Source organism: Nuphar pumila, chromosome 5 (genome assembly GCF_984573655.1).
Source record: "Nuphar pumila chromosome 5, dmNupPumi1.hap1.1, whole genome shotgun sequence".
Classification (NCBI taxonomy): Eukaryota; Viridiplantae; Streptophyta; class Magnoliopsida; order Nymphaeales; family Nymphaeaceae; genus Nuphar; species Nuphar pumila.
Genome location: NC_143253.1, coordinates 113234974 through 113307062, shown reverse-complemented (window position 1 = coordinate 113307062; position 72089 = coordinate 113234974). Strand labels below are relative to the sequence as shown.

Sequence of the window (72089 nt, the reverse complement as noted above, 5' to 3'; positions counted from 1 at the left end):
GTAGAGCGATATGGCGAAGACGCTACTTAGCATCCATCATTTGATCCTACAGCATGGGTGACTGCAGCAGGTGAACCCAAAAAAGGTCGCGTGTTCGGGTTTGGGAGTAATATGAACACTTCACCAGTTATTGGTTCTTCCAGTTACGGCTCACCAACTTCTTGCGCCGACATAAGCTCCAAGCAGCCGACTATTCTTTCCGGTGATGATGTACGCGAGATCATTAATGAATCACTGAATAACTACTTCCAATACACCGTCGCCCCCTTTCTCCGAAATGAGATCAAGGCCGCTGTTCAGGATAGGGGATCTTCGATTCCAGGTCCCTCTCAGGTATAATCACATATATAGTTTTTTTGACTGTCTTAAAGCACATCTGAGCATGGTAAAATCACATATAGAGTTTTTCTAGATGCCTTAGAACACATATGAACATGCTATAATCACATATTCAATTTTTTTACTGCCTTAGCACACATATGAGCATGATAGAATCACATATATATATTTAACTTTTTGTCTGTCTTAGAGCACATATGAGCATGATAGAATCACATATAAAGTTTTTTTGATTGCATTAGAACACATAAGCATGCTATAATCACATATTCAGTTTTTTTACTGCCTAAGAACACATATGAGCATATTATAATCACATATTCTGTTTTTTGACTGCCTTAGCACACATACGAACATGCTATAATAACATATAGAGTTTTTTAACTGCCTTAGAACACATATGAACATGTTATATATCATTTATGATAGAATCACATATAAAATTTTTGGCTTTGCCTGCCTTAGAGCACATATGTGCATGCTATATTCACATATTCAATTTTTTTACTGCCTTAGCACACATACGAGCATGATCGAATCACATATATAGTTTTTTGCCTGCCTTAAAGCACATCTGAGCATGGTAGAATCACATATAGAGTTTTTTTATATGCCTTAGAACACATATGAACATGCTATAATCACATATTCAATTTTTTGACTGCCTTAGCACACATATGAGCATGATAGAATCACATATAGAGTTTTTTTATTGCCTTAGATCACACATGAGCACATGATAGAATCACATATAGTGTGTAATTTATTTCATTATATTTTGTTTATCAATACGGACTGTTCTTTTCTTGTGTAGGCTGCTAGCGATAATCAGGGTAGTGGAGCTGAAGGGACAGATAAAGACAATGAACAAGAAGACGCACAAAATCTTGGCGATGATTAGAGGACTGTGTTGAAGAAGTTCTATTTTTTTTATTTTTCCTAATTGTAATTGTTGAATTGTAAATAATTAAACTTCTTAGTTTTAAGGTGGAACGATTAATTATTATAGATACTTGTTATATGAATTTTTTTGTGTGGTTTGTTTTTTATTTACAGGAAATATAAATTGTACAGGAAATATAAATTGTACAATTCTCGGTAATTAATTTTTAAATAAATTTTTTTTTATTTTTTTTCGTTTTTGCGACGGATTAGCGACGGATGATTCCGTCGCTATTCATATTAATCTAGCGACGGCTTAGCGACGGAATTAAATCCGTCGCCACGCCGTGGTCGCCGTTTAGTACCGGCGGATTGGCGACGGAATATAACGCTCGTTATTCCGTCGCAATTAGCGACGGACTTGGCGACGAAATTATTCCGTCGCCAGTTAGCGTCGAAATATTCGCGACGTAAGCATACTGTCGCCGCGTTGTCGCTAATCCGTCGCTAACATCGTTAGCGACGGATTAGCGACGGATTAGCGACGGAATGTGGTCGTCGCTAATCTACTGCTTTGTTGTAGTGATATTTGATAATTTTAAAATATTATAAAATAGTTTCATTTTATGGCTGCTAAGAAGGGTGAGAAAGATGTTTGAGAGAGAGAGTTTCCTCAATTTATGCAGGGGAAGAGAAACGTTTGAGAGAGAGAGACTTTTAATGAAAACTCTATGAAAATGCCCTAAAAAAATTTTAATTACATTCTCAACTCAAATGACAAGGATGTCAATTGAGAAAAAGTTATAAAGCATCTATTTTTTTCACCTGATACCTTGTTATTGCTTCTATGTAGATACTTATATAAGAACGCGGTGTCTTTGTTGTGTCCTTGTGATATAGACTCGGAGTAGTGATGCCCACCCCATTAGGGGTGCAAATGATTGGGTTCAACCGGACTATGATACGAATCCAGCACTTGATTTACAAATACGGATCAGTAAAGTAAGATCCAAAGGTGCATTTGGGTCGGATGCAGATTTATGTATTGGGGTTTTTTTTGAATTTGGATCAGATTCGTATAATCTTTTTGTGTCGCGTTGTATGTCAGGATACGAACCCAATCTGATCTATTTACAGTTTTTACATGTGAAAACCTTGAAGTTCAGCCATATTTTACCGGATCCCGTATTGCCATATATATTTCGAATGTGGACTCAACCTACATCATTAGATCTTATTCAGTTCTATACATATATTTTGGATCTAGTTCACAAAACTTGGATCCATTTCCATCCCTAATGCTCATTCAAATAACCGAGTATTAAAACCCACGAAATTTAAAAAAAAAATTGGACCTAGGTCGGACCCGGACCCGCCAACCTGTTAGGGTTAAAAATCGTAGAGGCGAGGGTTTCTTTTACACCCTCTCCCTCGTGCCGTAGCTGTTCCCCTTTCCCGTCTCGTCGAACAGGGAAACCCACAAAAGGTTTCCCGATTTACACCCCCTGTGCCTTTAAGAGCATGCAAGGGTGAGGGAGGAGCCCTCACCCGTGCGCTCTTCCTCTCTCCAGGTACATCTTCTTCTTTGTCTTTCTCTTTTTGGGCTGTCGGAGGGTCGGTCGGAGCCCCTCTGTCGTGCCTTTCCCTTCTCCCCCTTTCTTTTGTGTTCGTAGGGAGACCGGTGGCCCCCTGTCGCGCCTCCCCTCTCTCTGCATTTGCTGGGAGGCTGGCAGGAGGCCGAAGCCCCCAGCTGTGCCTCCCCTCTCTCCCTGTTGACAGGGGAGGGGTTGAGCCCCTCCCTTTCTGTTGCTGGCGGGCAGGGGCTCGTCCCTGCCGCCTTTGGGATTCCGACGGGCAGAGGCAATGCCCTTGCTGCCTCTCACTTTTTCGACAGGCAGGGGCTCGCCCCTGCCGCCCTCCTGTTTTTGGCTGGCAAAGGCGATGCACCTGCCACCTTTCGGTTTCTTGCAGGCAGGGGCGACGCCTTTGCCGCCTCTCTGTTCTTGGCAGACAGAGGCTCGCCCCCTATCACCTCTCTTTTTTGGTCAACAGTGCCCCTGCCTGATTCCCCCCTTTCAGTAGGACCAACAGGGTCTCTGCTTGTCTGCCTGGAGCAGTTAGTGCACGTCATCTTGTGTTGGGACTTGTCAAGCTCGAATCCCAGTGGTATAGTTGTATAGCTGGTAGGGGTTTGCTTAACCTCAGCCTTCGGGTTAGCCAGTCTGGTCTGGGCTCGCCAGGTTGCTGAGCCCACACATGCCGCCACTACTTCTACTGCATGGGGTCAACCCTGACTCAGTCAAAACTTCTTGTATGTTAATTATCAATTTTATTTGTTTACAATTAGCGCAACAAAGCACGCTCGCCTCTGAGTTGATTTTGAGGTACGGGTTCCCCTCTTGAATGTGCGTGAGAAAAAGGGAGCAGATTTGCATTCCATAGAATATTTTAGTGGAATCCTTATTGAGAGGCAGATTTGGGGGCTTGAGGTACCGGGAACCCCAAATCGACAAATTTGGGGATTTCGGATCGCCGATGTGGGGAGTTTTGGTTTGCTGAGCAGTAAGGGGTATACTGCGGGGACTGTTAGAAACTCAAATCAAATATTTGGGGATTTCGACTGCCAGAGGGCTAAATAAATTAAAAAAAAAATCTAACACGTTGGAGTTATTGCATTTGAGTGTTTTTCTTATGATAATATGCAGGTTTGTCTGATATGCCTGTCCAACATTTGGAAAGTTTTTGTAATATGTTTAATATTCTGACATGGGTATTGGGCATTGAATAATAGGTGGAAATACCTGCTCTGTGTGTATTTTGTTTGTTATTATAACCTGCAATACGTGGTGCGATCGTGGTTTATACATGCATTTGAACCATGAATCTGTTAATGCATGTGAGTACAAATCTGATAATGTACAATACATATTTTTCAGTCATAAAACCTTGCTTAGGCATGTACTGTTTTAGAAAAGAAGCAAAATTTAGGTCCATTAATGGGCCCTTGTGAGTTGTTTTGCACTTCACGATCTGGCCGACCCGGTTAGCTAAGCCTGGCTCGTCTGGCCAGACTTGTCGATGATTGGACAACCCTGCTGGGCCCAACTGGACTGAGTCCAGCAGGCCTATCACCGCTGGTGAAGCCGCAGGGCTCAACCGAGCCACTCGGCTGAGCCAGCTTAGGTAAAAAAAAAGTCTTGTAGCATGTGTTGTCTCTGTATATTTCCAGACTTTTGGCAAATGGGAGGGTTTTAGCTATGTGCATGCTGGAACAAAATTTTCAAATGCCTATGACTAATTAAGTGTGTATGATTCAATGTTCAAATATAGTGTTGACTACATGAATAATTTGTGAGCATGTGTGAAATATGAAATCTGTGGATTTTATGGCATATGTATAATTGTTGAGTATCTACCTACTTAGGGTGAACCCATGCGTTAGCTGAAATTATGCATCTATATTAAGTCTGAATATTGAGTATGAGTATGCATCAATTGAGTATACCTAAAAGAAAATATTTCATTGACAATTGAGTATTTATTTGATGTACCTATGCATTGATATGAATAGTTCTATTCAAAGGGAATTATGCATTGATCGGTGTATGCCCACTTAAGAAAAATTATGCTTCGATATGAATATGCATCTTCAAGGTAAGTATGCAAATGATATGAGTAATGCCTAATGAATGAAGTCATGCCATGGAACTGCATGTGTGCAGCCTTGAAATTCAATTTCTAGATCTGGGTTATGTTCATGTATGTGGATGTTAACACATGTTATGAATGAAAAGTTTCATATGCCTACATTTATGGGATACGTTTAATTATCGTGCATTTATGGATTGGTTTCAAGTGCATGTGCATACATGAAATCGATGTGTGTTTAGCATGTATAATCATGTATAAATGTTCTTATGTACTTGTGAATCATGAATAAATGCATGTGTGCTAAGTGATTACAAGAAAGCAATTGCGCATAGATGGTAAACACATGCTTATGACTGTGGTAGCTCATGCACATTGTTAAATTGGTATGAATGAATGTGCATTTGGAATCATGTTGGTATCATTGCATATATTGCATATTGTTATGATTTTTGCATACGATGCATCGATGTTCGAAATGAATCATCATGGGCCTGGTGGGCCTCGAGCTTTGCATTGCTCTTCCTTTATGTATTTTAAATGCATCGCAAAAATCACATTTATTTTTATTGCACAGTTCTATGTGTTTTCACGGGCGGGAGTCCCATGATGGTTCTCGTAGGGGTAGATGTGAGCTTTTGCCTTTGCTTTTGCATGCTGATTTGTAAAACTTAATAAATGACTTTTAACTAAAAAGATAATAGATAAGAACAATGTAATATGCGTTCTGAGACCTCTCATCGAAAGAATGAGAATCTTAGATATTCGGTTTTGGGGAACCACGAGGATACAAAAAAAAAACTTCGTGTGCACTAATGTTTACCCCTGAACCCGATATTGAGGTTCTTTCTCCTGACCACAGTTTTAGGGAGAGTCCACCACTTGACCTGGGGGTGGTGTGTTCGACACAACTGTTGTTTTGATATACCAAAGAAGTGACACTTGTGGGCGTGGAGAGTCCCTGATATCCCAACATTAGATGTGGATGTCTAATATTCTGAAGATGATTCGGTGGAGGGCTAAGTTTGGAACCCAGTAATAAAATACAACTTGTGTGTTAAGCTACCATGAGAACCTAACTTGACCTCGAAGATTTTACCCGTTTGGTGTATCTGCAGGCAACGATAATTAAAAAGAACTTAAATTGTATGCATTTAATAAGGCATGCATATGAAAAAAGAAAAACTTAAAGGGAAGATAATAAAGTGTTTATGCATTGCACATAAATCATGCATAATCCTGCTATGCATTAGAACATCATATTTTACATATTTTCTTAATTGTTACATGTTGGTGAATGCATTATGTTTAATTTCTAATGCATGTTAAATGTCTTGTTTACTTAAATCGTGATTTCTGTTATTAATTAATGTTCTTTTATGCTTAATAGATGCTCCATGTTGCATGAATGCTTAGTTGAATTATGTAATTGTCATAATTGTATTCTTTTAAATTATTGTATGAAATCTTATTTGTATTCTTTATGCTTATTTATTTCATTAGAGGGATTCGTACACAGAATTCTTCGAATTTTTGACATCTTCTATTTGTGATTTTTCGCAACCGTAGAAGATCAGTAAAGCGACTAGTTTCTGGGAGAGCTACAGGTGTCACGTTTTTGCTGAATAGTTCACAGAGGGACAACGTGACTAAGTCTTTTTTTTTATTTACTTTTATGTCATTAAAATAACTCTGATATATCTTTTGTAATTAATGTTAGATACTCTCTTTTTCATGATTAATAAATAATGAGTTGCTATGGTTTGTGATGATAAATGTAAGCTCTATTATGGTTTGTTGTTTTATCCAATTAAGAGTGGAACTGTAAAAGCCCTGGGTTTCTGAGAATGTTTTCGCAATGGTTAAAAAAAATCCGTATTTTTTCAAAATGTATGAGTTGGGGTCGTTATAATTTTAGCTTATCCTCTTAGCTGAGCTCAACTCAAACTGGACCATCCTTATTGGGTTCATTTGAGCCTGTCCATCCCTTCTAGCTAAGGCCATCATTCAACTCCTCCTAAGGAAGCCAAAGACCCAAATTCAGGCTATAGCCAATGTGATCCAGTAAAAATGTGAGCTATCCAATGATTCAGATCCATTCAACCAAGGCCTAGTAAGATGCAAATAGATTTTGAAACTCGTTGGGGTGTAACAAGTCCGGCCCCTATGGATCACCTAGATTTGGTAGGAAGCTGCATATGATATGTTTGTCTAGGACTTCAACACATATGGTTAGAGATGTCAATGAATCAGATTTTATCTGATATCCGACCCAATTTGATTATGTTTAGTTGCATTTGGTAAGCCGAAACCATATCTGATTATAATTGGACTAGGGTATGATTTTGATTTTTTACTATCAAATCCGCCAAATATCTGAATTTTGATGAATATCCTAATATGCTTATACGTAAAAAAGTGGATTTGTTATGAGCTTTTCACCATCCTCCGATTCCGAATCTGAATTCAAATCCATTTAGCCAACATCCGATTAGTCAAATATGGTATTGGCCACATCCTATCGGAATCCGACCTATTACATCCCTACATACGGTCTAGTTGGATAGAGACTATGGATGGGTCCATGACCCATCTTGGACGTTGACCCTCTGTTGGCCTTAATTTTACCAAAAAGGTCATATTAACCAAGAACATTTTTTGACATTGCTTGTTGACCATAAATTAAAGGCTCTCTAATTTTTTTAATAAGGTTAATAATTGACTTGTATGGGCCTGGATCTTCCTCGATATTTCTTGTATCAGATCTTGACCATTGAACGAACATTGTGCGGTAGAGATTTAATTTCTGGATTGGTTTGAAACTGTAAGAAATGTCACATCGTTTGACTGTTGACCAAACTTAATTTATGGGCTTGGCTTAGCTGAGCCGAATGGATCAGTTTGGATTACAGGTGGCTCGGCTTGTCTAGCCAGATTGCCTTGATGTGGGCTGAACTACAGTTGACCTGAATCTGAATCCGGATCAGGACAACATCCAACCACACATGGTTGAATCCAGATCCAATTTTTACCTGTTCATACTGGATGCAGTGAGAAAATATTGAAAAACAAGCACTTTGCATGTAAAAATTTATAAACATAACAGATTTAATCTGGATTTGAATATAGATCCAATAAAAACCACTGGTTCGAATCTGAAAAAGTCTGAACTGATGGATCTGAATACGAAATCAGATCTGATTTGGAGATCCATAATCGAGAAAAGCATATCAGATGCTGATCAGAGGCATGACCCAATCCAATCCATTCGCAAATTATCACGAGTTTTTGACTGCTGATATTTTGCTGTTTATAATGTTTGTCACGAAGGTGATTGATGACCGGGCATGGGCGCTTGATCGCGTCAGAGTTGACCCCCTTGAACATTTACCCAAGAAAAAAATAATAATTTATCGTGAGATTTTTTTTTGTGCCAAGATAATTTCGTGAACAAGATCCGAAGTAGGGTAGAAGTGGATCGGGTTTTTGGTCAGACCTACGCTTTGAATCCAACACTTTATTTCTGGATTCGGACATGTAATCTTAAAGGGAACAAGGACCAGATTCAGATTTATACACTTTGAATGTTTTTTGGATCAATGTTTTAAGTCGGATCTATATTCTGATTCAGATCTAATCTGATCCATCTGCACATTTTATACGTAAAACCTTCAAAGTTGGTGGTCAGCCTTCTTTTAAGGTATCCAGCATTACCATATATATTTTGGGTCTGGATTCAATTTCCATCATTGTGTGTGATATTAAAATTTAGAAACTGATCCAAATCTACTACAAAAAATTGGATTTGGATTTGTATTTAGATTTGGACAGATCCAGCCATATCAAATCCATTAACAGCTCCAGCCCGCAGTAAGCCAAGCCGCGTACCGTCTCCACGTGGAAAGAACAGGTCAAAAAACAAACAATATATAAAAAAAAAAACGAGAGACCCTTTCCGGCGCACAAAATCCACATCCCACTACCGTTCATCTCCGAGATGAACGGCCCACAATGACGTTCTATAGACCGAACACAATAAACAATCATTCAACCAAGATCTCTTCTTCTTCTTCTTGGTCATCGTCTGACCATGAAATAATCCCATCGACTTAGTCCACGTTCCCTCCCCCCTCTCCTCTCAAAACCGCGTCTTTCAACTCACTCCCTTCATAACACCACCAACGTTTCTTGTCTTCCACTCGAACCAGATCAACAGAAATCAAAGGAATTGAAAGAGGGGAGGGAAGGAGATGAGCTCCTCCAGCATTTCATGAATCCCCAATACGCTTCTTTCTCCTCTTCCTTCCTCTTCTTTCTCTTTCTAGCCATCGTCTGCTGCCCATCTTCAGCCTCTCTCTCATCCCTCGCCATCTCCCAATCTTCGACTGGAACGGTTGTCTGCGGTCTGATTCCCAGCCAGAGAATCGCCACCATCAGATGCTACAGCTACGACCGGAGGCGAAGCTTCACTCTCCTCCCCGGCGTCGGCTTCGATTCCATCGCCGCCGGCACCGGTTTCGCCTGCGCGGTCAGGTCGTCGAATTCGTCCGTATACTGCTGGGACCTGCGCTACCCGTCAAGCCCTAAGCGGATCTCCCGCGGCGTATCCGGGATTACCGATTTTCAGGCGGGCTTGGCTCAGGTCTGTGCGCTCGATGCCGGTGGTGGACTCGACTGCTGGCGTTGGCGCGGGTTCGCACGGCCGTACTGGGCGCGGAATCTGTCCAGCATCGCGGTGGGGGACCGGTTCTTTTGCGGGCTGCTGCGGGGTTCCGGCGAGGTCAGATGCTACTGCCCGGGTGAAGGAGGTGACTGGATTAATTCGACGCCAGCGGATCCAATGCTGCTGGTGGCTGCTGGAAACCGGCATGCCTGCGGTGTGACTGACGCTGGGAAGGTCGTGTGCTGGGGACCGGGCATGGGCGCTGGGCACCAGGTGCCGGAGCACGCACCGTTCGAGTTCAACCAGCTGGCACTCGGAGAGAACCTGAGCTGCGCTCTGCGGGCACACAACCGGACCGTGGTGTGCTGGGGGGTCGCTGGATTCAAGCTGCCAGGTTCGCTGGATCGGACCGAGTTTCTTCGCTTATCCGGGAAGGGCAGCATGTTCTGTGGGGTCGTGTCGGATAACTACTCCGTGATTTGCTGGGATGCCTTGGGTGGGTCCTACTCCCCACTGGCATTGAAGTACGTCCTGCCGGGGCCGTGTGTCTCAGAGTACCCATGCCAGGTGGTGCCGGGTTCGGCCAACCTGTGCCCGGTGGGTAGGTCCGTAAGCCTGCCTTGCAAGATTTGGCCCCGGATCCCAAATCCTCCTCCAGAACCAAATCCAGCTGCCCCTGGCAGGCGCAGACTAGCGTTTCTGATAGTAGGGTGCGTAGGCACTGCAATTGGGATGGCCTCCCTTGCGTATCTCTTGGCCACACGTGTCTGTCGAGGGCAGGGTTGCCGGGTTCACGACTCTGGCCCGCTGGAACAGATCATGCAGGTGCCTGGAACCCAGCCCGGCCAACAACTGCTGCCAAGCCGCGAGCTGGGTAAGTTGTTAAGCTTGGGGCCTGGAGCCAAGCTGGAAGAGTTCCCACTTGAAATGCTGCTCAAGGCCACCGACAACTTCTCTGTTCGCTGCCGGATTGGGACTGGCAGCTTTGGGTCGGTGTACCAAGCAAATCTCCCGGATGGGCGCCATGTTGCGATCAAGCGTGCCGAGGCACCCTCGCCTTCAGCTGTGTACGTCAGGCACTACCACCAGGACAACGAGCACGCATTCCAGGCTGAGCTCGCCCTCTTGTCACGGGTCAACCACAAGAACCTGGTCCAGCTGATCGGGTTCTGCGAGGACGAGACCGACGGGGTAGAGCGGGTGCTGGTGTACGAGTTCATGTCTAATGGGGCGCTCCACGACCACCTGCACAAGATCGTGCAATTGCCGCTGCAGGGATGGGTGCCACGGATAAAGATCGCGTTGGACACGGCCCGGGGCATAGAGTACCTCCACACCTACGCCGTGCCACCAATCATACACCGCGACATCAAGTCGTCCAACATACTTCTGGATGCCACATGGACGGCCAAGGTCTCGGACTTTGGCTTGTCGCTAATGGGCCCCACCGACGAGTCTGGGCACCTATCCCTCCAGGCTGCAGGCACGGTCGGGTACATGGACCCAGAATACTATAGGCTCCAGCAGCTGACCACAAAGAGTGATGTGTACAGCTTTGGGGTCATGCTGCTCGAGCTGTTGACAGGCAAAAAGGCCATACACAGGGACGAGGCTGGGTCTGGGCCGAAAAATGTGGTCGACTTTGCGGTGCCCAGCATAATTTCCGACAAGATCCATTATGTGCTTGACCCAAAGCTGCCCCCGCCGACGCCCTATGAGATCGAGGCGGTCACCTACGTGGGTTACCTTGCAGCCGACTGCGTGAGCCCGGAGGGCAAGGACAGGCCATCGATGACCGAGGTGGTCAGCAGCCTAGACAGGGCCCTTGCCGCCTGCACCGGGACCCTCTCCAGGTCCAGAAGTCAAATCTCAGAGTGAGCACAGGCCCAGGCAACTTTTAAAAAGAGGAGGAAAAAAAGAGAGAGTGAAGGGCAGTACCGGCCCAGGAGGGGACCATTTGTGTGTATATTTTTTTGCCTCTTTATTCTTTGCTAAAAGAGAGAACCAATTAAAAGCTGCACATGTGAGTTCATATTTCTTTTTTCTTTTTTAGTGTTGCAACTTGGAAGAATTTAAAAAAGGGGTTTGAAATGGTGGAGGGAGGGAGCTTTAACTAGGTTGGGATTTGACAATTGGTGGATCATGATTGGACATAAAGTTGAGTGGGTGAGAGATTTGATGAATTTACGATAAAATGGTTTATATGACAAAGTCAACTAAAGAGATAATGATAGTTGGAGTCACTTGAATACGAGAACAAGAAATATAAGCATTTTCAATAACTTTTTTTGGCAAATTCATCAATGTGGATGCTCTTGGCATAGGAAATTTACTAGAAATCAACCATTGGATAGTGTATTTTAGATGCTTGAATATTTGTGAATATTATGAGCCATTGATTTCAAAGCCTTACAAAAATCTTGTGAGCCGGTTTTGATTTGGGTTCTGATAAAATCAAGTATGCAGATTACATTTGTAGGGTTAGATTCAAGAAAAAAAAACTAAAAAATCATTCATAATAGATGAGTAGAGGGTTGACGCTCGCTTAGGCTCATTTAAGACTTGGGGTCACATTTTAAATATCAAAAACTTTTGTTGGTTTGGGGCACAATTTGAAGACAAAATGCTTTGATGTCAGATTTCTCATCTTCTTTGGGTTGTCACAAATATATATATATATATATATATATATATATATATATATATATATATATATATATATATATATATATATATGGAAAATATTTAGCACTAATGAAGGTAAAAAAGTTGTATCAAATCAATCTAACCACAAAGATGTGTTTAGCATGGATTGTATGCTAAGGATTGGATCTTGCATTTTTTATATAAAAACATAATCTTTTGAGTTATGAATTTTTTGGCATATTTGTGTGCCATTGATTTTTGAACCCCTTTAAAAACCTAATTTTGTGTCATAATCACATTATTCAAAACAAGTTTCTTACTAAACAAACTATGTAGATCACATCTATAACACTTGATCTAGAAAAAAACTAATTTATTTAAGAGTAATTTCTATTTATTAGTTCCTTACCTTCATTAGTAACCAATATTTCTCATATATATATATATATATATATATATATATATATATATATATATATATATATATATATATATATAGAGAGAGAGAGAGAGAGAGAGAGAGAGAGAGAAAGAACGACAAAATGTTTTTTGGGTAAATATTGGAATGTAAATTATCATCATAAATTAAATTTTTTTATGTTTAGACAAAACTGTTAAATACAAAAGTAATTTTAATTATTTTTACAAAATAAAATTAAAAAATTTTGAAAACTAGAAGATCAAGTTTTGGCTTTTTTATCAAAAAAATATTAGGGCCAGCCAATTTCTTGCTTTTTTGCAATTATTTGAAAAAAAATCGATACTTCTCACTATGGTCACAAGATCAAGTTTCCAACCATAGTAGATTATCTATTCTGCAGGAAATGAAAACACAAGAATGCAAAAGGGTCAGATATGGTTAGGGTCATGCTTTTTGCAAATGATCATGTGGTTTAATTCGATAAAAACATGTACAACCTCAGCAGCCTTTGATATATGAACAAGCGTCTGTCCTCGACAGGACGGTACTGACTTTAATAGGAGGGCAGATCAGGTGCAATCTCACATTGCACACTTTTGAGACTGTCTTTGCACGTAACTGCCCTCCATCTCTAGGGTATAGCCCGTCAGCTGTAGGGCATAGATGGAGGGAAGATCAGGTGCAGCAGCATACTGAAATGTTTAATGTGATTACACCTGATCTACTGTCCTTTCATACAGGTGCTACATGGCTATTATCAGTTCATGTCATGAGATGTTTGGTTTATAGGCTTTTTGTATATGAACTGATGATTCAGTTTTTTTTTTTATGAAGGAAAACCCTTACCGAGACCTAGGTCACTTGATGGGTTCATCTCTCCCTGCGAGGTAAAACTCCGGGTTGAGGACACAGACCACCCCCACCTTACATGCCCCAACCGTGATAAAGCAACAGCAGCCCCCATGCTCCAGCAGGATTTAATCCTGGGAATTCAGCTTGACAAGGGAACTCATAGTCAAGAGATCACATATTTGAACCCACCCAAAAAGGCTGTCAGAGTGGGGCCAACAGCAGATGGATGGTGATATCGGGTGCAGCGGCACATTGCATTTAGGGGTGGCGATCGTGTCGGGTTGGCGGGTCAGCATACCTCAACCCGAACCCACGCGGTTTATTAAATGGGTCGGCTGTGGCAAACATGAACCCGACCCGTTTAATAAACGGGTAACCCGACACGACCCGCCAACCCATTTAATAAATGGGTTGGGTCGGGTAAACGGGTTCTCAGGTTCGCGGGTCGGGTTGGCGGGTTGGGTTGGCAGGTTGACGGGTCGGGTTGGCGGGTTGGGTTGGCAGGTTGACGGGTCGGGTTGGCGGGTTGGCAGACGGGTTGGCGGGTTGACCCACCCGCCTAATCCGTTTATTAAACAGGTCAGCCGGGTTGGCAGGTTGGCATACCCCCAACCCGAACCCGACCTGTTTAATAAACGGGTTACGTGGGTCAACCCGTTTATTAATTAACGGGTTGGCTTAAGCCTCGTGTCAGGTTTTGCCACCCCTAATTGCATTTGTGAAATGTGAGTGCACCTGAACACAACCACCTGTTTTTTTTTTTCATATTTACACAAAGAAACCAGTTCAAGGATCAGAGACCTTAGGCTTACCCGTTTTGAATTAATTTAAAGGGGGGACTTTTTGTTTTTTGTTGGCTTTTATTTTATGTGTGGTATCACGGATTCTCTTTTAGGCTGGCATTTCTAGAAGCTTCTCAAGGATGGCTTCTTGATCATTGCATTATAACTTTGAATCATTCCATTATCCCACTCTGACCTACTGAAGGAAGTCCGGGTTTGGTTGACTTTGGATTCGGATCATAACTAACCCATTCGGATATTTGGCTGAAAATAAGCCACGTTTCCAATGATGACTATACATTTTTTTAATATATCAGGATAAAATAACTATATTTTAGAAAATACCACTGATTATATGACTCTAATCGAGCAGCCAAAGAATAGTGCTACGTTGTATACGAATTATGATTGAGTTGTAGTCATGGGTGGACCGGCCCGTTGGGAAAACCCTAGCCCACTGCCCGCCCGTTAGGCCTAATCGGGCCGGGCCTATTATATAATATCTATTATATATAAAACATGATATATATATATATATAAGGGCCAAGTCGGGCTGCAAGCTGGGCCAAAAGCCCGGTTTGGGCTGAGCTTGGGCCTAATTTATAGGCCCAAGCCTGACCCGTGGCAGGTTGGGCCGGGCTGGAACGATGGCCACCTTGTAAAATAAGAAAAGGTTAATACCATTAGCAAATGCAATTATATGTGTGTGAGAACACTGAGAGGTAACGATATGGACCAAAAGAAGATGCACGTATCCGAATCTGGATATGGATTTAGGCTGGATCAACATGATCCACTCTGATTAAAAAATGAACAGAACGTTCATTCATTAGACCAAGTGCTTTTATTCTGATGTGAATGGGATGAAATTAGCATCATTTTGATTGAATTAGCATATACGTCAAGATTAGGGGTGGACATGCATTACGCTCCAACAGACCCAATACAATGCATGCCAAAAACTGATGAGCCATACCCAAACCCTGTCCTGTCGACAACATGATTATATATATATATATATATATATATATATATATATATATATATATATATATATATATATATATATATATATATATATATATATATATATATGACCAAGTACGCAGGTCACATCCGTATTGTAAGATTTAAGAGAAAAGAACAAAATATCGGTAAAACTCTTGGTTCACAAGATAGTTCTCATATTTAAGTTAGGGGTGTCAAGGGGTCGGGTTTGGTTCGGACCCAGGTGGAACTGGATCAGATTTTTGGGTATGGTACCGGGTCTTCACCCGGGTCTACTATAAGAGAAACCATACCCGGACCAGATAAGAAACTACATGAACCAGACCTGGACCATACCTGGTAAAATAATATTCTTTTATCATTTTTACATTGAAAAATTATGGCTCTTAATTGGAACTCAAGTCGGTCCCGAGTCTGGTATAAAATTTCACAAACTATACTTGGGTCCATGTATTAATCAGATCTTCAGTTCTGGACCCAGGTGTTAATCGGGTCTTCTTATCTATCACCATACCTGGACCTGGTGGGTTTGGTCCGGGTAAACTTGACCCATTGACACCCCTAATTTTAGTGACTATATATATATATATATATATATATATATATATATATATATATATATATATATATATATATATGTGTGTGTGTGTGTGTGTGTGTGTGGACTCATATGTGCGGACTTTATTTGATCAATTTGACTCCATAGATGTATTCAATGTGGTTTATTTACTGAGATACACACTTTGAATATAGTCATTTTGACTTAAAAAACTGATTTTGTCATTAGTGAAATTTTGTTAATGAATAGATCCAATTGCAACTTTGAATATGAAATTCAAATGGATCAAGTAGGAAATGATACTCTGTGATGTCTATTTTGAAATCGTTGTAATTTTGAAAAGATTTTTATATGTAAAACATGTGAAAACCAGACATCAAATAATAAAAACCAGTTCTCACTAGTGGATGAGACAGGGTCGAACTCAGGGAACGAGAATATTTCGTATTCAAGCACATAAATCTAAACTATTCTTTATTGCCTAATTATAAAATGTAAAATGTACAAGAAAAGTAAAAACAACTAACTATTACAACAAATGAATACCCTTCGCATAGGGCGTAAAAAGCGATATTTACAAACCCAGAATTAAATTCCTAAATCTAAACTAAAAACAAACTTCTACTCTTGTGCTTCTGTGTCAATCAATCACTTCTGCTTCACTCCTGTGCTATCCTGCACAAATCAAGCGAACACAAGCAGTACAAGAGATAGAAATAGAAACTATACTAAACTAGCTAAATGTTAATTACGAAAGCAATTATGCAAGAAATCTAAATAACAATTTCTAATGAAAATAGATTCTAATTAAATCTGAGTAACTAATTACTAACATGAAAGATTGTAAAGTAGTATTACTGATCACCCAATTAACAATGCTAATTATTTCAAATGAACTAAGTACCTAATAATGAAACAGTAATTAAATCTAATATCAAAATAATAAAGCCATCTAATTACAAAGATGCTAATTAAATCTAACTACTAAGTAACTAAGTCATCTAATTATAATGCAACTCACCACTAACTAATTGCTTAGCTAATATCTAACAGCTTACTTAACTAACAACATTGCATCAAGTTCAGTGTTACACAAGTTTGATTAAACTGTTACGCAAGTTCAGTGGGCAATGCATCAATTTCAGACAGAACATTCAGCAACCTTGAAATCCTATAGAGCTTCAGCAAATCAATCTCTTGCATTAGGCAAATCAACACTCAATTGATCAGTAAATTTGACATTCAACAACCGTGTAGCAAATCTTTCAGTAAATTTAATCATCCAATCTGATCCATAGAGCAGAATTGCATCAAACAATTAATACAACTCTTTGTATTCAAATATCAATAGAAAATCACAGCAAAAATCAGATATAGGCTTCAAACAACTATCAGAGAACACTCCCCTCGCTTGAAATCAATGAAAATACAATGCTCAGAGCTCATTGCTTTTATCAGAAAACAGTAGATCACTGATTCAAAAATCAGTGGCTCTCAACATTCACATCGGATTCAGACATCCGATTGAATATTCTTCCAAAAATAATCGCTAGAATTTCAAATAACAAAAGACATCCACTAGAATTTCAAACAGCCGCCGGAGTTGTCGGAACTCAGAAATCTTAACACTCAGACAAAAGTTGTTGATCAAAAACTTCAAACATTTGATCGATATTTAATAGAATCAAATTGTCCCTTGATAAAATTTCAACAATCAGTCACTCAAAACAGTAATAGAGTCAGAGCTCTTCACAATTTCGATCATTGATCAGAAACAATAAATCGTGAACTGAATTTCACGGTAGCTCAAGAATGAAAATGCCTGTTTCACATCTTTGCTTGCAGTGAATCAGGAGATTCCAATCGGCTGGACTTGATCTAGTTCTCTAATTGATGCCAGAAATCAAGTTTGAATTATTTTGAACACAATAGTAGCTGAATTCTCGGTTCAAATGATACAGAGCATCGCCGGAAAACTCATACCGGCTGAGCTTCAGTCATCGAAAGTCAGATAATCAATCGGATGATTGATTAAGAAATATCCAGCTCAATTCAATTAGATCAGAACCTTACGGGATTCTGATAAATTGAAATCGATCTAGATATCTGATAGATGCTGGAAATCATGTTTGAATTCTACAAAAATACTCACCGAAAATCTAAACAACATCAATGATCAACGAGTTTCGACAGAAATTCAGTTTTCCGATCAATTAAAATTAGAGAATAATCACTGGTGCTCCATCGATCAACAAATAAAAAAATCACTCACTCTAAGTTTAAACAAATCAAAACAGGAATCAATGGGCTGTAATCAATCCAGACATCATCTGATCAAAAACTTCGCACGCAGATATTCGATCGATTACATGTGAATATTCAATCGCCAGCAATCGATTAATGATCTATCAGATGATCGATTATCCTTTTCAAGTAGATGATCTAGATTATGATTAGTGATATAAAATGATCTATCAGATTTCAAAATATTATCCTCTGCTAATGTTGATGCTTTTGCAAAAAGAACCAAAGTGATGCCACTAATTTGAATCTGTTGTAAACTAATTAAGCTAATGTAATGAAAACTAATTAGACTACAGGAAACAAGATGCGATGCATAGATTTAAATGTAAAATTAACAGATTATTACACTACGTGAGATCAAAAGAGAAAAAGAATGATAGGCAAAGAAGAAGAAGACTCACCGTAACTGGAGGGGTTAGAAAGAGAGGTTGGAATCCTCTCTCTTGCTTCAGCCGTTGTCAGAATTCTCCACCGAAAAGAGGATGAGAAAAAGAGGGGAAAATAGGGAGAAGGAGGAGAAGAGGCAAGAATGGGTGGAGAAGAAGGGGAAGAAGATAAGGCTTAGGCAAGAAATAGAAGACAAATTTTTTTCCCCCTACGTAGCCTATTTATAAATTTGAACTTTTGTCCTTAAGTTCATCTTTTTTTTTAAATTGCAATTCAAAACCTCTCTTCAAAAAGTATTTGCAAAACAACTCAAAATGACTATATTTTAGAAATTGTAAAACTAAGTCTATTTTAACTCTAATTTTTTATGATTTTCAAAAACTAAACTACTACAATTATGTCAAAAACTAAAATATGCATTAAAATGTAAAATAACACTATTTTTCATGCATTTTCTATTTTTAAATCATTTTAGCACATTTACTCTAAACTAACATAAAATTTGCTTTTTAAATCATTTTCTCATGAAACCATGCATATTTTTATATGAAATATCCCTAAAATATATGCATGATCACTCTGAATCATATAACTATAATGAAATATATGATAAACCAATATTTATTGAATGTGAAAAAGAGTCAAAAGAAATGGTCTGATCCTCTTATTTCTCGAACCGCAAGATCCATAAATCTGAATCCTAATGCATATAGATACAAATGGTTCAGTGGAAGCAAGAACATTCGGGAACTGGTTATCTGGTAAGAATTGTCAAAATGATGGAATCCATAAAAATTATTCAACATCCCAAGGGGCCTTACAAAAATTTAGAATTACACCGCTTTGCTGGAACAAAAGATTCAGAATTGAACGATTTTGAATATCAATTCATTAGTAAAAAGCCTTCTCCCAGTTTTGAATTGTCAAAACAAGAACTTTATGCAAGAGTAGAAGCCCCAAAGGGAGAATTAGGTATTTTTCTGATAGGAGACAATAGTGTTGCTATTGAAATTTGCAGCCCTTAAAAAATCCACTTATATAATTTGATCGGACAATCTAAAACTTGTTTCACTGGTAGCTTGCACACACACCAAAAATTTTACTTTTGTCAAAGATGAATGTTTCTTACAAAAGAAATTTATTTAAAGTGTAGAATGAAGCAATTTAACTTCATATGAACTAGGCATTTTCAACTCCTTTTGGCAAATTCAACCTTGAGGATGCGTTTGGCAAGGTCCATTTACTAGAATCAACTGTTAGTTCGGGCTTTTTCAATGAAAAAACATGACTTTGAGATGCTTGAATATCTATGAAAATGTTGGATAGTTGATTTTGAAGTCCTAAAAGAACATGCTAATATGTAGTAATAGGATGATCCAAGAACTGGCTCTCATAAAACCAAGTATGCAGATCACATATACATGGTCAGATTTTCAAAAGAAATAAAAAAGGCTCATGAAAAACTTGGTTTAAACTAAAGTTCACATATTTTCAGTTCTCATATTCTAGGGGTCCTATTTCCAGTTGGATCACTGAATAGAAACCTATATTAGGGTTTTCCATCAATGACAATGGATGGCTTTAAGGGAATTAATTTTTATGGACTCAAACGCGTTTTTTGGTTGGAGATTCAAGAGTCGGTTCCTACTAAATTGATCATGTGGAACACATTTAGATTGTGTCAAAAGCATATCTAAATACACCTTACCGCAATTTATTGTATCGTCATCCTCATTTATTGTAAGTTGACTAAAGATTTTTTTTTTAAATTCAGCTGCAGGTCAAAACATAAAGTAATGAACTTGTCCCGAAATTTTTGCAGCTGACCACCTTGTGATGGAGACTCGACATTTGGGGTTTTATCTGGATCACCTTATCCCACTCTTATTGGTTTAGGAGTGCGGCATTCCAAGGTTTTAAGAAAAAACCAAAAAGAAAGGATCTACAGATATCTCTCTATTCATAACTTTTCAGTAGCAATGTGAGCAAATCTAGCAATATCAAATCCAAAATCCAGAATATCACACTTGCTACAGAAACCTTGCAATCAAATCCACTGAGTAATCTACGAAAGGCCGTTGAACCAGAGAAAATAATAGCATAACTACAGAACAGAGAAAAATGTATGAGAAAAATGAAAGGAAAAAAAAGGTGGCCACCCCGATTTTCTTCTGATACGCATAGATGTTGCAAAATCTTTTTATTTCTCACACTTCGCTAGAACCTTGACTTAGAAAGGTTGGCAGCTCCAAAATGTTGGCTTATATCTTTTAACTCCACTTGTGGACATCATAACATCGCCCTCTGACTAGGCCCAGCACTCAAAGATAGAAGACTGATCTGTCCAAAAATTTCATGCTGAATATATGAGACAGCAAGTTTCTTATTCATAACAGATTTCATTGGAAAAAAAAGGAATCAAAATTAAAACAAGCTTCCAGCATAACTCCAAACTGTGTCAACATGCAAGACCGGGAAAAAAGCTTCTCAAAGATGCAAGTTATTAAGGGCACAAGATAGGCTCAGATGGTGTTGTGAACAAGGCGCTTCGGCAGAAAAAACACCATAGTTGCAGATGGATTCTCGTGGATGCTTGAGCTAGGAAAAACTGGATAAACAATATTCACATTTTGTGAAGAACGGTTTCTCCTCTCGTGAAGGAGAACTACAATGGACCACCGATCCCAGGAAATAGTTCAGATATTTTGTTAAATACATCCATCACCTGCAAAAGGAGAAAACAAAAAATGAGACTTTGTAAGAAGGGACTCAAGATTACAAAAGGTCATACATGAACACAGACACACAATCAAATGTTGACTTCTTTTTTTAAGTAATGTTAATTTCAAGATAAAGTGCAATTATTTTGTATATGCCCACCAATTTGAAGAATGACCAAACAAATCATCCCATTGCAAGGATTACTACCATAGGTTTCTTAGAAACGAGCAAAGCTCTTCCATATGACTGCAACAGTGAAACTGTCCTCACCAATGCCACTTGGTTTCCTCTGAACAACATGAACTTTGCCCGCCTTTCATTACTCATCACTGATTCTCACCCAGTCACGTAAACCAAATGCACACAGTTATGCAAATGGCAAAAGGACTGACAAAGCTTTTGTAGACTGCCTAAAAAATACATAGATAGCAACTCTTTCCGATCTACCATCAGAGAGTTGAAATTCCTTTTCTCCACCAATTAGGAGGATGTCATCCCACAAGATTCCAGGAACAACCTGAATCTCCAATGAGCACTGCAAACAGTTCAAAATGTATCTGTTTTCAGGGTATCCATCCTAACCCAAGTGCCACAGTATCTCGGTAAATATTAACGAGTAGATATTTTGGACAGGTATCCATTTCTCAATGAAGTGCGACGAATGGACTGGGATATTGTATTGATCATGAATTTTTTTTAGATGCATAAGATAAAGACAGCAAGAACTTACCTCCTTATCATTTTGATACTTTGCAATACTCAAGGGATTCTGCGAGCACTGCAAAAGAGTTGCATGTTAGGATGAATTAAAGGACATGATAATGGTTAACCGACAGTGAGACAGAGTCATAACATACATCCATTATTGCAGCTTGCACTTTCGGATTTTGAAATGCCACAGCAACTTCAGGATTTGACATTATCTTTGAGATCACCTCTTCTGGTGTAAGCCCAATTTGATCTGAAAATAGATCAACAGCCAAGCAGGGAAATCATGTTAGTAATCAATTCAAGAAAGTTAGTGTGCATCAATACCTGACATGTAATCTATGCAAATTCTATATGCATCAACAATACATAACAACCATGCATTAATCAACCAAATCACAATCCAACATTCCAGCAGAAAGCTTGTCATTGGCAAGGGTTTCTAATGACAACAAGAGGCAGGCATCAGGTTTGGCAGCCCAACAGGCCTCTAGGCCAGCATGGTGGACATGCCAAGGGTCAATATTTAGGCCCAGACCCATAAGATTTGGTTGTTTGAGGTTGTGGCCTCCAAATCTGAAACGTCCCTAAAATCTATATGGTCCATGATGCATTATCTTTCTGATAAAATCATGCACCTTATAAGATTCATAGTCCATTTGTGCAAACGGTTGATATATACATTCATTTGGTTCAAGGAAGCAGCCTCATGGGTATTACACTAGGGCTGGGGTTACTACATATTTGGATAGGTCCTAGCGAGCTGCTTCCATGCAATGAGTTGTATATTCTCCATTTTGTTTTACCTTTCTCCAGGATTAATGGAATCACACCCAAACTGTAGCCGGCGTTAACTCACCAAATTGTTGCTTGACTTCAGGGCTACTAAGATCAAAGTTCTTAAGTGAATCCATCAATTGGTTATCCCATTCACTGCTTCCCCCCATGTTATTCCTGAAAAAAGGATTGAAAGAATGGTCAGGTGACAAGCATTACATGGAAAAATGCTCAATAAAGCATCTGGCTACAAAACAAAATAAAAAGGAAAAATAAGGAAAATACAGCAGAGGTAGCCATGTTTGGATACAGAGATCTATTTCAAACCTTTGTACCAAAGATTTCATGGTTCACATATTTTTGCAAAATTCAAACAACCATTTTTATCACAATTGAACAAATCCTCACTGAAGATTCTGAATCCAACAAGTGGGTATCATGAAGTCAAGGACTGGCTCAGACCTACACTTGGTCTGAACGATTTAGAACCTTAAGGCTTTGGCTAAGTGCTTGCAACTTTCCAAGTCAGTCAAGACTCAGATTAGTTGCACCAGAGGCATTGTCTTAAGGTAGGGGCCTTGGATTCAAACCCCACCAGGAGCTACTCCCCAGCTTGCCTATTAAAAGAGAAAAAGAAAAAAAATCCATGAACAATGCCAATCTTAAACCAAGTGTCAAAACACTACCCCATATTGATCAAAATTATAAAATCAAGCACAAAATTTGCCAGCTACAACTGTCTCCACAGTGACTTGTACAATGTCTTGTGAGTTTGTCTGCATCCAATGGATACAAGTAGGGGTGGCAATCGGGTCGGGTTGGCGGGTCGGGTTGGCGTGTCAGCATACCTCAACCCGAACCCGACCCGTTTATTAAACGGGTCGGCTGTGGCAAACACGAACCCGACCCGTTTAATAAACGGGTAACCCGACACGACCCGCCAACCAATTTAATAAATGGGTTGGGTCGGGTAAACGGGTTTTCAGGTTCGCGGGTCAGGTTGGCGGGTTGACGGATCGGGTTGGTAGGTAGTCAGGTTGGCGGGTCGGGTTGACGGGTTGACAAACGGGTTGGCGGGTTGACCCACCCGCCTAACCCGTTTATTAAACGGGTCAGCCGGGTTGGCATACCCCCAACCCGAACCCGACCTGTTTATTAAACGGGTTGGCTTAAGCCCAACCCGAACCCGCCTAAGAGGCGGGTTGGCGGGTCGTGTCAGAAATTGCCACCCCTAGATACAAGGGCAAATAAGCATTCTATTTGATATAGGACAACCACTCTTCATTCTCTGTCTACTCCAGTGGATCAGACCTAATCAAATTGGAGACAAACTTAATTAGGTTCAATCAGATCTTGACTTTGGCCCAAATACTAAAGAAGAAGCATTTCACTCTGTTTGTGCGTGTGTGTGTGTGTGTTGGAGGCCGCAAGCATGTGCCTCATATCTAGGAATGGCAAGTTCTTGAGGTTAAGGGTGCACATGAGCCAAGCTTCGACTGGCTCGGCTCAGCTCATAAAAAAAATTAGCTGTTCAAACTCGGCTCGAGTCAACTCAAACTTGGCACGGTAAAAAAATTAAGAATATCAGTTGGCGGACTTCTTTACTAAAGCTCTTCCGGCTCCTCGCTTCATGTTTCTTCTTGGCAAACTTTCCGTCATTTCCCCGTAAAGTTTGAGGGGGGTGTTAAAATGTACCTCATATATATATATATATATATACATATGTATATATATAGTACATCAATACCCGATAGGGGTATTTTTGTAATTTCATATAGTTGTTTTAGAAAACAACTATTTTCGAGTTTTGTTAAAATGTAATTTTTTTTTTTATTTTTTACAATTCTTTTTTGTATTTTTTAAGGACCAAAAGGGGCTCCAACCATAGAGTCGTTGGAGCCCCCAACGGTCACAAATGTGACCGTTGGGGGCTCCCAACGACTCCATGGGAGCCCCCTTTTGGGCTCTCCTTTTGAGGCCTTTGGCCTTCCTTTCTCTCCTCTCCCTCTTGTATAAATAGGGGTGAACCCCTTGTATATTTTTCATTCTTTAGAGCTCTCTCTCTTTTCAATAAGAGGCTTTTTATATTGTTGCCTTCTTAAAGGCTTGTGCTTGTATTGTCTCTTAGTGGACTTGTGATATTGTCTCCTTTATTCATTGTTGTAAGTGCTTATAAGCACTCTTTATATTTCCGCAATATCTCATTACATGGTATTAGAGCCACTCGATTCTTGAAGGAAAGGTGTGGTTCGTGTATTTCATATTTTGTGGATCTCTTCTTACTTCTTGGAAACATTATGGAGGCAAAGATTGACCTATCCTTCAAGCTCAATGGAAAAAATTACATGATGTGGGCATCGGCAATGAAAAATAATCTCAAAGGAAAGAAACTTTGGGGTTTTGTCATGGGTACCGTTCCGGAACCTAAGCTTATGCTCACGAAGAACGAAGGAGGTCAAGAAAAGGCTCTTGAAGGAGATGCTCGCCTAAGGCTATTGAAAATCATCAAAAATAAGTGGAATTGGGAAAGCAATCACGCGAAAATCCTTGCGTGGTTTATGAACAATGTTGAGCCTAAGGTATGTGCTAATATAGCTAAATTTCGTAGAGCCAATGAGGCTTGGTCCTTTATGAAGGGTATGTATACCCAAAAGGATCTTGCAAGAGCATATTTCTTGCAAGAAAATATTAGAACCACCAAACAAGGTGATCCTAGCATTCAAGACTATTATAGTGTCCTAAACCCACTATGGGATGAATTGGCTCTTTTAGAGCCAAAATGGGTTTCTATAGAAGATATTGATTTAAGACAAAAACAAATGGAACAAGAACGATTGTTTCAATTTCTTTTTGGGCTATGTCCCGAATTTGAGCAAGTGAGATCCTCACTTCTCCATAGATCTATTTTTCCTCCTATTGAGGATGCTATTGCCGAAATCACTCAAGAGGAGACAAGGCTTGGCATGAGTAAACATGTTGAAGAAGTACTTGCCGTATCAAAACCGGGTAACAATGTAAGAACCTATAAACCTCCTCATTTTGGGAAACAAGGAAATTACAATGGAGGAAGAAAAATGATTGTTTGTCATCATTGTTATGAGCCGGGTCACATTAAACCCGCTTGCCCAAAGCTTAATGGAACTTTCAAGCCTAAGGTGGCCTCTCTTGAAGAAACTACCACCAAAGAAGATGAAGGCAAGAACAATGACATCAAGGAAACTCTTGGGCAAATATCTATGGCTCTCCAACAAATTCTAAAAGTTTCTTCCTCCACATCGGGTGTGGCTATTGCTTCTACATCATCGCCCGGTATGTATTCTTGGATCCTTGACTCTGGAGCCTCTTTTCATATGACCCCCCATGAAAATGCACTGATTGATGTTTGCACCAATTCAAAGGACTCTTGTGTCTCTACGGCCGATGGAACCTTTTTAAAAATTTCAAGTATTGGCGCTTTTAAAGATTCTCAAAAATTTTGTGTTCCAAAAGTAAGAGTTGTTCCCAAACTAAATTTAAACCTTTTTTCGGTCTCCCAAATTGCCGACCATGGATGTGAAATATCTTTCTCATCTAATGGTTGCTTTGTGCAGGATCTCCGGTCCGGGAAGCGGATTGGGCAAGGCCATAGAAAGGGAGACCCCTATTATATGGACCATCTCGATCTCCCTACAAATTATTTTTGTTCTTATGTCTAAGAAAAAAACATGGAAACTTGGCATAAAAGACTTGGTCATCCAAGTTATTCCAAAATGTATCTCTTTCCTTTTGGAAACAAATTTTGTAAGAAAAAAAATTTAATTGCAAAGATTGCATTTTTGGAAAAATGAAGTCTATTCCATTTCCAACTAGAACTTTTCTTTCATCAAGACCTTTTGAATTGGTGCATTCGGATCTTTGGGGGCCTTCTCCGGTTATGTCTAAAGGGGGTTATTCGTATTATGTTACTTTTATTGATGACTTTACTCGGTATGTTTGGATTTATTTTCTTAATCATAAATCGAAAGTATTTACCTTCTTTAAAGATTTTCATAGAAAAATTCAAAATCAATTCCAAAATAACATATCTATTTTGAGATCTGATTCCGGTGGTGAATATTTATCTCACGAATTTCAAAACTATTTAACCCAAAATGGAATTTGCCATCAAAAGTCATGTCCTAGGACCCCTCAACAAAATGGCCTAGCAGAAAGGAAACATAGGCACATTATAGAAACTGCTAGAACATTACTTGTTTCTAGAAATATTCCAAAGAAGTTTTGGGTCGAAACCGTTCTAACCGCAACTTATCTAATCAATAGAATGCCCTCTTCTAAACTAAAAAATGCTTCTCCCTATGAAAAGCTCTTTAAACTTTCACCCGATTTCAATTGTCTTCGTATTTTTTGTTGCAAATGCTTTGTCCTATTACATAAAAGGGATAAGTTGTCTCCAAAAGCAATTGAATGTGTTTTTTTAGGATATGGTGAAAATAAAAAAAGGTATAGATGTTATGATTTTAAGAATGATAAACTATATGTTTCAAAAGATGTAACTTTTCTAGAAGAAGAGAATGGTTTTGATAAAATAGAAGAAACAAATGAAATTGATTATATATTTCTATATGATCTTATTGATGACATACAAGAAGATTTCCTTGAAAACATAGAAGATACATGTGAGGCGTCCTATCTTGATATAATACCCTCAAATGATAGTGATACAAATAGGAATGTTTACTCGAGAAGAAATCAAGAAAACCCTATTAGTGCCCTCGAAAAATACTCTCAAATTTCTGAATCTACTTAAGAACCACAAGTTAGACATTCTTCTAGAATATCAATACCCCCAAATAGGTTTGTATCCTATGATTCCTTAACACCCAACTATCGGGCATGTTTAATAACCCTACATTCTTATTTTGAACCCGCTCACTATAATCACGCTAAATCTATACCACATTGGGTTGAAGCAATGCAAGTTAAACTAAATGCATTAAAAAAGGCTAATACTTGGGAAATAGTTAATCTACCCCCACACAAAAAACCTATTGGGTGTCGTTGGGTCTTCAAAGTTAAAACTAAAAGCGATGGCTCTTTGGAACGATATAAAGCTAGATTAGTCGCTAAGAGATACCCCCAAGAATATGGCATTGATTATGAAGAAACATTCGCTCCCGTAGCTCGAATGACCAGTGTCAGGACCTTAATAGCTGTCGCATCAACCAAAAAATGGCCTATTTATCAACTTGACGTAAAAAATGCCTTTTTAAATGGAAGTTTAAGTGAAGAAGTTTACATTATCCGCCACCCAGAATTAATATTAAGCAAGGTCAAACACTTCGGCTTCTAAAGGCCTTGTATGGTCTTAAACAAGCTCTTAAGGCTTGGTATGATCGTTTCAGTGATATCATGATAAAGTTAGGATTTCACTCTTGTTATACTGACACTGCTCTTTTTGTTAAAAATGCAAGTACTAGTATCGTAATATTGTTACTGTATGTTGATGATATGATTATCACTGGGAATGATCAAAATAGTATTATTGATGTTAAAAATATGTTAAAAAATAATTTTGCTATGTCTGATTTAGGTTTTCTTAGATATTTCCTTGGAATTGAAGTTGCATTCTCTTCTCGAGGATATATTTTGTCACAGATGAAGCTTGCTGCAGATATCTGTTCTAAGTCTGGGATTTCTGATGACAAAAAAGTAGAGACTCCCGAGGTTATTAATGTCAAATTACGGTTGGAGGATGGAGTTATTATGGAAGACCCCACACCCTACAGACAACTCATTGGGTCTCTTACCTATTTAACCATCACCAGACCAGATATCACCCATGTGGTTCATTCAGTTAGCCAATTTCAACATGGTCCTACAACTGTGCATATGAGTGTTGTTCTCCGGATCATCCGTTACATCTGGAATACCATCAATAAAGGGTTATTTTTATCCTCCTCTTCTTCCTTGAATCTTCTTGCTTATACTGATGCAGATTGGGGAGGTAATCTTAATGATCGAGTCTCAACTACTAGTTTTTGTGTCTTTTTAGGAGAATCTTTGATTGTCTGGCGATGCAAGAAGCAACAGAAAGTTTCACTATCATCCACTGAACTTGAGTATCGGGCTATGGCAACCATGACAATGGAACTTGTATGGCTTCGCAGTCTGCTTAAAGACATGGGGGTTGATATTACCGAAGCCTCAAAATTATGTTGCGACAACAAGAGTGTCATCTATATTGCAAGCAATCATACCTTCCATGAGCGTACAAAACATATCGAAATGGATTGCCACTATGTTCGTGACAAATACTTACGAGGAATAATTGTTCTACCGTATGTCACTTCAGAATATCAGTTGGCGGACTTCTTTACTAAAGCTCTTCCGGCTCCTCGCTTCATGTTTCTTCTTGGCAAACTTTTCGTCATTTCCCCGTAAAATTTGAGGGGGGGTGTTAAAATGTACCTCATATATATATATATATATATATATATATATATATATATATATAGTACATCAAATACAAGATTGCACAAACTATCGTGGTATAAAACTCATGAGTCATACTATGAAACTTTGGGAGAGGGTGATTGAGTCTAGGTTGAGGAAGATTGTCATGATATCGGAGAATCAATTTGGTTTTATGCCTGGAAGATCAACTATGGAAGCTATACATCTTCTTAGACAACTTATCGAAAGAAATAGAGAGAGGAACAAAGATTTGCATATGGTTTTTATTGATTTGGAGAAGGCATACGATAAAAGTATCTAGGAACGTTCTCTGGTGGACAATGATGAAGAAAGGTGTTTCTCTCAAGTACATTAGTATAATTAAAGATATGTATGAAGGAGTAGTAACCAATGTTCGCACTTGTGGAGGGGTGACAACCAATTTTCCTATAACGGTTGGGTTACATCAAGGATCTGCTTTAAGCCCTTTCCTATTTGCTATAGTGATGGATGAGCTTACGAGATCAATTCAAGAAAATGTGACGTGGTGTATGTTGTTTGCTAATGATATTGTTTTGATTGATGAGTCTAGAGTTGGGGTTAATGCTAAGTTAGAATTATGGAGACAGACATTGAAAGCAAGAGGTTTTAAGTTGAGTAAGAGTAAGACAAAATACATGGAATGTCGATTTAGTAAGCAACGAAGTAGTGATGGGAGTGTAGTGAAGCTTGGTGAGCACGAAATACCGGTGGATGATTCTTTCAAATATTTGGGATCTATCATTCAAAAGTATGGAGAAATTGATGGAGATGTAAATCATAGGATAAAGGTTGGGTGGATGAAATGGAAGAGTGCAACTGGAGTGTTGTGCGATCGTAGAATGCCATTGCGGTTGAAGGGAAAGTATTATAGGACGACTATTAGGCCCGCTTTACTATATAGTACGGAATGTTGGGCTGCCAAGAGACATCATATTCAAAAAATGAGTGTAGCTGAGATGCGTATGCTGAGATGGATGTGTGGAAATACAATAAAAGATAAGATTCGGAACGAGGAGATACGTAAGAAGGTAGGCGTTGCACCCATTGAAAATAAGATGAGAGAGAATCGTTTACAGTGGTTTGGACATATTCGACGAAGGCCTAATGATGCTCCAGTTAGAAGGATGGAGAAATGGGAAAATATATTAGTTAAAAGAGGTCGGGGTAGGCCTAAGAAGACATGGATGGAGGTGATAAGAAAGGATATGAATGCTTTGAACCTCACCGAGAACATGGCATTGGATAGAAACTATGTCACAGGGACTCGGCAAAACATATGCCGCACCCGCGTCGACGCGACGCGACGCGACGCGGGTGCGCGTGCGGGTGCGGTCAACACGACCCTGCGTGCGGTCAACGCACCCAGGGTCATTTTTGTCCACGATTTGGGCGTAAAAAAAAATCCTCGATGAAAAGGAGGATTAGGGCAAAGATTTTTTTTTGCCCTAATCTCTCCTCTCTCTCCCCCTGAGCTCGAGCTCTTTCCCAGCTCCGCCGCCGCCGCCCCAGCTCCTCCTCTCGGCTCATCCTCTCCTTTCGCAAGTACCCTCTCTCACTCTCTTCTTGGGTCAGCAGGGGAGGGGCCGAGCACCCCCCCCCCCCTCTCAGCCTTTTGTTGGGTCGGCAGGGGAGGGGTTGAGCCCCCCCTGCTCCCTCATTTTTCGGCACAGGAGGGGTTTTTTTTGGGTCGACAGGGGAGGGGCTCGGCCCCTCCCCCATGTGTTGTTTATTTTGGGTCGACAGGGGAGGGGCTCGGCCCTTCCCCCATGTGTTGTTTTTTTTGGGTCGACAGGGGAGGGGCTGAGCCCCTCCCCCATGTGTTGTTTATTTTGGGTCGACAGGGGAGGGGCCGAGCCCCTCCCCCATGTGTTGTTTATTTTGGGTCGACAGGGGAGGGGCTCGACCCCTCCCCCATGTGTTGTTTTTTTTGGGTCGACAGGGGAGGGGCCGAGCCCCTCCCCCATGTGTTGTTTTTTTGGGTCGACAGGGGAGGGGCCGAGCCCCTCCCCCATGTGTTGTTTTTTTTGGGTCGACAGGGGAGGGGCCGAGCCCCTCCTCCATCTGTTTTTTTTTGGGTCGACAGGGGAGGGGCTCGAGCCCCCCCCCCCCTGCTCCCTCTGTTTTCAGCAGGGGAGGGGCCGAGCCCCCCTCGCTCTCGCTCTCTTGTTGGGTTGGCAGGGGAGGGGGCGAGCCCCCCTCGCTCTTGCTCTCTTGTTGGGTTGGCAGGGGAGGGGCTGAGCCCCCCCTTCTCCATGTGTTTTCGAATTGATTTGAAAATTGTAATGTATTTTTTTTTTGTGTTTTCAGGATAAAAATGACGGACAAAGGGAAAGGACTTGCGTCATCCTCATCCCAACATGCGAGTTCTGCTGCTAGTTTTGTTGATAGTTGCAGTGGGATTGATGATGTGGGGCCACTATGGGTACATGTAGATAAACTCGCAAAAACTGGAGAAGGAGGTGGTGGAAACAAGAGATTTCGATGCAAGCTCTGCGAAAGAGATTTTGTTGGGTATTACACAAGAGTGAAGGCTCATTTGTTGAAGATACCAGGACATGGCATTTCAGCTTGCAAAAAAGTTGATGAGGCAATGCGAAGACAATACAAGAAAATACAAGAAAAATATGAGAAGAGAAAGGCAATGGCCGATTCTTCTGCAGTCAGTGTGCCATTTGCAAGCCACCAAGAAGATGCTGAAAAAAAAAAAAGTCAATGTAGGAGGTAGAGAACGATACAAGCAGCATTCAATACATATGGAAGAGAAGAATTGGATAGAAAAGTTGGGAGGTATTTTTATTCTGGTTCACTCCCATTTAATGCGGCTAGAAATCCTTATTGGAAGGATTTAGTAACATCCTTGGCAAATTGTAATTTGAGTGGTTATGTGCCTCCAAGTTCAGAAAAAATACGAACCACACTTCTTGCAGAAGAGAGGGCAAATGTGGAGAGGTTGCTAGAAATTAAAAAATATTCATGGGAGCAAAATGGAGTTTCCATTGTGTCTGATGGATGGACAGATATTCAAAGGTGTCCATTAATCAATTTCATTGCTTGTTCGCTTAGTGGCCCAATATTCTTGAAAGCAGTTGATGCATCTGGGGAATATAAAAATGCAGAGTATTTGAAGGGATTGTTTATAGAAGTGATAAAAGAAGTGGGTGATCAGAAAGTGGTACAAATCATTACAGACAACGCTCCAGTTTGTAAAAGTGCAGCGTTGAGTTTGGAGAGTGAGTACCCTCATATTTTTTGGACTCCCTGTGTAGCACACAGCTTAAATCTAGCCCTAAAGAGCATATGCAACCCCAAAGAAGAAGAAAATTCAGAAGCATATGCTTTATGTTCATGGATTGAAGATTTAGAAAGAAATGTCAAAAGCATTAGGAATTTTGTTGTTAACCACCATCGTGCTAATGTTATATTTAATAGGCATTCTGATTTGAAATTGTTGAAGGTCGCTGAAACACGTTTTGCGTCCATCATTGTGATGATGAAGAGGATTAAAAGAGTGAAGAATGTTTTGATTAACATGGTGACTGATGAAAATTGGACATTCTATCGTGTTGATGATGATATGAAGGCTCAAGAAATTAAGAAATTCATTCTTGATGATGAGTTTTGGGACAGAGTGGTATACTTCCTTCAATTTACGCAACCTATTTGGGAAATGTTAAGAGAAGTTGATAAGGATGAGCCCATGCTTCATAGAGTTTATGAAATGTGGGATAATATGATTGAAAAAATACAAGCTATAGTTTTCATGCATGAAGGAAAAAATCCTGCATTGGATGATTCAGACTTTTTTAATCATATTCATTCAATTTTAGTCAGAAGATGGGATAAGAGCAACACTCATTTGCATTGCATAACACATTCTCTTAACCCAAAATATTATGCAAATAAGTGGCGGGCTGGTGGTATTGGTCGTGTCCCTCCAAATTTAGACCCAGAGCTATCAAGACATAAAAATATGTGTATGACAAGACTTTTTCCAGAAGCATATCTTTTACATCAAGTCACACAAGAGTTTGAAAAATTTTCATCTTCGAGATTATATGCACCAGCATTATTCGCGAGAGAAGAAGATAATATAGATCCTATCACATGGTGGTCAACATTTGGATCAGAAACACCTCTTCTGCAACGTCTTGCATTAAGATTGCTATCGCAGCCTGCTAGTTCATCTTGTTGTGAAAGAAATTGGAGCACATATTCTCAAATCCACAACATGAAGAGAAACAAACTCACCATCAAGCGTGCAGAGGATTTAGTATATGTTCATTCAAATCTTCGATTACTTTCGCGAAGCAATGATGAATACAGGTACTAATTTGCTCTTTTAGTTATTTGATTATTTCTTAGTTTTCATTTAAATATACTTGTATTGTATTTATCATTTTCAAATTGGGTTTATAATGCAGACAAGGAATATCCAAATTTTGGGATGTAAACCTAGAAGAGTGTGACTTCGAGGGAGAACATGAATTCAACGTAACAAACATGGATTTAGCTGAGCCCAGTATTCCTTCTAATGATGCATTTGATGATGAAGAAGAAAATTATTAGCATCCATTACTTCATCAGGATATACTTTGGTATGTAATTTAGTTTTTTTATGCAATACTTATTTGATTGATATTTAGGTCGATTTATGTAATTGCTTTACTTATTTGATTGATAATTTGATAATTAGGTTGATATATTGCATGCATGATGAATCATATTATGAGTTTATGACAATGTTTACTGTTAAATGTTAAACTGTTAAAACTTCAAAATCATATATATATATATAATTTTTTTTTTACATTTTTGCCCCTGCCGCACCCCCGCACCGGGGTTTTTTGGAAGTGCCGAATCCCCGCACCCGCACCCGCACCCACACATGTGACATAGGATAGAAATGAATGGAGGAGAAGGATTCATGTGGAAGACCCATAATGATTTTCTTTGTTGGTTCATATCGCCGACCCCAATTGTTTTGGGATGAAGGCGTAGTTGTTGTTGTACATCAATACCCGATAGGGGTATTTTTGTAATTTCACATAGTTGTTTTAGAAAACAACTATTTTCGAGTTTTGTTAAAATGTAATTTTCTTTTTTATTTTTTATAATTCTTTTTTGTATTTTTTAAGGACCAAAAGGGGCTCCAACCATAGAGTCGTTGGAGCTCCCAACGGTCACAAATGTGACCGTTGGGGGCTCCCAACGACTCCATGGGAGCCCCCTTTTGGGCTCTCCTTTTGAGGCCTTTGGCCTTCCTTTCTCTCCTCTCCCTCTTGTATAAATAGGGGTGAACCCCTTGTATATTTTTCATTCTTGAGAGCTCTCTCTCTTTTCAATAAGAGGCTTTTTATATTGTTGCCTTCTTAAAGGCTTGTGCTTGTATTGTCCCTTAATGGACTTGTGATATTGTCTCCTTTATTCATTGTTATAAGTGCTTATAAGCACTCTTTATATTTCCACAATATCTCATTACAGAGAGATGGTGTAAAACCCATGATTTTTTGACATTTTCATGAGGAATAAAAATGAATTTTAATGTTAAAATATTGCTTGAACCTAAGTTGGGATTCAATTTATGAATCTCAAACGGGGAAATTATTTTGAATTGGGTATTGATTTTAAACGGAATTTAATCTGGATTTTAGTTGAGTTTAATTTGGATCTAATTTTGGAGTTTTAGTTTAGTTCGGATTTTAATTGAGAGTGTATTTGAAATTAGAGTCTTATTATATTTGGATTTTCAATTTCTAGAATTTAAATTCGGATCGGATTTTGATATAATTTGGATTTAATAAAATGATCTCAGATATTATAATTGGAATTGGATTTGATTCGAGTTTTCATTTAAACTATAATTAAATTGAATGTTAATTCGAAATTTGAAATATACAATAATTTGAATCTTTGCTGAAATTGAATTTGAATGTAATACCTATGATTTCTAGGCAATTAATAATTAAAAAATATGATTTTATATAGATTAAGTAAAATTTATAAATTTAATTAATTATAACTTGAGATTGAATTTGCATAATAAAAAGAATCAGAATTAAATTAAAGATTGAAATTGAATTTAAATTCAAAGTTAAATTGGATTTAAATTACATTTAGAATTTAATTTAATTCTGGTGAAATTTAATGTGAATTTAGATTTTTAATTTGGATTTGGATGCTAGTAAATAGACATGGATATGAATTGTACTTGGGCTTCTTAAATGGGTTTGGATTGGATTTGAAATCCAAAAGAGGAAACAATAAGAGATTTAATTGTAATTAAATTATGGAATGGAAATTCTAAATAAACTAGATCTTAAATTTTTTTTTAGTCCAATGGGCTGGACGCCCACCCTATGTGGGCCAAACCTAATGGACATCCTACATGAAATATAATAAAATAATAACCTACGAAAAAATTCTAAGAAAATCTCTTTAAATTCAAAGTCAAAGAAAATTTAATTATTTCCTAAATTAAAATAAAATTTTAATTTAACAAAGAAGCAAACTTTATTTTGTAAATTTCTTTGTTTTGGGTAATAGGAGACTCCCTAGGAGGGGACGCCCCATTCTACTGGGCCCTCCCTATGTGGCTGGAAATCTACTTTTCAAAAATATAATAAGAGTCAATTAAAGCTAGAGGGTAAGAAACATGGCTTTCTTAAAAACATTTTTGTTTTGGAAAGTTGAAATAAGAGGGACCGTTCCACCATAGTAGGCCCTTTGATCATGGCTGGAACCTCTTTAAGAGGCAAGCCACTATATGTAAATATATATATATATATATATATATATATATATATATATATATATATATATATATAAAATATAAAGTTAAAGCTACACAAAAACACATATATGTATACCTTAATAATATGCATTAAATAAGAAACTATAATATAGGATTTTGGAAAGATTGTGGGCTGAAAAAGATTGGATGAAAAACACGAAAGTTTCTTAAAAAAAATAATAAACCTATAGCAAGGACTGATCAGTTCCTTTGACCATAAATAAAGAGGGGAAAAAATATTATGTGGATCGACCCGATCCAGATAGCACTGATCCGTTTATGGATTAGTGCTGGACACATTGCAGGGAATTTCCAATCAGTCCCTGCTAACGCTACAGAAACCAATCATGCACTACCAGTCATTTGAGTATTGAAGTTGATATATCTACATGATTCCTCAATTTGTTTCTATCATTAGATCGGACAAAACAGAATCTAATCATGCTTACATATAATGACAGTGAAACCAGGTAAATAGTGAAGCTACAACTTGTAACTATACTTTGCACATTCCTCACAAATATTTAAAATTCTAAGTAAAAACAGATCTTACATGATAAACAGACATTATGTCATCATCATTTCAGTCAAACAAAAGATATATGCATCCATAAGTAACGCAACTTTGCTGCACATTAGCTTCAAGAATTTAAGGACTAACATGAAATACAAGAATGAACTAACAATCAGCACATGCACCCAAATTAAATCACATAGTGAATGATCAGATCTAGGAGCAGAGCATCACAACGACAAATCCAAGTAATATGATTCTTACAGCATATCCTCCAACTGTTGGCGGTATTGTGGATTTTGCAGCATCCCTATAATTACAATACATATTAAACCAACAGACAGAATTTATGAACTCTAAATCACCTCTGCATGATCCATGAAAAAATACTCAACAAATCTAGTTCAAATAAACAAAAGACTTACATTTGAAGGTAGCAGGATTCCTCATCTCCTCAGGTAAATAACTGCAAAAAAGATACCCACAATGTAGTTCAGTAAAAGGATTAATAGACATGGCAACACCTACAAAGCAGTATAAAACCGACAAGCAAGATACACAGCACCTTTCCCAACAGAAACATATTAACAGACTTAAAGAAACGTCAATTGGCAGAACAAAGAATATATGTTCCTAAAGCAAAACGTTATGTGATCATTCCAATCTAAACAATAGATAGATGAACAGAGTAACTGCAAAAGTTACCTCTGCATGTGTGTGTGAGAGAGAGTACACTGTAAAGACGACACCCATCATGGGGCGACGGGTAGAGGATGCTGTTCAGTTTGTCGGTAAGTCAGGTTTTGGCATATCACCTGATCCAACCTCCATTTCACTCTCTAACAAACCACGAGACCATAGAGAGAGATGTTTAAACCAAGGTTGACAGTACACACTTGTATCGTGATACAAGTGTATCGTATCCGTATTGGGTGTATCATATGATACACCCCTGTATCGAGGCGTATCATATGATATACCTTCGGTGCACTTTAAAAAAACCAAAAGTTACTTTTTTACATTTTGGGTTTTAAATACCTCTCGAGTGTCGACTCCCTCATTTGTATAGATGCCATTAGAGGGGAACCCACGCACCCTACGAGACGTGAGAGCAATTTGGAAGCCGATGCGTGTGAAAGGGAGAGAGCTTTTGCGATTTTTTCAAGAGTGCATTTTCACCCTTTTTTACTCAAGGAAGTGGGTTAAGGTAAAAAATCTTTATTCTATGTGTGTAAACTTATTGTCGAATATTTGTATAACCATATTTTTATTTGGTGGTTAATTAGTTATGTTTTATTTTAGATCTTTTGAAGTCATCTTCACGTTCATCTTAGAGAGATGATCTTGCATGGCAATACTACAAAAGCATGGATAATGTACCATGACCAGGGTCATCATTGAGATGTGTAATTTATAGTTATATTATAAGAAGTGAACTGCACATATATAAGTAAAATATTGCAAGTTTTCATCAAAATATACGTTCATGTGATTATCCATCTATTTTTACCACTGATTATCCATCTATTTTTACCACTTTTCGTGCTAATGTTATTGCTGAACTAGAAAAATTTCAAAGAAGAAGAATTTTGCAAAAATGTAAAGGACTTCTAACCATTGTTCCAGATTCTGAAGATGATGATGATGATGATGATGATGACTCACTTGCCAAAAAAATAGTCGAAGACAAAGAGATTATTGTCCTAATGTTTGGCAAATAGGTTCTAGAAGACAATTTAGTTTTAGGATCTTTATAGTTTAGAACTTTAGAGATGAAGATTGGCATGTAAGATGTTGATTAAATGTAATGCTTTTAGTTATAATGAACTCTTAGTAGTTTAGTTATAACCAGTGTTATTAAAAGCGTGCCTCAAGGCGCAAAAAGCGCGCCTCGCCTCAAGGCGAGGGCCTTTGTGCCTTGAGGCGCAAGCATAAAGCGCAAATGCCCCAAGGCGTGCGCCTCATACGCCTTGAGGCGCACGCCTTGGGGCGAGGCGCGCCTCAAGGTGAGGCGTATACGCCTCTCACTTTTAATCTTATTTATTCATCCATTCATTCAGAGAGAGAGAGAAAGACCTGCTGGAGCATGCCACGGACAGTGGGGGTGTTCCATCGCATGAGGCGGAGGGCCTCGAGGGTCCGCCGGTGGAGCTTTCGGATCCCTGGCAGCCCTCTCACCAGCGTTATGTACAGGTGGGGGCTCCACTCGATACCCCTGCTTCCTTCAGAAACCCAGACCCCAATTCCCCGTCGCCTTCATCCCTCGACGAGATCAACGCCACGCTCAAGGCCTTGAATCTCAAGTACGCTAACGTGCCCCGCGTTACGAACGCCGTGAAGCTCTACCTGCACATCGGTGAAAACACCCCCAGCGCCAAATGGATCATCTCCGAGAAGCATGACGTGGAGGAGAGCTTCAAGGAGGCCTATACGCCGGTGAGAGACAGGCAGGATCTCTTGGAAGAGTTGGAGGAAGCTACCAACAGAGGGATCCAGAGTATCGCGATGGGTGCGCTTGATTACGGTTTTTTGGTGAGCGATTCGGGTATCGAAGCCGTGAAGAACTTGAGTCATGGCATTCATGGCAAGGGGGTCTCTGTGAAATTTAATAGTGGCAAGGGTAGGTTATAGGCTTGGGTTCTTCTTCTTCCTTTGAAACCCCTAAGAAGGCTATGTTAATGAAGGCATAGACGAATATGCTTCTAATGAGTCCAGCAGAAGGGAAACCACATGCCACTGGGATTCATCAATTGGATATTGAGACTGGGAAGGTAGTGACGGAAGGGAAGTTTGCCAAGGATAACACCAAGATAACGATGCGAGATATAACCAACGACAACAAGGGTGCGCAATTAGATCTGTCTGGATCGACATTCTTGGATCTAGATGATAGGAGGCTTTGTAGGTGGGATATGTGTGATCGCAACGGGGTGGTCCTGTTAAAATATTATGTCTTTTTTAACTGTAAACTGAAATACCCATCAGGGGTACTTCAGTCCTTTTACTCAATAGGTGTCAGCCACCCTAATGAGCTAACATTTTTACTTTTTCTTTTTTTATTTACTTTTGCTTTTTATATTTTTTTTTTTTACTGTTGTGAAAGGGACAGCTCCATATAGCTGTTGGAGCTGCCCCAACAGTCACAAATGTGACCGTTGGGTGCAACTCCAACAGTCATATTGAGTTGCACCTATGGCTTCTTTTTGCATTATAAATAGGCCTTAGTGGCCCTTGTAAACATATTCTTTTTTGTGAGTGCATATGCAATATTGTAAAGCCCCTCTTGGGAACTTATGAATTGAAGTTCATTTTGTTTCATGTTGTTGTGCATGTGTATCCGTGCCTTCGTGCACTTGTGAGTGTTCTCCTTTGTGCCATTGTGCACTCTTTGTATTTCTTGTATTGTGGTGTTACACACAATCTCTTTTTGTAGAGATTTTCACATGGTATCAGAGCAAGGTTGTTTGGAGAAAGAAATTGGTGTGATTCTTTTCAATATCAAGTGCCTCGAAAAACGTGCCTTCAACTTTTTGGTGATTGGAGTAGAGGCTCTTCTTCATTCAATATTTTAGAAGATTACTACAACAAGAAAGATTTAAGATCTTATTGTGGTACGTATTCTTTTCTTTCTTCTTTCCTCTCTAATGGGTGAGAAAGACTCCCATTTTTCTCTTGGTTTCAAGCTAAATGGCTCAAATTATCATGTGTGGGCTGGAAATATGGAAGCTCACATCAAAGGGAAAGGGCTTTGGGGTTACATTCAAGGCTCGATTCCGGAACCCGAGCCTAAAATTACTTTGGTTAAAGAAGGAGAAATCAAAATCCTTGAGGGAGATGAAAGAACTAATGCTCTTGAGAAATATAGTGGGAAACATGAGCAATGGGAAATGAAGAATTTTAAGATCTTGTCTTGGATTTTCTCTTCCGTTGAGACAAGGATTAATGCCAACATTATAAAGTTTAAAAAGGCTTCTCAAGCGTGGGAGTATCTTGAGAAGATGTATACTTCTAGGGACTTGTCCCATAAGTATTATCTTCAAAAGAGAGCGTTAACTATTGTTCAAGGTGATATGTCGATAAGAGAGTATTTTGCGGAACTCTCTTCAATTTGGGATGAGTTTGCCATGCTTGAACCCAAGTGGAGTGGAGAAGCCATAGAGCTTCGTCATAAGCAATTAGAAGAAGACCGATTCTTCAATTTTTTGAATGGGCTAAGGCCCGAGTTTGAGCAAATAAGATCTTCTCTCCTATCCTCTTTTACCTCTCATTCTCTTGAAGATGTCTTAACTAAATTAAGTGGAGAGGAAACCCGTATGGGCATTAGCAAGCAAAATCCTAGTGTGCTTGCAATGTCCACAAATCAAGAAAAATGTGATGGTGTTAATGCCGTTTCTAGACCCGGTAACAATTTAAGAACATATAGACCTCCTCATTTTAAGAATCAAAATCAAGGAGGAAGAAGAGATTATAGCAAAATCTCGTGTCACTTTTGCAAAGAACCGGGTCATATCAAACCGGTTTGCCCAAAATGGAAGAAACTTCTAGCAATGGCAACTACATCTCAACCATCCAAAGAGGAATCTTCAAAAGAAGTTCTCTCTCAATCAAATTGTGGAGGCTCTTCAACATCTTCTAAAGGGAGCTATTTCCGGTGCCGCCGTATCCACCTCTTCTCCTCCAGGTAAAACTTCTTGGCTCTTAAATTCGGGTGCATCCTTTCATATGACCCCAAACATTTCATCTCTTTCCGAGTATTCTAAAAATGTGTCACCTTCTTTTGTTTCGACCGCGGATGGTACTTCTCTAGAAATTAAGGGAATTGGAAATTTTAAAACCCAAAACTTCTTTATTCCAAAAATTAGACTTATACCAAAATTAAATTTAAACTTGCTTTCCGTTTCTCAACTCACGGACCTTGGGTGTAACATTCAATTCTCATCTAATAAATGTTTAATACAGGATCACCGGTCCGGGAGATTGATTGGGGAAGGCTCTAGGAAAGGAGACTTGTACTATGTGGACTTTCTTCAAATTCCTAAAAACACCTTTTGTAATGTGGCCCAACATAAAGACATAAATGTTTGGCACAAGAGACTTGGTCATCCCAACATTACCAAGTTATCCTATCTACATTTTGTTAAAGATCTTTGTAAAAATACTTTATCTTGTAATGATTGTATTCTTGGAAAAATGAGAAGTATACCTTTTGAACCAAGAACTATGTTTAGTACTAAACCTTTTGAAATTATTCACTCGGATGTTTGGGGACCGGCACCTGTCATATCCAAAGGTGGTTTTGCTTACTATGTGATTTTTGTAGATGATTTCTCACGATATTGTTGGATACATTTTCTCAAACATAAGCATGAAGTTTTTTCATGTTTTAAAACATATCATATGATGATTAAAAATCAATTTAATAGTAATTTAAAGATATTTAGGACCGATTCCGGAGATGAATATCTCTCTAATGAGTTTAAGAAATATTTTGAGGATTGTGGCATTGTCCATCAAAGATCGTGTCCTAAGACCCCACAACAAAATGGTTTGGCCGAAAGAAAGCATAGGCATATCATTGAAACCACTAGAACCCTTCTCATTTCCCAAAATATTCCTAAAAAATTTTGGGCCGAAGCGGCTCTTGCTTCCGTCTATCTTATCAACCGACTTCCATCCAAAAATTTAGATAAAATTTCTCCCTTTGAGATTCTATATGAAAAAGAACCTGATTATAATAGGTTAAGAGTTTTTTGTTGTAAGTGCTTTGTTCTTACCGATAAAAATGATAAACTCTCACCAAAAGCCATTCCTTGTGCTTTCCTTGGCTATTCGGAAACTCAAAAAGGATTTCGATGTTATGACTCTAAGAATGATAAATTATATGTTTCAAGGAATGTAACTTTTTTGGAAAATGATAGTGGTTTTGAAAAAAAATGAATCTCATTTAGAAAATGTTGATTACTCCTTTCTTTTTGACCTTTTATCTAAGGATGATGATATCTCTAGTGATGATGAATCAACATATAATAGTGAAAATGAAATGGTTGTGATCAACAATAACTCTAACCCTTCTACCCCTCAAGAAGAAAATGTATCTAGAGAACCCATCACTTATTCGCATATAGATAGAAGCACCTTTAGGAGTGCTATTGAACTATATAGTGAACCTAGTGAGACTATTTCCACTCATGATTCTCATCCTAGGAGAACTGAAAGAACTAGAAGGACTCCCTCTAGATTCGTATCTTTTGATTCTTTCTCTCCTAAATATTGAGCTTGTTTGAGTGTCATTCACTCTTATTTTGAACCAAAAAAATTTGGAGAAGCCAAACAATGTACTGAATGGAGAAAAGCCATGGAGAGTGAACTCAAAGCTCTTAAAAAAGCTAACACTTGGGAATTTCAATCTCTTCCCAATGGCAAGAAAACTATAAGATGTCGATGGGTGTTCAAGGTCAAGACTAAGAGTGATGGTTCTCTTGAAAGGTATAAGGCGCGTCTTGTAGCTAAAGGGTACAGTCAAGAATATGGGATTGACTATGAAGAGACATTTGCTCCAGTAGCTCGTATGGTTACTGTCAGATGTCTTATTACCATTGCTTCAATTCGAAAATGGAACATTTACCAAATGGATGTCAAAAATGCCTTTTCAAATGGAGATCTTAATGAAGAAGTCTACATGGATGCTCCACCTGGTATGGAAATCCCTAAAAATAAAGTTTTTCGTCTTCGTAAAGCTCTTTATGGACTGAAACAAGCACCCAAGGCTTGGCACGATAGGTTTAACAATGTAATGACTGAAAATGGTTTCACTTCATGCTATACTGACACTGCATTGTTTATTAAGAAATCTGATGCAGGGATTGTTATATTATTGTTATACGTTGATGATATGTTAATAACAGGTGATGATATCAAAGGAATCAAGAGCATTAAATCTATTTTGACTTCAAAATTTGAAATGTCAGACTTAGGATTTCTGACATATTTTTTGGGAATTGAGGTTGCCTATTCTCAGAGAGGCTATTTTTTGTCTCAAACTAAACTTGCTTGTGAGATTCTTGATAGATCAGGAATCACAGATGACAAGGTCTGCGAAACTCCTGAAATAGTAGGTTCGAAGATGAAGATTGATGATGGGATTCTCTTAAAAGATCCCACACCTTACCGGCAACTGGTTGGATCCCTAACGTATCTCAGCATTACCAGGCCTGATATTTCTCATGCAGTACATGTTGCTAGTCAATTTCAGCATGCACCTACTACAGTCCATATGAGCGTCATCCTTCGCATCATCAGATACATAAAGGGTACAGTAAACAAGGGAGTATTTCTATCTTCTACGTCTGAATTAAGTTTAATTGCTTATACTGACTCTGATTGGGGAGGTGACACAAATAACCGTCACTCCACCACTGGTTTCTGTATTTTTTTAGGTGAATCATTAATCTCTTGGAGATGCAAGAAGCAGCAAAAAGTATCGCTTTCATCCACCGAAGCTGAGTATAGAGCCATGGCATCTACTACCATGGAGATTGTTTGGATTCGCAACTTGTTGGAAGATATGAATATTCAAGTTCAAGGGCCCATAAAATTATGTTATGATAATAAAAGTGCAATCTACATTGCCAAAAATCACACATTTCATGAGCGCACGAAACATATCGAGATGGACTGCCACTATGTTCGTGAAGAATATTTAAGAAAAACCATTGACCTTCCTTATGTTACATCAGAATATCAACTGGCAGACTTCTTCACTAAGGCGTTGTGTTCTCCAAGATTTAACTTCCTTCTTGGCAAACTTTCGGTCGTGACACCCTAAGTTTGAGGGGGAGTGTTAAAATATTATGTCTTTTTTAACTGTAAACTGAAATACCCATCAGGGGTATTTCAATCCTTTTACTCAATAGGTGTCAGCCACCCTAATGAGCTAACATTTTTACTTTTTCTTTTTTTATTTACTTTTGCTTTTTATATATTTTTTTTTCTTTTTGACTGTTGTGAAAGGGACAGCTCCATATAGCTGTTGGAGCTGCCCCAACAGTCACAAATGTGACCGTTGGGTGCAGCTCCAACAGTCATATTGAGCTGCACCTGTGGCTTCTTTTTGCATTATAAATAGGCCTTAGTGGCCCTTGTAAACATATTCTTTTTTGTGAGTGCATATGCAATATTGTAAAGCCCCTCTTGGGAACTTATGAATTGAAGTTCATTTTGTTTCATGTTGTTGTGCATGTGTATCCATGCCTTCGTGCACTTGTGAGTGTTCTCCTTTGTGCCTTTGTGCACTCTTTGTATTTCTTGTATTGTGGTGTTACACACAATCTCTTTTTGTAGAGATTTTCACAGGTCCAGCAACTGGATGGTCCTGTTCTACACTGGGCAGATGGGCATCAATTTGCTAGTAATACCAAATTCCTGTGTTTTGCCACCACTGGTGATGGGTGCATTGTGGTTGGTTCGGCTGATGGCAAGATTCGTCTGTACTCAGATCGTTCGATGAGGATGGCTAAGACGGCATTTCCAGGACTTGGGTCTCCGATTACTCATGTTGATGTAACTTATGATGGGAAATGGATATTGGGAACAACAGATACGTATTTGATCCTGATTTGCACATTGTTCACTGACAAAGATGGGAAGACTGGCTTCGCTGGCCGTATGGGTAATAAGATTGCCGCTCCGCGGTTGCTGAAGCTGACCCCTCTTGATTCACATTTGGCAGACCAGAACAACAAGTTCCATGGAGGACAGTTTTCCTGGGTAAGAGATTTGCATGCTGTTATTGTTTAACTAATTGTTTCTATGAGTAGGTTGATGAGGTTCTCTTTTCTTTGGATTTATACCTGCTGAAATTGACATAGAAAACAATGTCGTTATTTGGATGTTTGTATTGGCTGTTTGGCGTTTACTATAGGTTTATATGATGTGCACATATTTATATATTGATGTGTTTAACAATTTGACCTTATCTAGATTGTGTTCTAGTTTCAAACATCAGATACCTTAGGTGACATTTAAGTTTTAATGCAAAATTCTCTATTATACAAGCTGAAGACAAGTTCAGGTGAAGAAATGTTTTCTTATAGGTATTACATAACCATATAGGAATTGCATAACCAAACTCTAACCATAACCAGTAAAATAATATCATTTATATTTTTTACATTGAAAAGTTGTGGATCTTAGTCGAAACTGGGGTCGGGTCCCATGAAATTTTATAAACCATACCCAGCTCCATATATTAGTCAGTGCTTTTGAATTTGACCCAGGTTCTAATGGGACCTCCTTGTTTATCACCATACCTTGACCCTATAGGGTTTGGTACGGGTGTTGGTGCAGGAAAGATGCATCATGTTTTTCATGTATATTATTTTGTCACCAGTGAAATTACTGATTTTACGATGGTTGTTGCTTTATTAATAAAGCAATTTTTATTTATTTATAATTTTAAATAATTTTTATTTATTTTTTTTATTTAAAAAAAATTGAGGCTTACGCATTACGCCTCGCCTCAGATTTTGGTGGAGCGCCTCGCTACGCCTCAACGCTTTTCACAACACTGGTTATAACTTATGACATTTTAGTATGACTTGGATGTAAATTTAATATTGTTACTTAAGACTTTAATTGTTTTTAAATTTTAAATTATGTAATTACTTTTTATTTATATTGTCAGTTATCGGTTTCATGGTTTGTTATCAATTTTAAAATGATGATTATGATTATTGAAGTTTTGTTTTTGTTTTCGTAATATGAAAGTATGAGTCTTGTGGCATATTCTTAATTGCAAAAGTCTTATATAACACATATAGACATAAATGCTTCATATGTGATTTTTTGGTTGTATTTTATGCAATTCATCATTATTTCATGTGCTATGATTTTTTTAGATTTTTTGTTTTTTTTTTCTGATTTTCTTGATTTTTTTGAAAATTTAAAAAAAAAATATTAAAAGTTTACGATACGGTACGGTGTTATTTTGAGCCCGACCGATATGGGTAATGATACGATAAGTACAACCTTGTTTTAAACAATTTGAATGTTTTAGCGAGTACATGAGCACTTATCAGAGATGGGTTGAGACCAAGGTTTTAAAACCCGTGACTCGGAACTCGACTCGTTCTTTATTGACTCGTGACTCGGCAGGTCAACTCGGTGACTCGGACCGGGTTTTGTTAACTTTTGATTTTAAAAGAAAAACAATATATAATTTGTCTGAAACCATGTTTTTGAGTAAACATAGTCTCCAAATGTCTGTAAGAATATAAAAACAACTGCAAAGAGCTATAGAGGTTTGCTTGAATAATTGAATTTGATATCTATACAAGCACTTTGACTAATTCATGACTTGAATTAGAGGATGTGGTCACCATGAGTTCAGTCTGCTACTACCTAAGGTTCCTAAAATGGCCAATCATATATGCTAGCTTGTTTTAAAAGTTTTAATTCCCTCTCTAACAAATCCATAAATATAAAATAGGGATATATGTGCATATTGAAAGTTTACAGAATGCCCAATATCAACATAAATAAGCAATTTTCTCATGTATGAAAACTATGCAGGAAATATATTAATGGCACAACTATAAAAAGACTACTAATATTTGAATCTTTACAATGCTTGTTCACATAACAAATGGATGATGAAACCTAAATGTGACTTCCCATAGGCACATTTGACCCTCCATATATAGTGAGAATCATTTCTTTAAAATATTTTGCTAGAATAAGTTGATAGCACAGGGTGAACAGTAGTTCGAACAACATGGCAATTTTATTCTATGGATTTAAATGATTTTTTATCTTTAAATGATTTTTATTTTCTTTTTTATACAAAATCTGGGGGTAACCCTTGTTAAAATATATATACTTATATATTTTGAAACTGTAATTTGAAACTCAAAAAACAAATTTCAAACATCCCAGAACTCGCCCGAGTCAGGCCGAGTTTGCCTTGCCGGGTTGACTCGCTGGAGGGCCGAGCCGAGTCAGCCGAGTCAACGAGTTGACTTGGCGAGTTTTAAAACACTGGTTGAGACCAGAGTTACCGGAAGCGCCTAGGTAAGTGGGAAAGCACGCTTCCCTGAAGCGCGCTTTGGAAGCGTGAAACATCGCACTTCCGAAACGCGCGGGGAAGCGCGCTTCCCCTTCGCTTCCCCCATTTTTTCATTTTTTGTATTTTTTATTTATTTTTTTGCTTCCCCCTCGCTTTCGGTTCGCTTCCGAGACGATTCCTGGTTCGCTCCTAAGTGGTCCCACGCTTCCCGTTTCCTAAAATTTTGAAAGTGCCTCGCTTCCCGCTTCCCGCTCCCGCTTCCTCAACTGGCAACCATGGTTGAGACAACATCGGATGCGCAAGAAAAAATTTGAGAGAGCTGGACAGGACAGGATGCACTATCTTGTCCATGTGTGTCCCTATTAATATAGTAACCTCAGCACCACCTATCCCTGTGGTGAGAAGAATTGCTATTAACGACTCCTACCAGACATGCATACACAATGTAAAGATTGGACTTTTAGAAGCCATCGAAGAAGAACTATTTTGAAACTTTCTCATGTTCATCCCAATTCCCAATAGCCTAAATAGGAACTAACCAATGTTGTCAGACTAGGAAGGAGAAGCGAGAAGCGATGCATTTTAAAATATATAGGAAGCGGAAAGCGAGAAATAAAAAAAACAATATAAGAATTGAATGGGAATCAAAGTGGAATGCAAATAAAAACTAAAATAAAAGTGACTATTCTTAAATTTCATGATTTTTTAGTGTAAGAATTAAATTTTTAACAAAATCTAAAAAAGATAACTAACAATTTAGAGAAAGCACATGGAAGTGAGTGTGAACTGTGGGGAAACACATAAAAAACATGAAAAGTAGAGTGAGTAAACATATAAGAAAAATAAATGAAGCATGTGAAAAGCATAGGAAAAGTGTGGGAGAATCAAGATTCTCAAAGTTTCAGAAGCGAGGAGTATCGTGCTTTCGGAAAGCGGGCTTCCCACCTATCTAAGAAGCTTCCGGTAACTCTGGAACTAACACCAATTTTCACCCCCTAGAAAAATTCAAGTTGCCTAATATTGTGATAGTTCCTTGGAAGAAGTCAATTACTATTTCAATTGAACAATTTCATATGAACTTAAATTTAGTCTAAATATAATTGCAACTATCATGCTTTTAAAGGCCTGAAAAAGAACAAGCCACAACCAAAGAATTACAGAAAAGGAGAATGAAAATTTTTCATTTGATTGAATATAAATTGTTGAGTATAAGTTCAAACTCATCTGCAGTGATTTGTTATTCGCATTTTAGCATGAAATATTTAACTATGCTCTCTGAGAACATTCATCTTGAGAAGAATTCATTTAATACTAGCTGGCAATTTGGCAGGTTCAGTAGTTTACATGTGCAAGCCGCTGGTTAAAATCACGTCATCCAATGAAACATGTTTATGCAAGATCATCCAAATGAACGAGGCCTAGAGGCTGCATCACTATTCAGTCTCATATTTGGAAAGAGAAAAAAAATGAAAGAAGCAAGAGAACATAAGATGCCGAAATTGTCTTACGGATAAACCATCTTTTGCACTGTTGGATCTTCCATCATTTTTTCCAAGGCCTCCACTGACAAGCCAGAGACTGATTTTCCTGTTTGACGAAAATGCAAAACCAAATGTAAAAGATATCAATAATCCAATAGAAGATGGAAAGGGAGACACGGAGAAGAAATGGAACAGTTGTTGCAGACACCAATGCACATGAACATGTTCATGAATGTGCACCTCACAGATTATTCACATTTTGACTGCTGCAAAATGTTTGAAAGAAGTTCTACATAAGCCTATTTCTCACTCAGGAGAAGACTGCTTATCCATAAAAGATAACTCGGTCACAGAAAGCACAATTACTTACGTGTGGCATGCGAACGATCTTGTACTGCACCTTGCCAAGGGAGAGACCCATTTGAAGGAACCTTCAAAAAATAATTGCACAGTTTTCTATTGAGCACATAATCTCTTTGACACATGAAAGCCCCACAATTGGTCAAAAAGCTAAAAATACTAAACTCACTGGTTCAGCATAATGAATCTCCTTTGCTGACTTATCATCACTTGATTGGAGAGGCTGTCTCTGTATCAATTCTTCAGTGGAGACATCTACAAACTCTGCACATAAAGAGTATTCAGAAATTCCACATGAAGAGTTAGAAATTTCCTCAACAACATTCTTAATAAGATCAAACATCAGCATAAACTAGCACTCAGATCCCATTCATACATAAAAGGACCAAATATGTCCTATTGCATGAGGTTCAAGCCTGAAACTAAGAATGCTACCACATAGAACTGTTTGTTGGTACCCTTAATGAGAACAGGGAAACATTCACAAAATGAATGTTTACAGAAAAGGCACAAAGAGGCCACTTGTTCAAGTTCACTTGAAAAGTACAAAACCTTGTCTGGCGGTAAAATTGAAAAGGAAACAACAGCGACTGATGTTGACAACTCAAAACTTGAAAGCATATTGCAGCAATCACAATCAGAACAAAAAATTTATAAAGTGTAAGAAACAATGTTACATCATACTTCAAAACAACTGAATACAATAGATGGATGCCACTATAAGGGTAATAGAAGTCCCAAAAAATCAACTTTTTTTTAAAGGAATAAAAAAAATTGAATGAAAACAATCAACCAATGACCAAAGCCCAATACATAATAGAGTCACCAAATTACAAGGAAGATATCAGAGGGTCACAGATCCTATTCTATTTGGACCTATCCCAAGATAAGTTGGTGCCTAACCATTTTTTGGTAACACAAACCACAACATCTTTCTGAATACAATTAGTGCAACCAGGTTTTGAAGTCCTTGAAAGATCCTGTCTTTCCTTTCCACCATGTGAACCACCATGCAGATGATAGCCACCATTTCCATATGAACTTCCATCTCCTTGAGGTTCTCAATGGAATTGGTACCCACAGTAATGTTAAATTACGTACTTTATATGTAATATATATATATATATATATCCTTTGTAATACCCATTAGGGGTAAATCTGTCTTTTTTACTCATTCACGCACATATGTATTTTTCCCTTTTTTTCCTTCCTTTTCTTTTCTTCTTTTTCCTTTTCTTTTCTTTTTCTTTTCTTTTCTTTTTTCTTATTGAAAGGGCCCACCATATGGGACGTTGGAGCTTCCAACGGTCATATTTATGACCGTTGGAAGGGCTCCAACGTCCCATATGGAGCCCTTCCAATGGCTTCTTTTGTCTATAGATAAAGGGGTTTTAACCCTTGTAATCTAAGCTTCTTTGAAACCATTCTAGAGTGAAATATATTTATTTCTTCTCACTTTGTGTGTTTACCACTTTAGTGGTTTATTGTATTTTCGCCCATTAGTGGCTACTTTGTTATGTGTGTATGCGTTTGCGTGGCTCGTGGAGATATCACATCCCTTCCTTAGCACTTCATTTCAAGTAACACATGAATACATGAGGAAAGTGAGAGGAAAATGATATACCTGGATAGGCCAGCTGAAAGAGAGAGTGAAAATAAGGGCAGGACCGAAGGTGATGCATGGTTGTCTTGCCATCAGCTTTACAAATTAAGCAAATGTTGGCTAATTGGGACCTTTCTTCTGTGGATTGTCTTTCGCAAAAATTTTCCCAATGAAGTGAGCCAAGCAAGTATCTTAGCTCCAGGGGAGGGTCAAAACTCCATATGGTTCCACACAGAAAAAGCTCCACCTCAGGTGGAAAGAATGCACAATGAAAAGAGCGAACAGAAAAGGCCCCAATTCTCTCACCTCTCCATCCAACTGAGTTGTTCTCTTGATTGAGTATGCACACAGACCACTTGTTGATCAAGCACATCCAATCCTCAAATTCATTGTCCTTGAAACACCTTTAAAGAAGACCTTGTCAATTGTATAAAGCATAAACCAATCTTATTCAGTCCGCTAGCATCTATTCATCTTTATGTTCTTATTAATAGCAAGGCTGTAAATTTAGGAAATCTATCCCCTAACATCTGTTCACCCAGCCATCTATCTCTCCAAAACAGCAAGTGGCAGCCACTTCCCAGATTCATGTCCAGCAAAGCAATAAAGACCAGAAATACCCTTCCAAATAGGTGATCCATGCTTCTGAGCATTCAAAATATTCCAGTTCCAGGGTTGGTCATTGATGTTATATTTTGCCTCCAAGAGTCTAGTCCAAGGCCTTTCTTTTATACATAAGACCCACCGCCACCAATTTGAAAAGTGAACTTTTTGAATAACCCAAAGAAGTTTTTCCTTTTATAAGGACAAGCAGCCTCACACCTACTATCAAAATGGGACTCACAAAAAACAAAAATGTAAATTACTATATTTAATGAGTAGAATGATTCATATTTCTAGCCAACCTCCTACAATGTCATATTAATAGTATCTATTTTAAAAAAATATATAAATATGCAATAAAAATAGTTTGGGATTATATTCTAAATATGTATTATGTATGTAAATTATTTACATCATATTACTCATTAATGTTGTACTTTTTTACTTTTGATGAAGCATTTTTTAATTTTTTTCAATTTGCCCAGTTTTTCCAGATACAACTCCAAGAAAATCAAAATTTTAAAATACCCTGAGATATCCCTTTGCCACGAATATCCTGAACACAAAATTTGTGACAACACATTAAACTTTTGTGTTAAAAAATTTAAATCTAAATGACACGCCCATTAAACTCAAAAACATGAAACATTTAAAAAAAGAAAGGCTGGATACCCCCATAAGCAGAAGTTCAACAAGTTTCAACATGCCATATCCATCATGGATATGCCCAACATCACCACATAATGCAAAACAGTACCCTAAATGAAAATTGATACGGGGATTCAACAGAAATCAGCAGGGCAGTAGCTATCCTCGAAATCAGTCTGAGCACAAGAGGACACAGGCTAAAGATCAAATCATATTTCCAATCACTAAAGAAACAAATAACAAATGCTCCCCCTAGCATTTGCATTTTTTCACCTCCAGACTTTTTACCAGAATATAGATGCTTTTCCAGCCATTCAATGTCTTCTAGGATAACTTCTTGTGGATATTACCTTCTTCATTCGGAGTAGGCAGCTATGACTGAGAAAAGTTGACCATGAAACTAGCTAATTGTGAGAACCAAACACAAGAAATGGTTTATGACCTAACCAAACTAACTGATGCAGGGCAGGACCCGATTGGACCCATAGTGCCGCCCGATCTACCACAAAGGACAGATGAGCTGCCTCGCGTGTATGATCCACTTGCAGGGACAGAGCCACGACGCAGGGAGGTACCCCTGCGCACCTACTCCAGGCGTGGTGGAGTTCGCACGACCCAGAACCAGCAGCAGATGGAAGATCACCCGGATCGCGGGTCGGATCCAATTCTGGACCCACGACCCGGGTCCACTAATTAGCCTTTAAAAGGCTCACGCCTAGGGTTGCGTGGGCAGAGAATTTGGAAAAAGGGCTCAGCCGTCACTTTCTTTCAGCATTCTTGCTTTCCTCATTTATTATTTTGCATTCTGATTCTTTTCCTTTCAGTTCTTTACTGTTGATTGCTTTCCCATTGATTATTGAACCTTATTAAGATTAATAAAGAGTTGGAGCCACACCGATTCACGGTGGGCTGCTGTTTTTTTCACTCCTCCTCCACTTGGACTGCATCAAAGTGGTATCAGAGCCTGCGTTCCACCTTCATCAGCGGTATGGCTCTTGAGGCTGGAACCGATCCGGTACAAGGCGAAGCGCGTGAGGAGGCGAGCAGCGAAGATCCAATGTTGCGTGTCATGGAGGTGTTGACGAAGATACAGGAGAATATGCTGCACATGAGTCGGGATGTCGCCGGCCTATCGAAAAGGCTGGATGGGATGGATAATTGTATGGCGGCATTCGAGTCGCGCAAGGGGTCGCGCACAGTACCAGATGCAGGCTTCGCTGAGGGTGCGTCTGCAAATTTTCCCCAGGTTGCCGAGTCGTCTCAGCCGACGCCCCTACAACAAGAACCTACCGCTGCCTTCCCAGCAGTTCCAGCGTCCATGCCTGGCCCAGACATTCTTCAACAGCACCAGGGGATCTCGGCGAACAGCGATTCCCTGGTAAGAGTGTCTCATTCCCGGCAACGAGTAATTGCGTCTGTATCGCAGGTGGACCCGAACTTGTAGGGCCCCAGCAGTATGTTGGGTCCACCTGCGGGCCAGAGTTCGTGGTCAGGCGTAACACCGATTGCACAGAAGGTCAGCCCGAGCCTGCAGGGTCCCAGCGTTGCGCTGGGTCCACCTGCAGGCCCGGGATCGTGGCAGGGTTTCACGCGGGCTGCGTCGCAGGGGGAGTTGAGTCGACAGGGGCCCAGCGTCACGCTGGACCCTGCTGCTGGCCCGGTCTTATCAGCCCGGCTTGGGAGGGACTTACCTTTCTCCCCCGACCCCACACGGGGAGGCTCTGTAGTCGCATCCCTACGAGCTGGAGTTGGCGAACCCTTGTTGATTGGGCCAGACCCAAGAGGAATCAATACAGTTTTTTATGCAACAGGACCCAGGCCTGTTTCGCTGGGACCAACCATTGGGTCTCAGGGAACGGGTTTGGGTCTAGACACCCCTTACCCAGCCTACCTAGTTGGTTCTGGTCCGAGGGCAGCCCCGAACCAGAACCAACCCATTAATTCCGACCCTCAAAACATACCCCATGCTGACCATAACCCATATCGGACCCGGACGGAGCTCCAGTTTGGATTTGAGACGGGTCAAAACCAAACCCATAATCTTATGGATCGGGGATCGAGTTCAAACCAAGCCTATTATCCCCACAACGCGAACCCCGATCCAGCTCACCCCTATCTGGGTCCGACGAGTAGTGTAGGAATGGGCCCGATCCATATCCCATCGGGCGAGTCAACCCATCCATACCCACCAAGCCCCATACCCATACCCATACCCAAACCCAAACCCAAACCCAAACCCACCTGTTTACCCAACCCTGGCCCAGAACCCAACACAACATCCGACCCAACACCATACTCCTAACCCACAGCCATATTATACCAATTCTACCCGCCAGGAACCCGAACCCTCCCCCCTACCTTGGACTTCCCGTCATTCCAGTACCACAATACATGCCACAAGTGGTGCCCGTCGACGGGCAAACCAGACCGAGACAATGTCAGCAGGAACCGGCGCGCCCTGACCGCCGACCCCCCATCGGGCGAGTTCGGCAGCACCAGCATTCCGGTGAGCAATACCGTACTACGAACAATGAAACAGTATGGGACGACGACATTTTCTGGAACGAGCATTCTGCAGGAATGGTGGAGCCGCGACAACAGAGAGCACCAGAACACTCCTCCACTTATGGCGTGAAACTGGATCTTTCGGAGTTTGCGGGGCGATTCGACGCGGAGCAGTTTTTCGATTGGTCTTATGCAGTGCAGTTCTTCTTCCACTACCACACCGTCGTTGAACATCGTCGTGTCTCGCTAGCGTCTACGCGATTGAGAGGCCTAGCACAGACATGGTGGGTGGAGCTACAACGATCGAGGGAGCGGCAGGGATTAGAGCGCGTACAGTCGTGGGAGGAAATGCAAAGACTGATGCAGTCAAAGTTCGTGCCTTCGGATCACGCCGAGCAAGCCTACAAGGAATACCTGACCCTGCGCCAAGGTTCCCGAATTGTAGCAGAGTACACCGCGGAGTTCCATCGTCTTTCCCTGCGTGTGCAGATTGAGAAAACATCTCGTCAGCAGGTCACGAGGTACATTTTGGGTCTCCGTCCTGCTATATTTGATGATTTTAGTTGTGTCACAGTTGAGACATTAGATCAGGCCAGCAGTTACGCCATGAACATCGAGGACAAGCTGAAGAGGAGACAAGAATATAGGACATCCCGTAGTGAACCCACCAGTCGACCTAAGTCGGGTTTCCCAACCAGGGGAGCAAGCTCCCCTAGTGACTCAAAGCCTAGAGCAGACCTTAGCAAAATTGACCAGTCAGGCCCAGCTTTTAACACCCGGTCCAAAGCCAAACCTAGTGAGTAGACCCTTCGTTGTTTTAGATGTCAAGAGTTAGGGCATGTCGCGTCCAAGTGTCCCACCGTGAGCAAGAACACCCATCTTGTTGAAGGAATTGTAGAGTCTACATCCACAAGTGAGAGTGATAGTGATGACAAGTCATTAGTTGAAGACGAGGATGAAAGGGGAGTTATAGAGTTCGACGGTAACGTCAAAAGCTTGTTGTCCATCCGTCATGTGTTGACCACACCCCGAGAATCGACCCCATCAAAGTGGTTAAGGAATAACATCTTCAGGACCTGGTGCAACTGTGAGGGTCACGCTTGTGATGTCATCATTGACACCGGAGCATGTGAGAACATGGCGTCTGAGAGTGTGGTGTCTACCTTGAAACTCAACACCGATAAGTTGTCCCAACCCTATAAAATGGCCTGGTTCAAGAAAGGAAACGAGGTTCCCATCACTCAGCGATGTCTAGTCCGGTTTTCCATGGGAGAACACTACCACGATGAGGTGTGGTGTGATGTAGCCCCTATGCACGCGTGTCACATTCTTTTGGGACGTCTCTGGCAGTTTGATCGCCAGACAACTCATGATGGCCGCAATAACACATACTCTTTTATCTTTAAAGGCCATAAGATAGTCCTACCTATCAAGGAGACTGACTTTCTCACCGTGGACAAACCTGAGCGCGTCCCCCGTCTCGTAGGCCTCTCGTACCGGCTTTTCCTGAACCATTGTCAGGAAGATGGTTATTGTTATGCCCTAGTGGCAAAGCCAGTGACGAGCTCGTCAGTGTCCATTCCCGCGGACGTTACCCCTCTTCTAGAGGAGTTCCGCGACATTATGCCGGATGACCTACCTGATGGATTACCTTCGACAAGGGTAGTTCAACATGACATTGACTTTGTGCCAGGGTCGAGTCTACCCAACCATACCGCATATCGCATGAACCCCTCTGAGCACACTGAATTATTAAGACAGGTTCAAGAATTACTGAAAAAAGGTTTCATTCGCGAGAGTGTTAGCCCTTGTGTCGTACCCGCCTTACTCACTCCTAAGAAAGATGGGTCCATGCGCATGTGTGTCGATAGTCGTGCGATCAATCGCATCACAGTCAAATATCGTTTTCCCATTCCCCATTTGGATGATATGTTTGATATGTTATCTGGTGCCTCCATTTTCTCTAAAATAGATCTAAAAAGCGGGTATCACCAGATCCGTATACGCGAAGGGGATGAGTGGAAAACGGCATTCAAGACACGCGATGGATTGTACGAGTGGTTAGTCATGCCGTTTGGGTTATCTAATGCCCCAAGTACCTTCATGAACATGATGACCCAAGTCTTGCGTCTGTGTATTGGGAAGTTTGTTGTTGTCTACTTTGACGACATTTTGATCTATAGTTCATCATTGCCCGATCATTTGAGTCACCTCCGTCAAGTCTTAAGTATTTTGAGGAAGGAAAATTTGTATGCCAATGCAAAAAAGTGTGAGTTTATGACATCCAGTGTTGTGTTCTTAGGTTTTATTGTGTCAGTTGATGACGTCAAGGCCGACCCCACCAAAGTCCGCGCGATTGTCGATTGGCCTACCCCAAAGACTATAGGAGAGATCCGTAGCTTCCACGGGTTAGCCTCTTTTTACCGACGTTTCGTGCGAAATTTTAGTACCCTCATGGCCCCCATCACGGAATGCCTAAAAGGTACTAGTTTTCATTAGACGCCCGCGGCTGGAAAAGCCTTTACGCTCATCAAAGAAAAAATGACCAGTGCTCCTGTCTTAGCTCTCCCTGATTTTAGTGCAGTCTTTGAGGTTGAGTGTGATGCCTCCAAAGTAGGGATTGGCGTTGTCCTGAGTCAGAATCGTAGACCCGTTGTCTTCTTTAGTGAGAAGCTGACTCAGGCCAGGTGCCAATACTCCACTTACGATGTTGAGTTTTATGCCGTGGTACAAGCCCTTCGTTATTGGAGACATTATCTCATTTATAAGGAATTTGTCTTGTACACGGACCATGAGGCCTTGAAGTATCTGAATAGTCAAAGGAAGTTGAGTGCTCGTCATGCCAAGTAGGTCAGCTTCTTGCAAGAGTACACCTTTTCGCTTCGCCATCAATCTGGTACCCTGAACAAGGTGGCTGACGCTCTTAGTAGAAAGAACAGCCTTCTGATGACTATGTCAGTGCAGGTCATTGGTTTCGAACAATGCAAGGAATTATACCCCACGGACCCTGATTTTCACAAAGTCTGGGAAGGGTACATTTCTTCAGATCACCCTCGACCCCCGTTTTTGTATTCATAATGGTTACCTCTTCCGTGGGAACAAATTGTGTGTGCCCGATTTCTCCCTTAGGCTCCAGTTGATTTCTGAATTACATGAAGGAGGGTTAGTCGGGCATTTCGGGCATGATAAGACGTTCGCTCTCTTAGATGAACGATACTTTTGGCCCAAAATGCGCAAAGATGTTGTTAAGTTCATCCAAGGGTGTCATGTGTGTCAAGTGTCCAAGGGTCATCGTCAGAATAGTGGTTTGTACACTCCGTTACCCATTCCTGAACGGTTGTGGGAGCACGTATCCATGGATTTTATCGTGGGCCTTCCCCGAACACCACGTCGTGTTGATTCAATTTTAGTAGTTGTTGACCGGTTCTCCAAAATGGCTATCTTTGTCCCGTGTAAGCGAACCACCGATGCCTCTTTAGTCGCCTCTTATTATTTCAAGGGCGTTGCCCGTTTCCATGGCCTACCCCACACAATCACTTCTGATCGTGACACGCGTTTTATGAGTCACTTTTGGAAAACGTTATGGGCCTTGTTAAAGACCAAGCTTCAATTCAGTAGTACGTATCACCCCCAGACCGATGGCCAAACCGAAGTTGTGAATCGCACCTTAGGAAATTTGTTACGGAGCCTAGTGGGGGAAAATGTCAAAACTTGGGATCTCGTATTGCCCCAAGCCGAGTTCGCATATAACAACTCCATTAATCGTTCTACTGGTAAATCTCCGTTCCAAGTTGTGTATGGTCGGTCACCCACCCATGTCGTTGACCTAGCCCCTGTGTCAGATCTCTCAGCTCCAGCTCTGGATGCCTTTGATGTCATCGAATATATGCGTGACATTCACAGACAAGTCTGTGCCTATAGCAAACTTGTTGAAAGCTACGAGGCCTACAAAGCTTTCGTAGATCAGGGTCATCGTGATGTCCACTTCCAGGTCGGTCAACTCGTCTGGGTGTATGTGCGTCCAGAGCGTTTTCCTGTCGGCACCTATAGCAAATTAAGTCCTAAGAAGTATGGCCCTTTTAGGATCCTTCAGCGGTTGGGTTCGAATGCCTACCTCCTTGAGTTGCCCGATGATTGGCATATTTCCCTTATTTTCAACGTGGTTGATCTATATACTTACTGTGGCAACAACAAGTCGTCAGAGCCGACTTCTTCCCAACCAGGGGAGAATGATGCAGGGCAGGACCCGATTGGACCCATAGTGCCGCCCGATCTACCACAAAGGACAGATGAGCTGCCTCGCGTGTATGATCCACTTGCAGGGACGGAGCCACGACGCAGGGAGGTACCCCTGCGCACCTACTCCAGGCGTGGTGGAGTTCGCACGACCCAGAACCAGCAGCAGATGGAAGATCACCCGGATCGCAGGTCGGATCCAATTCTGGACCCGCGACCCAGGTCCACTAATTAGCCTTTAAAAGGCTCATGCCTAGGGTTGCGTGGGCAGAGAATTTGGAAAAAAGGCTCAGCCGTCACTTTCTTTCAGCATTCTTGCTTTCCTCATTTATTATTTTGCATTTTGTTTCTTTTCCTTTCAGTTCTTTACTGTTGATTGCTTTCCCATTGATTATTGAACCTTATTAAGATTAATAAAGAGTTGGAGCCACACCGATTCACGGTGGGCTGCTGTTTTTTTCACTCCTCCTCCACTTGGACTGCATCACTAACTATGTTGTTTTTTGCTCAAACACACAAATGCAAGCTATAGGCCTCCTGGATGCTTAATGTTAGCTTTTAAACATGCATGGAATTCAGATTCAAGAATAAATTATTGGCACCAGACCTAGATAAAATTAGAACCAGCAATATCTTCTCATTAACATTCAACTTCTGAACAGTGCATGGTGAAGGTGGAAAAAATGAAACCAAGTTAGACAATAAATTCATCTCCATGATTGGACATATCATAAATTAGATAATGGGACAAAAATAAAGCTTGAATTAGTGCATGTAAAAAAAATATAATTTGTACCTAACAATAGTTTAAAGACATACCATATCTTTTGGGTTCCTTCCTTGCATCTGACTGCGCTTTAACCTCTTCAGCAGGTGGTGCTTCCACATTAGTTGCTGTGACATCTACAGTTGCTGCAGGTTCTGCTGTAACCATGGTAGGTGACAAGACAGATGCAGGTGAGGGGGTTGAAGCAGATGGAGTTGTTGCTGTTGGGAAAGGAAATGGTGGAGATGAAGAGAAAGCAGCATTGCCGAATGGGCTGGCGGCATTGTTGAATGGGCTGTTTTGTGATGCCATTTGGCCCATCACGGTCTTGAAAGCTTGCTGCATTGCATAGTTCTGAAGAAAAAAAATTATTGGTGACAGAAAAGAAAAAAGAGAACACAGAAGTGTCCTTTATGTGCACACAGATAAAGAATGCCCTCATTTGCATCCTATGTCACGTAAAGAGAAAACAGGCATAGCCTGTCTATATTCTTGACAAAAGGATATGAATATCCTTAAACAGATCAGCAACTACAACTATAACCAAAACAATAGAGAGCTTAACTATAGTAGTTTCTACAAACACTTGACTAAAACTAAATTGGTAAATGGAAAAGAGACCCACCTTTAATTTTGTCGCTACCTGCAAAAAGTAATTGTTTCCAAATCAGAGACAGGCATGGTTATAAAAAGAGAAGCTATAATAACTATGATTAAGTAAACAGAATTTTTTACTATTCCTCACCCAAGAGAATGATGCTGACAGTGCTACACCAACTCCAACCCAAAAGAGGGGTGATCCTCTAGTAACACAATATTAGAAAAATCTAAATTGTGAATGACATATTTGGGCAATGTTACAGGATACATAAAAGAACTAGAATTTGATTTAATCACTACTGAAAGGAAATACCATACAGCTGAGATGGTGGAGGTGGTGTCGGATACTGTGGGTTAACACCAACAGAAGTTGTCTCTTTACCACTACTAGAAGATGAAATGCTACCGAAAACCTCCAACTTGTGATTATCTAGCATTACAGCATTCACCATAATTCAATAAGCATTAGATATACAGTTCAGTGCAGGGAAGCACATAAAGAACAAGAAGAAATTATGCAGTTACACTTAGGAAAGTGATGTTGAGTGCCTTGTGACCAAGAAGATAGTTTCAGATATGGTACACTAAAGGATCAGAGACACATCTTAATTCTCCGAGAAGGTTCATTTTATAAACTTCGAGTGCACCACAAGCCCATCCCATCTTCTCAAAGTCGAAAAAGAAAAAAAAATGCAAGAGAATAAAACAAAGTGCTCCACCAATAAAACATTAAGCTCAAACATTTCTAAAACTGCAACTAAAGGAAGCATTTGGAATGCAAGTTATTGTTTTTTTAACCTCAAAGAACAGCCACCTGATACCCATCTACAATATATTATACAATGATCATATCTTAGCCTATCAGGATCTTTCAGCACCTATCAACCCCCAACTGATAACCACACCCCTTTTGACTATTTCCCAAGCTAATGTTTTAATAAAGCTTAATTATGAAGCAAATAGACCTCATCATATGATATGTTATCTTCCAATTGATCGATGGTAACACTGATCCAGCCTCTCCCTAAGTAGTCTACTCCTTGGGGCAAAGAATTTTATGCACACCTTTTCCGGTTCGTCCACACCACCGTGTATTCTCATCTTTCCTTGCATACAAGTAGTTGATCAGACCATAGGCACAAAAATCGCTGATAGTTTGAAAATAACTTGATATTTACAAGAAAAAAGGACAGCCAATATTGAAGGATATATATTGCAATAATTTAAAATAATCTTACTTTATATACTTAAAAATGCATTTTCCTATTTTTTGTTTATTTCAGTCTTAAAAACTTTTTTCTAATTGTTTCTTTTATATTTTTATAAAAAATACTGTTAAAATAAATTATTCCTTATCCTTTTGATTTTTTCTATATATTTTTAAAATTTTAAAGCATCCAAGATTTTCCTCACTTTTGGGGGAAAAAATCCCGTGAAAACCTTGCTGAGAAAGTAGCTTGAATGATAGTTGTGACTATGAGTTAGACAACCCAAACATGGACAAAATATGTGATATCCTAGTGTTATGTTGTTCTCTTCAATTTCAAGTGTTGTGTGCATGAATCATTCTAAACAACAGAGAAAATTTGAATGTTGCATGTACAACCCCTAGTTACCAAAGAAGTGGGTCCCAGAAGTGATGTGCGAAGTGTGAAGCAAGAAACAAGTGATGCCTTATTGATGAAGCATGAAGTGTTAAGCAAGACAGAAGCGACAATAGGAGCAACTTAAATGTTTTTGACTTAGATGCAAGTAAGAAGCAACATTAAAAAAGTAGATAAAACATGTGTTTACACTTAGTTGCATCTTCTAAGCCTTTTGCTCCAAAATATGTCTATATTTGTAGGTTTTATAATAAAAGCATAATTTTGCAAAAAAATAGTATAATCCTTCCAAAATGGAAAGTACATTTTCAATATCCACGATGTTTGGTTTCACGCTGAAAAGAGCAGGATTTTCATTCTTTGGAATCTTTGCAAGTGAGCTCCTCATAAACTTTCCAAAGCATGAAACAAGTGTATTCTTTTATGCTTCCAAAGCAAGCTTCCGAGGTTTCTAGAAGCTTTCCGTAGTTCCATTCCAAGGAGACAATGTTCCGACAAGGGTCAAATTTTTACCGTCCCAAAAACATTACTTGTAAACAACTTGTAGTAGCAGCAGCAGTAGTATTAATAATAACAACAACAACAACGAAGCACAACAATTTCCCAAACTGATGAGAAATCTGAATTACCTAAAAGAAGCCTACTTCCGAACAAGCAGATAGCGACCGCCCAAAAAACAAAAACATAAAATCAGACGATAGAGGAACAACGAAAGAACTAATAGAGTAGCAATCTCTCATATCAGGGAATCAAACGTGAATTTCCCGGAAATTCTCAGCAAATTTTTAGTAAAACAATGTAAAAGAAAAGCAGCAACCCAACGTATGGAAACGAGAAAAATCAACAGAACAGTAAAAAAAGGCAACTCACCATTCTTGCGGGAATTCCAAGAGGAACTGCGATTCCCGCTTCCCGGACCATCCGCGGAGGCGAGAATCGAGCGGCGAGCGGGATTCTCCCGTCTCTTCCCGTTGATGGAAAGGGAGTAGGGTCGCTGGGGAAGGAAGGGCGAGTATGGTGATCGGAAAACCCCGTTTTTAGGGTTTAGGGAAGAGATGAGAGGGAGATTTGAGTAAGATAGGGCAAAACCTTCCATTTATAGTAAGAATAATCGACAGAAGCAGAGAGAGAGAGAGTACGCAGAGAGGAGGGGAAGGAGGAAATAAAATCCTTTTTTCTAAATATAATTTTAAGGATATGCGTCCACAGAGATGATTAAAATAAGATATTTTCTCGAAAATACCCTTTTCGTTGTCCTGATATTGCAAACTAGGGACTCAACTGGGTCGGGTTCAGTCTCTTGTACGGATCCCATATATTGTTTTGGGATATGGATATTAAAATTAGAATCTGGATGTGTTTTTTTGTCCCCATTTCAACTTTCAAATGCACTTCAATGGATCTGTTGCATATTTGGATTTAGATTCAAAGTTGCTCCTTAAATATCAGATTTTGGATTCGAATCAAACACAATCTGTCTTATATCTGATATGTTTTATTTTTAACATGGTTCGGATTCAGATTGGATATGTGACCGAATCTGAATCCGTTTAGTTGGATTCGGCAGCACAAGCAGTACCAGATTTATAATTGGATCTGGGTTCAGTATTGTGTTTTACATTCAATTATGAATTTGAATCTTAATTGAATGATATATCCAAATCTAAATACATGCAAATGCCATATCCGGTTAGCCTTTCAAAAAAAATGCCATATTGAGTTAGTTGTTTAAGTCAGTCAGATCCAAATTCAATTTTTAGCTTTTTCTATCAAGATCCAAATCCAAACCCAATATGTAATGTCCAATTAGATTGAATCCAGTAATGCTTGCATCTGAACCGAATCCGAATTGCTTACATCCCTATCAGCAACCCTCTTGCAAGTAGGATCATGGCTTTTCCTAAAAAACTTTACTTTTTTTAATAAATGGGGGGTTCAAAACCGACCTGGAAGTCTGTATATGGATCTGGATCCTTAGGTACGATATTGGTGATTCTGGGTCTGGATATAACAGGTCAAACATGGATACGTGAAGGGGCTCGGTTCTCCGGGGCTAGGCTGTTGCCCATCGAGAAGGGGCACATCGAAAAGGGGCAGCGTGCTATGGGTCAGGGTGGGCACTGCTCACCCAACCCATTAACCCCTTGGGGTTTCTTTTGGGTCAAGGTGGCCTACCCATAACGTGGTTTGGTGCGGGTACATGATACTGGTAGGGATACGTGAGGGCTTAAAAAGTTTTAGATACTTTTTTATATGAAATTCATATTAATACGACAAAGTATATATTATATAAAGATACCTACAAATTAAAATAGTTAAGCATAATACAAACATAATTAGAGGTGGGCAACCGGCCCAACAACCCAATGGGCCAAGCCAACCCGGCTTGACATGAGTTGGGTTTGGGCCATGATTTTAAGCTTGGGCCTGTTGGGTATCGGGTTAAAACCTGACCCGTTATATGTGGGTCGGGCTTGGTGCGCCTGCACTATTTATTAATTTTTTAATAATATATTTTTTTTAAAAATTAACTATTACATAGTAACTTGGATAACGATTGAAAATTTGCTATTTGTTAATTATTACTATTTACCTAATTAGTTGCATGATAACTTTCTATTATCTCGTTAACCCATATTATGGGTCAAGCATTTATGCATTTTAAGATTGGGCCAAGTCAGCAGGCGCGTTTCATATTAGGCCATTGGGCCAATAGGCTTCTCTTCAAACCCAAGCGCGTTAAGAATCAGGGCCTTTGACCGAGCCAGCCCGATGCCATCCCTAAATATAATAATTGTATAATATATTTTTATAATATTCAATTTTTTAATAAAAATAGTGTTTTTATAAAAAAAAATGTTGCTTACCTAGATATGTTAATAGAAACAAATTTGATACTCATTTATAGTGTAAACTTGTATGTGTTTCTTAAGAAATTGAATCGAGATTCTTAAACATATGATGCCTCTTTCAAACGCATCGGGTTCAAAAGCCACATTTTATAAAATTTAAGTTAACCCATGATTAACTTCGCTAAAGACAGTGAACAATAACGCATTGTGGTTTAATATAAACCTCGGCTGAATGTCTAAAGCAGTGTTATTAGTATCGGTGTGTATCGCCCTGAATCGGCTGATACATATCGTATGTTAGAAAACCGATATGATACTGATCTGAATCGGTTATTTTTTAATAAATATAAAATTAACTGTTAATATTATTTTAATATTGTTGTAATGGCTTTAACATGTGTTGTGTTTTGATTGTCGCGTAATATTTTTTAATTTTTTTTTGGCCGACGATTCACTTGAGAGTAGGTATCGGTCCGATTCACCTGAATCGTTTGATCGTGGCTCGGCTCATGTTTAGCTGATATAAAGCTTGTTATAACTCATCAAATAGGCTTAACAAGCTCGAGCATGAACAACCAATGTTCTCACAGCTCGTCTCATATAGGTTCTTTTATGAATAATAAGTTTTAGAGTTGAAATTGTATTGCTTACAAGTAGGGGTTCCAGCGGGTTGGGTTTGGTTGGGACTCATGTGGAACTAGACTTGGACTAGATTTTTGGGTATGGTATGGGTTCGAACTCGGGTCTAATCGGGTCTACTATAAGAGAAATCATACCTAAACCCGATAAGAACTGACCCGAAACATATCCGATAAAATAATATTTTTATCATTTTTACATTGAAAATTTGCAGGTCTTAATCAGAACTTAGGTCGGGCCCGAGTCTGGTATAAAATTTCACAAACTATACCGAGGTTCACATATTAATTGGACCTTCGGGTCTGGAGCGGGTCTTAATCAGGTCTTCTTATTTGTCACCATACCCCAGCCCTATAGGGTTTGGTCCGAGTAAACCCAACCAGTTGACACCCCTACTTACAAATTTGAAATAATTATTTATTTTGTAAATGAACTAGTTTGAGCTTGACTTAGTAAGTTTAAGGTTTAAATTACATAGATTTCAACAAAAAAAATTGTAAATGAGTTTGCTCATGCTCAAACTTGAGCTTGACTTAGTTCTCATGAGCTCAAGCTTGGCCCATTTTGACACAATAAACTAGACAAGCTTGAACGCCCTCAGTTTGGATTACTCTCTTTGGTTGTTAATCCACATGAATTTAATGCCCTTGTTTGTTTTGATTCACACCTGTTCGGACAGCTAGCGGGCATTTGAATTGTGAACAGCATTTGGATAAAGACACAATTATTGTCTAGAGTTTGCATCAATCATGTTAGAACACTATTGTTCACGTGTACCACTTTTCAGTCATGATCTCAGACAACTTCGGACACAATTATTTAAAAATGTGTATTTTAACAAAAATAATCACGTTCTAAGCTTAAAAATATTAGATTGAGCATGCATTCATTAATTAAATTGCAAAAATAAGAATTAAAATATACATAATAAATTACAAAAATAAAGATTAAAATACAAAACCCCAAAATCTAAGCATATCGAAAAGAAAACATTTAAATTTATCATACTTCACTCGATAAATTACAATAAAAAAAGAGATTAAAATACAAAACTCTAAAAATTTAAGCATATAAAAAAATAAATTTAGCATTCGTTCACTCAATAAATTACAAAAATAAAGATTAAAATACAAAAGACCTAAAATCTAAAGCATACCAAAAACAAAATTCAGATTTACACCATTCACTTAATAAATTGCAAAAATAGAGATTAAAATAAAAAAACTAAAAAATTTAAAGCATATTCGTATAAAAAATCGGATTTAGTATACATTAATTCAATAAATTGAAAAAAATAAAGATTAAAATATAAAATTTTAAAAATCTAAGCATAAAAAAATTGAATTTAGCATACATGTATTCAATAAATTACAAAAATATGAATTACAATGCAAAACTCTTAAAATCTAACCGTACAAAAAAAATCAAATATAAAATGCACTCACTCAATAAATTGCAATATGGTGATTAAAATATAAAACCTCATAAAATCTAAGCATAAAAAAAATAAAAATTAAGTTTAACATGCATTCATACAATAAATTGCAAATATATGGATGAAAATATAAAACCTTTAAAATTTAACCATAATTGAAAAGAAACGAATTTAGCATGCATTCACTAAATAAATTACAACAATAGATATTAAAATACAAAACCCCCTTAAAATTTAAGCATACTAAAAAAAATTGGATTTAACATGCATTCATTTAATAAATTATAAAAATAAATATAAAAATATAAAACCCTTAAAACTTAACATACCAAAAAAAAAAGATTTATCATGTTTTCACACAATAAATTTCAAAAATAGGCATTAAAAAGCTAAAACCCCAAACTTTAACCCTAAAAAGGTTTATCGAGAGAGAGAGAAAGAGAGAGAGTACGTGCACCCCCTCCCAAACCGAACAATGCAGGATGCACAAAAAAAAAAGCTGAGGGTGCTGAACAGGGCGAGACAACATATTTTGTCCTGCCATGAACAGTACATGACAAACTGTCTTGTCCATGCATGTCAGTGAAACAAACAGTCCCTTAAAGGACTGAAAGCTCATTGAGTGTCATTGTTGACGACCGCATGTACCTTCTTTCTCCACGCCTTCTTAAGGACCACAGTCATGATGATAAGTTGACACGCATGGAGAACAATACACAGTAAACATGGCCTCATATTCCACTTATTGATGGATGAACTTAGCTATTAGGGATCATAACATCAACGGACTGGACCTTAATTTTGAAATTTTAACCACATTTGAATACATAATCTAGTATATGAGAGACTCTAGATTGCTCGAGTATGTATATATGATCCGAAAATGGGTCCGTGCTAAACCGCATGCCAAATGGGTTTTCAGCTTTTCCGGTGAATTTTACGCAGTTCTGGCCCTATAAATGTATTGAGCACGGTCAAATTACTAAGAATCCACACTTGGATCATGTGTTTTAGATGAAAAATGTCATTTGGAGCCTCAAAAATTTACAAAGATTTTGGACCATTGATTTTTCAAACTTTATAAAAACTCACCCATGTATTGGAATCAAACTCTTCGAGAGCTGATCCCTATAAAATCAAGTACATGAACCACATCTGTACGGTCATAATTTAAAAATAAAATAAGCCCAAAAAACCCATTTATCACGTGATTTAGCACTGACCCATTACTCTGTATATAATCATTCAATAGCTCATTAATTAGGAATCTAGCAACTCCATCAAAAAAATGTGGTGTCCATTATTTCGTTGACAGATCTGCCCAACTGCAGGACTTCAAGTCACCAAGACTATCCTTCTGTGGAACAATATTCAAGCCATTTTCATTGGAGTGTCTGATAAAAAACAATCCATTTTTTTCCCTCAAGAGAAGGAAAGACCCTTCATAGTAGGCCATAGCCTCTGCAACTAGTCAAAAATAAAATAAAATTCCATGCTATCACCATCAATAAATGCAACCATGACAGTCCCATGAACAAGAAGCATAAAGCTGAAAAATTAAAAAATTAAGACCGTCCACACTATATGGACAAGTAGGAGGAACCAATCAATGAACACATATATATTTATAGGAAAATGGGTCTGTGCTAAACCCATTTGGTACTCAACCGCATGCTAAATGGGTTTTTTGGGCTTCTCCATCACTTTTCATGCAGTTTCTTCCCCATAAATGTGTTGGGCACAGTCGATTTACTAAGAATCCACACATGGATCATGTGTTTTTGATGAAAAAAATGACGTTCAGAGCCTCAAAACTTTACAAAGATTTTAGACGGTTGGTTTTTTGAACTTTATAAAAACCCACCCATGTGTTGGAATCAAGCGATTCAAGAACCCATCCCTATAAAATCAAGTACATAGATCACATCTGTATGGTCATAATTTAAAAATAAAAGGAAAATCTCTCTCTGGCATTCATCATTGTTGAAATAAATTAAATATCCTTTTTTGTATCAGCTGGCCAATACTTAAAAGGTTTTGTGCCAAGCTAGAAACATAAAGAACATCATAAATGAGTTTATATTCACCTGCTGTTGTCTTCACAACAATGACTCTTTTGCCTTCAACTGCTTGAGATTTTTCATCTCCCATCCTTACTTTTGATCGAGCGCTTTCATCCAACTTAGTGAAACAGTCCTGATTGCTTGTCATATGATTGTTGTACCCATTGTCTAGATACCAAATATCAGGTGACTCTTGATGAGCATCCAAGCATAAAAATAATAAATGATAATTTTGTTCATAATTTTTTAAAAAATTTGCTTCATTTTTTTTAAACCAACAATCTTTTTTAGAATGATTTGGAATTTTGCATTTGGTGCATTTGAACCTGCAATCTTTTGATTTGTGCCTAGCCCTTTTGCACACATAGCAATATGACTCAAATTTGTCATTTTGTTTGTTATATCTTGAATTGAAATTGCTTTTTCCTCGTCCTCGACCTCTTGTTGTTTTTTTATTCTTGCCACCTCTTCCATATTGCATCTTTTGAAAGTCCTTTTCTTCTTCAACATTCAACTTAGATTGGAATGGTTGTTCCAAATTCTTTGACTCGGACCTGGATATCTGCTTTTCATGTGCTTCCAAAGAACCCATTAGTTCATATGATGATAATACAGATAGATCTTTTGATTTTTCAATTGCAGCAACTACATAATCATATTTAGATGGTAAGCTTTGTAAAACTTTTTCAATAAATTTTTTATCTTCAATCTTGTCTCCATAACTTCTAATTTGATTTATAATTTCAGCAACCTGAGAAAAGAATTTTTTCATGTTTTCACTGTCTTTCATCAATAATGTATCAAACTCTCCCCAAAGAGATTGAAGTTTGATTGATACAATTTTGTTGAAACATTGAAATTCCTTTTTTAAGATGTTCAATGCTTCTTTTGATTTGAAAGCATTCATGATACGAGGAAAGATTGATTTACTTACCCCTTATTGGATGAAGAGAAGTGCTTTGGCATCCTTTTTTTTGCATTCTTTGAACTCCTTTTGTTTTACAGAAGCCTATGAAGACAAGGTTGCATCATCATTTGGTTCTTCATATCCTTCAACGATGAACTCCCAAAGATCTTGAGATATAAACAAGGTCTTCATTTGAAGACTCCAAAATTTATAGCTTTCACCGTCAAATATTGATACTTGATTTTGAGAAAAGTTGAAGCTGAAGTTGGTAGAGCTTGACGCCATAGCTCTGATACCATACTTGTTGGAGCAATGGAACTGTTGAGGGAAAATAATTGAGAAGGAAATATGATAAAACAAGTGAGGACTTTATTTTAAAAAATAATAAACTTAATGGATTTTTTGAGGAAAGGAAGAAAGAGGCTACAGTGAAGGAAACTTTACTTCATTTTTAATTTTATTTTTATATGTCAAACATTAGCATCTAGCCCTTTATATAGGCTCTAGATGGGGTGGAGTCCAAAAGATGAAATGCTTAGGAATTTGGAAATTCTACTTACAAAGTATTTTTACAATCTTCAAGATTTTGGAGAAGCTCAAATGATGTTTTATCCATGCCATCGTCGTTATCACCTTTGAGTTGGATTTGGATCTTAAATTTTATGATCCAACCCGAATTACAAATTAATATTTTGACAGTAGAGAGGTACTTGTCACTTGGCATCTTACAACACTAACCCCATTGTGAAGGGTGTCAATGAGCGACCCTTCCTCTGAAGGTCAAAAACATTGACATTATGCAAACCAAGACAAATGAGAGACCATAAAAAGTCAAAAATATAATAGAAAATATGGAAATATAAGAATCATGGAATGTGATCGAAACCTATGCCAAAAACCAAACGAATAGACCTGTCAGACACAACACCCTTTAAATTGAATAAATGAGGGTTGCACGGGTTAACAGAATGAGGTCATTTGCAAATACACTGAGTGAGACGAGTATAACAACTGAGCTTGAATCAGATAATCTTGGAGGCATACGTTAGACACTATCTTTCAAGCCATTATTGTCTTACTTAGGATAAGTCCTTGGTATAATTGGTGTTCGTTCAATTTCTCTTTCAGGATACAACTGAGCTTTTGCCTATTCATGAAGGTTGGCCCATGCCTTACACTAGATGAAGTTATGCAACTTGATGTGAATCACCTTGAATAGCCTTTTGACTCTACCAAAATTGGGCTCACCCTAGGATATACTAGGTACTAGGTTGACTTTTTTACTGAGTTAGGGCTAGTGAGTAAGCATTGGGGAGGATAACAACACTAGAGAGTGAGGGAGCAAACTCATATAAACTTTAGAGCTTGAGAGAGGAAGGAGTTCATGGGAGAGAGTAGAAAGAGCATAGTGCTCGTGAGAGAGGAGAGGAGAGGTGAAATTGATAGTAATGAGAAGGATGAGATATGACTGAGGTATACATAGGCCCCAACCCAATAGCTAGCAATAAAGGGGCCAAGGTTGGTCAAATGGTTAGTGTGCCTCAAAATTTTAACCCAAAAAAATATGATATATATATATATATATATATATATATATATATATATATATATATATATATATATATATATATAAGGCATTGCCTTAACCGAATTAAGCTCTAAAGAGTCATTATGCAGAAACATCAACATTTAATAGCTCATTAGAAAAAAGTTCAAGAAAAGACATCAAATTGATAAAACCTCACTTTAAATTGATTTTATAAAACACATAAAAAATTACGAATGTAAAATCAATTAAACATTTTAAGCAGGTTACATGTACTTAAACGCATCACATTCAACCACAAAGTAAATCAAAGTAAATTAAATAGTTCATTATAAAATAATAAATCATTCATCCAATGTAAATTTTAAGTTTAAATAATCAATTGAATGTCCCTAAATACAAATTATTAGTTCACACGGCACCCCCGCAGCATTATGCACCAGCTTTTGCTTGTTTACTCATTACATGTAATTGTTTAAAAGTAAGGGGGTTAGACTCACAAGTCTCAATAGGCTACACATCTCAAACATATATACACAATACTAAGTATGCATGTAAACAACCTTAATTTAGAATAAGAATATGATAATCACAAACACTAATTTTTGTTAACTCATTATTAGCACGTATCATTAAATTACACATGAACAATATTGTGTGCATTCTTCTAAAAACAAATATGATAAATGCAATTACATAATTAA

At 38.9% G+C, this 72089-nt stretch overlaps 3 protein-coding genes and 1 pseudogene across 5 annotated transcripts; 3 read left to right on the top strand and 1 right to left on the bottom strand.

Moving 5' to 3' along the window:
• Positions 1–102: 102 nt before the first annotated feature.
• LOC149838192 (uncharacterized) lies at positions 103–1465 on the top strand. Its single transcript, XM_090007618.1, has 2 exons — positions 103–333; positions 1154–1465. Exons 1-2 carry the CDS (start codon positions 112–114, stop codon positions 1238–1240), a joined length of 309 nt encoding a protein of 102 aa, XP_089863744.1. The 5' UTR covers positions 103–111; the 3' UTR covers positions 1241–1465.
• A 7611-nt stretch (positions 1466–9076) lies between these two features.
• On the top strand, positions 9077–11785 carry LOC149838191 (serine/threonine-protein kinase-like protein CCR4). The gene has a single exon (XM_090006442.1). The coding sequence runs from the start codon at positions 9140–9142 to the stop codon at positions 11408–11410; it is 2271 nt and encodes a 756-aa protein (XP_089862568.1). The 5' UTR covers positions 9077–9139; the 3' UTR covers positions 11411–11785.
• An 8638-nt stretch (positions 11786–20423) lies between these two features.
• Positions 20424–63132, bottom strand: LOC149838189 (protein TIC 40, chloroplastic-like). 3 transcript variants are annotated; one of them, XR_016431944.1, is made up of 15 exons: positions 62814–63132; positions 60658–60769; positions 60485–60542; positions 60365–60382; positions 59793–60093; positions 49548–49642; positions 49389–49449; positions 49046–49124; positions 36901–36941; positions 36740–36785; positions 22780–22874; positions 22070–22173; positions 21943–21990; positions 20939–21216; positions 20424–20831 (listed from the first exon to the last, which is right to left on the bottom strand). XR_016431944.1 is itself a non-coding variant. In XM_090006439.1 (14 exons), exons 1-14 carry the CDS (start codon positions 63037–63039, stop codon positions 21157–21159), a joined length of 1344 nt encoding a protein of 447 aa, XP_089862565.1. In that variant the 5' UTR covers positions 63040–63132; the 3' UTR covers positions 20833–21156. The 3 variants fall into 3 exon arrangements, 2 of the variants coding, with proteins under 2 accessions (XP_089862565.1, XP_089862567.1); XM_090006439.1 differs by lacking the exon at positions 20424–20831 and having other exon boundaries at positions 20833–21216; XM_090006441.1 differs by lacking the exons at positions 20424–20831; positions 20939–21216; positions 21943–21990 and having other exon boundaries at positions 22099–22173; positions 22727–22874.
• Positions 37155–45342, top strand: LOC149838190 (protein CYPRO4-like; annotated as a pseudogene).
• Positions 63133–72089: the final 8957 nt, after the last annotated feature.

Coding starts and splice junctions, on each gene's coding strand:
- LOC149838192 (XM_090007618.1), top strand. CDS start 112: ATGAACACTTCACCAGTTATTGGTTCTTCCAGTTACGGCTCACCAACT. Junction 334..1,153: donor CGATTCCAGGTCCCTCTCAG/GTATAATCACAT, acceptor TTTCTTGTGTAG/GCTGCTAGCGATAATCAGGG.
- LOC149838191 (XM_090006442.1), top strand. CDS start 9,140: ATGAATCCCCAATACGCTTCTTTCTCCTCTTCCTTCCTCTTCTTTCTC.
- LOC149838189 (XM_090006439.1), bottom strand. CDS start 63,039: ATGGAAGGTTTTGCCCTATCTTACTCAAATCTCCCTCTCATCTCTTCC. Junction 60,543..60,657: donor CCACCTCCACCATCTCAGCT/GTATGGTATTTC, acceptor TTGTGTTACTAG/AGGATCACCCCTCTTTTGGG. Junction 21,991..22,069: donor TGCAAGCTGCAATAATGGAT/GTATGTTATGAC, acceptor ACTCTTTTGCAG/TGCTCGCAGAATCCCTTGAG.